The sequence below is a fragment of the Maniola jurtina genome, chromosome 24 (genome assembly GCF_905333055.1).
Source record: "Maniola jurtina chromosome 24, ilManJurt1.1, whole genome shotgun sequence".
Taxonomy (NCBI): Eukaryota; Metazoa; Arthropoda; class Insecta; order Lepidoptera; family Nymphalidae; genus Maniola; species Maniola jurtina.
Window position 1 is genome coordinate 6,473,755 of NC_060052.1, and position 60,948 is coordinate 6,534,702.

Below are 60,948 nucleotides of genomic sequence, written 5' to 3' on the forward strand. Positions count from 1 at the left end.
TGATCAGCGATGTTAAGTAATCCACTCTGAACACGAGGCGTAAGTATCACTTGTTTTGCGGACAATCACAGAATAGTATTAGTAACTATTACCAATAGACTTCTTTTTTTTTCTACATCATTTTCCGTTGAAGCTGTAAGATTATGGAACTGCTTACTTCATATTATTAGGCTTGCGCAATCCATTGCTATATTCAAAAGGTGGCAACTAACCTGAAGACGTAGGTACATGACGGGCGGACATGATGGACGGACATGACGGATGGATATGACGGACGGACATGACGGAAGGACATTTTTATCCCGGAAAATCACATTTGATTCCAGTCATGGAAAATGCAATAAAAACTGTACGCAACGGTTGAAGGGTCATTTATTTATTTTGCAAATATTTACTCTTCGCTATCAAACTAATTTGCCTATATTGGATCTACTGGTGCGTTAGACTAGGTTATCATGCCTGCACGCTTCAACATGCAAATATTATAAAGCTATCCTGTAGCTTTCATTATAAAGGTAAAACTACCGTTTGCCTGTGAATTGGTCCCGTTTTTAGGGTTCCGTACCTCAACAGGAAAAACGGAACCCTTATAGGATCACTCTGGTGTCTGTTTGTCTGTCCGTCCGTCCGTCCGTCCGTCCGTCCGTCCGTCCGTCGTGTCTGTGAAGAAAACCTATAGAGTACTTTCCATTGACCTAGAATCATGAAATTTGGCAGATAGGTAGGTCTTATAGCACAAGTAAAGGAATAATTCCAAGAACCGGGAATTTGTGGTTACATCATTAAAAAAATTACAATTTGTTTAAATTTTCAAAGTAAGATAACCATACCAAGAGGGATATCATATGAAAGGGCTTTTTTATACCTGTACATTCTAAAAGAGATTTTTATTTATTTCTATGCATAATAGTTTTTGATTGAGATTTTTGTGTCGAAGGTTTTTGAAATTTTTAGTAGAATTTTTTTTCGACAAAATTTGATAAAAAGATAGCTTGGAGCTCGGGGATGGGCATAGGATACTTTTTGTCCCGGAAAATCAAAGAGATTCCACGGGATTATTTTAAAATCTAAATCCACGTGGAAATTACTTAAAATTTAAAAACACCCGACACAAAAACCTCTATAAGAAAACTAGAAAAGAGCTGATAACTTTCAAACGGCTGAACCGATTGTCTTCATTTATAGCTAAGAACACTCTCGATCAAGCCGCCTTTCAAACAAAAAAAAAACTAAATTAAAATCGGTTCATTCGCTTAGGAGCTACGATGCCACAGACAGATACACACGTCAAACTTATAACACCCCTTTCTTTGGGTCGAGGGTTAAAAATCGCGGGCATCACCTATTTGGTGCAGAGATAATTTGTATCCTGGAAACGGATATAGGCTACTAACTTATTTCGAAGATTTTTAAAACCTAAATCTACGCGGATGAAGTCGCGGGCATCATTTAGTAATTTAATAATTGAATGTTTATCAAATATGCATATCACAATACCTACTAATGCACTGCAATTTAGCATCTATTTATCAAAGTGTAGTGGTTTTACTAAATTATCGCTAAAATTGTTGCTGATTTAGCGGTATCCTATCATCCGGTATTTAATGTAGGTATTATCTAATAAAATATTTGGTGAAATTGATAGATGTATCAAAATTCGACCTAACAGTGGTCTAATGATTAATGATAAGTATCTTATATATCACACCGCAAAGCTCTGTGCAATCCATATCCATATTTCCTCCATACTATATACTTAATATTATAAATGCGAAAGTGTGTCTGTCTGCTAGCTTTTTACGGCCCAATAGTTCAACCGATTTTTAGCTTACATCGCAGGGAAGGACATAGGCTGCTTTTTATCCCGGAAAATCAAAGAGTTCCGACGGCAAGCGAAGGTTACAGTAACGAGAAAATTTTCAAAAGAAAAATAAAACCGACTTCAAAAACCACAAGCACTAAAAAGTAAAAATTAACTTTTGTTTCTACACGTGTAATGTATGTATGAAGTCGAGCGAGCATAATAAAATAAACTAGAAATCCAAGTGTGAAGCTCGCCCGACTTCATACATACATTACACGTGCAGAAATAAAAGTTATTTTTTTTTTAACTTTTTAGTGCTTGTGGTTTTTGAAGTCGGTTTTATTTTTCTTTTGAATTTTTTTTATTTCACAAGTTTTAGTGGCCCTACGCCCTACTGTACTATAATATGCGATGCCCAGTCAAAACCCTACTGTTTACTAAGCTATTACACTGATCGCGAGCAATTTGCTCTTATCCATTGAGGAGTTCTGTTCTCCATCTCCGAAGATATTCATCAGATCTTCATAAAATTTATAAGGGACCAACTGCGAAGTATTTCCCTTTCAAACAAAAAAAAATATTTCGAAATCGGTCCAGGCGTCTTTGAGTAATCGGGGAACATACATAAAAAAAAAAAGATTCCGACGAATTGAGAACCTCCTCTTTTTTTGGAAGTCGATTAAAAAGAGCTGATAACATCCAAACGACTGAACCGATTTTCTTGGATTATAGCAAAGAACACTCGATCAAGCCACCTTTCAAACAAAAAAACTAAATTAAAATCGGTTCATTAGTTTAGGAGCTACAATGCCACAGACAGATACACAGATACGCACGTCAAACTTATGATACCCCTCTTTTTGGATTGGGGCTTAAAAAAGTTTGCAACCTCGATGTTGGATTAAGATAAAATTGTAATAATAAAAATTAAATTAAAAATTTAAAAAACTCCCGACACATAAACCTCTAAAAAGTAAAAAAATAATAGGTAAGTATGTATGGGCCCTTTAAGAATAGTATAAATAGTAAAGTTTTTATCCAAGCGCTCGTTGCGCCAGGGGACCGCTACCTATCACAAACTATGAAAGTCATCTGTTGTAGAAAGAATAGTCTTTAGCGGTCCCCCGACGCAACGAACGCTTGGATAAAAACTTTACTATTTATACTATTCTTAAAGGGCCCATACATACTTACCTATTATTTTTTTACTTTTTAGAGGTTTATGTGTCGGGGGTTTTTTAAATTTTTAATTTAATTTTTATTTCACGCTTTTTAAACTTTTATTCATAAATTACCGTTTATTTGTGCCATTCAAAAACCCAATTTCTATAATAATATAAATCCAATAAGGCAGCTAATATCTCTTCAAAAGTAACATCAATGTTATGTTAATTATATGTTCCCAACTCCCAAGTATGTTCCATGAAATAAATATTTTTGACCGAACATCACTAAATCAAGAATTATCTGAATGACTCACATAGTTTAACACGACCAAAACGAAATATCTGTTTCTAACATGTCGTTGCTTTAAAAAGGTACCCATTTTACGTAGTCGTATAATAGTTCGCTTTTCAAGATATACCTACGATTAAATTGAAATCGACTTTCACCCGATGAAATAAGGAATAAATTGGCTTGTATTTCATTTTGTTTGTTATTGCATGTAAAAATTTTATTTGACATAACTTTCAAAAACCGGTCAAGTGCGAGTCTGCCTCACACATGAAGAGTTCCGTACAAGTTTTTTTTTATGTAATGACAATTCAGTTGTCGGATTTTTCTGTTTACTTGGGCCACAGGAGTAGAGTACTTGGGCTATAAGATATTGCTACCTGCCTTTCATGATTCTACGTAAACGGGAAATACCCAATTTATAAGTTTTGATTCTCTTGAAAGATGACACACAGACAGACAACGAAGTGGTGAAGGAAAACACCGTCAGGAAACCTGCATGCTTAAGAGTTGGCCATAATGCTCCCTCAAAGGTGCGTGAGGTGTGCCAATACGTGCTTGGCCAGTGTGGTAGCTTCTCATTCTGAGAGGAGACTTGTGCTCAGTAGTGAGCTGGCGATGGGTTGATCCTGATAATGATGAATTTTAAACGTATTTTGTCAAAGTAAATAAGCTGAGTTCAAGCAGATAAAATATAAAGAAAGTGCGCCTAATGCATCATCCAAACCTGCGCGACAAAGCGACTACGATGCGGGAACCTCAGCTGCGCGGAGGGTCATCGCCTATATTTACGATATTTAATGGTGCCATGCACACCTACGCGACTACAACAGTCGAGGCTACATTTTTTTTTTTCTACAGATACTTACTGAACCCTAAAAATAGTTTGACTATGGTTTGGGTTTGGGTTGATTTTTCTTGGCCTTTGGTTGACTGTTGGATATTATAATTGAATTGATGTTTTCTCGTTTAACTGTGATTATAATATTTTATAAATTAGAAACTCCGCGCCTACGATCCAAAGTATCGGAGTTTTCCAAAACATTATTTTCAAATAAATAATTATGTATCTAAGCAACGTCCATCTTGACAGCTTGACATTTGCCAATTGAAATAATATTATGAACCTCTGTTACAATAGTGAAAGATCCCAGGGCCACCAGCCGTCACGTAGGTATTTTCTGACGAACGAAATGTGGACGATTGAGTAGTGTTAGTATGTACTAAGAACGCATGCCTACAGACCTGCTAGCTTGCTTAGACGGCCAATTTTCAGGTATCAGGTAATCAAGGTACATAAAAACATTACTTACCTCACGTAAATTCTCCAATTTTTTTAATTTTTAGCAGATTTTTTTTTAATATTAATAATTAATTGACATAAGTAAACTATAAGAGAGTGAGAGAGAAGTCAATATATCCTAATACATGTCTTACTCAGTCTCATGCGCGTAGATAATGATGCCCTCGCGCTCAAACCCACAGAGGCATTAAAATTGAATTTAGGGGATGATTGGCCCTCTGGATCGGTCTGTCTTCTTGTAAAAGGTTTTAAAATAGTTGTCTGGTGGACATATATAAAAATGGAGCATCAGAATTTACGTGCAGTTAAGTAATTACTTATTTTGGGTGCTTTAAAGCGTCTGCAAAGCAATACGGCCGACGCGGGAAGTGTCTGGGAGTATTGGCGACATATTTTTAAGGATATTGCCTAAAATATACGTAAAAATCAGTTTGGAGAATTTACGTGAGGTAAGTAATGGTTTTATGTACCTTGATTATCAGATACCTGAAAATTGGCCGTCTAAGCAAGCGAGCACGTAGGCTAGGCATGCTTTCTTAGTACTTACTAACACTACTCAATCGTACATATTTCCTGTGTCAGAAAATACGTAACCTCTGGTGGTCCTGGGATAAAAGTAATAAGAAAACCAGAAAAGAGCTGATAACTTCCAAACGGCTGAACCGATTTTCTTGGATTATAGCTAAGAACACTCTCGATCAAGCCACCTTTCAAACAAAAAAAACTAAATTAAAATCGGTTCATTCGTTTAGGCGCTACGAGGCCACAGACAGATACACAGATACACAGATACACAGATACACAGATACACAGATACACAGATACACAGATACACAGATACACAGATACACAGATACACAGATACACACGTCAAACTTATAACACCCCTCTTTTTGGGTCGGGGGTTAAAAACATGAAACTTAATGAAATAACTGAAACTTTTATTCCATATAACTTAACAAAGATACAAATACAACATTTTTATATCAATAAAAGTTTAAAAATTCACTTCACTGTAAATTTAATTTGAATACCAACTTTTCCATTTAATTTTGACGTTATTACCGGCACACACCTAATCGCACAGAGTGGCCAATTGGACATAACCCGTGTCCACCAGTCATTATACCTGTTACTGAGTTCTGGCGTCTAGACCAGTATGAGTAGGAATTATCTTCTGCCTTTCCAGCTGCAAAACCCTGGTAATAATTTCCTTGCCTTGGAACTGTATAACCTTGGTAATAATCTTCTTGGTTTTGAGCTAAAGAATCGTGGTGATAATCTTCTCGCCTTCGAGCTATAGGATCTTGGTAATCTTGGCTATATTTCAAGCACAAACCAAACCCCCTAAAGTAACCAACTGGACATAATCCTTGTACTAAAGTTGTAATACTCGCATCATTTCCTACGTTATTTGCATTTTTTGGTTTGTAATCATCTTCTCGTCTTCGAGCTTTAGGATCTTGGTAATTATTTTCTTGCCTTTGAGTTGTAGAATCTTGGTAATCATTTTCTTGCCTTTGAGTTGTAGAATCTTGGTAATCATTTTCTTGCCTTTGAGTTGTAGAATCTTGGTAATCATTTTCTTGCCTTTGAGTTGTAGAATCTTGGTAACCATCTTCTTGGCATTGAGCTGTAGAATCTTGTATGACCAGAATCGATACAGATAAAATTATTATCACACCCAGTTCACGCGACATGTTACTCCGATTGATTATGTACTTGTGATTTGCGCGAATGAAACCGTATGATATAAATAATTACGCTTTATACTGTAGGCACTTAGATTGTGATATCTATAGCTAATTATGAAAAAATATTAATAACTAAATGGTGCCCGCTACTTCGCCCGCGTGGATTTAGATTTTTAGAAATCTCGTGGGAGCTCTTTATTTTTCCGAGGCAAAAACCGCCTTCATAGGCGGTTGCATGCCGGGAAAAGTCATCCTTTCCCGGCATGCAAATCACCTGTGTAGAAAACTTTGCCAAAATAGGTTAAACGCAGACACACTTTCGCATTTATAATATAAAATATGTCAACTTTTAAATAAAGCTAAAGGTCAATAAAAGCACGAAATGTAATGAAATAATTGAAATTTATTGTCTAAAATATATCGAAGATACAAACATAACAATAGTATCTATAAAATTAAAATGTTTAATTCACCTGGTAATTAATTAATTTCGAAAGCACTGTTAAACTTTAAATGAATGCAATCTTTTTTATTTTAATCTCTTCTGTCGTTTTCCAAGTCTCCTTTCCACGCAGTGATCTAACCACCGATAGTAATTACTTGGGCATATCCCTTCTCCTTCAGTCGAAAATCCTGAGATTCGGAAACGAATGTTCGTATTGTTATGACCTTCTGGATTTTGCGATTGAGCCGAAGAATCTTGGTGATAATCTTCTTGCCTTCGAGCTATAGGATCTTGGTAATCTTGGCTATATTTCAAGCAGAAACCTAACCGCCTATAGTAACCAACTGGACATGATCCTTGTTCTAAAGTCGTAACACTCGCATCATTTCCTACGTTATTTTCATTTTTTATTTTGGAATCATCTTCTTGTTTTCAAGCTATAGGATCTTGGTAATAATATTCTTGCCTTTGAGTTGTAGAATCTTGGTAATCATTTTCTTGCCTTTGAGTTGTAGAATCTTGGTAATCATTTTCTTGCCTTTGAGTTGTAGAATCTTGGTAATAATCTTCATGGCTTTGAGCTTTAGAATCTTGTATGACCAGAATCATTACAGATAATATTATTATCACACCGAGTTCACGCGACATGTTACTCCGATTGATTATGTACTTGTGATTTGCGCGAATGAAACTGTTTGATATAAATAATAACGCTGTATACCTACGCTATGTACTGGTAGGTACTTAGATTGTGATACTTATCTGGTAGCTAATTATGGAAAATTATTAATAAATGGGTGATGCCCGCAACTTTGTTTTAAAAATTCTGTGGGGAATCTTTAATTTTCCGGACTAAAAAATAACTTACATCCATTCAAGGGATGCAAGCTATCTCCTTGAGCCCCTGTAATTTTAAGCTACAAATCTTTGAGCCCCTGTAATTTTAAAACTACATATTTTTAGAAAAATCTAAAACACCACAAGCACAGATATTAGTTTCTAGACTATATCTGCAAAATTTCATGGACTCTGGTTGCTTAATATTCAAATTAAATTGGGGCTACGATTCTATGGAGTAAGTGAAGGAGTGAGTGTTAAGCTGTTGGTTCCTTGTATAAAATGCCATTAGTTAACATGGGAACCCTTTGAAGTAAGTAAAATAAATACTATCACTAAAGTGCACTATATGTAAACATTTTATTTTTAATTAGGAATATGTATATTTGAAATCAAGATGTCTCTGAACATACCTAATATATTTATCGTTGAAATCATTGTGAAAGTAGCTGTGCCATAGGGTATTCTTTGTAAAACTGAATAAAAACATGAAACCTAATGAAATAATTGATATTTTTATTGCATAAAATATATCAAAGATACAAACACAAAAATCTATAAAGGTAAAAAGTTTAAAATTCACCTGTTAATCAAATTCAAAATCACTGTGAACCTGTATTCTTCTTGAAATCTTCTGCGGTTCTTTTAAGATATTCTGCGAACAAATTATTTAAATCAACTTTCCTATTAATGTTCAATCTCGGGCTGCAGTAACTTAACACTCGCCGGTAGTTATTTGGACATATCCCGTGTCCATGTGTCGACGCAACTGCGTGCAATGCAAGATCTTCTTCGAAATTATCTCCTAGGCATTGAGCTGAAGAATCTTGTATGATCAGAATCATTACGGATAATAATATTATCATTACATTTAAGTCGAGTTTAAGCGACATGATACTCCGATTGATTAAATAGTAGTGATTTGCGCAAATGAAACCATTTCATATAAATACTTACGCTGTTCACTGTAAATACTTAGATTGTGATATCTGTAGCTTTATTTATCACACTAATATTATAAAGGCGAAAGTTTGTATGTGTGTGCGTGTGTGTGTATGTTTGTTACTCCTTCACGCAAAAACTACTGGACGGATTTGGCTGAAATTTGGAATGGAGATAGATAATATCCTGGATTAGCACATAGGCTACTTTTTATCCCGGAAAATCAAAGAGTTCCCACGGGATTTCGAAAAACCTAAATCCACGCGGGTGAAGTCGCGGGCATCGGCTAGTAATAGATAATGCCCGCGTCTTCACCCGCGTGGGTTTAGATTTTTAAAAATCACGTGGAAACTTTTTAATTTTCCGGGGCAAAAAATGGCATATTAGGTATCCTTTCCCGGGATGCTAGCCATCTCTGTGCCTGGGTTTTAAAGATTTTGGCCTGCCTAGTAGACCGTCATTTTCCTTTTTTTTTTTTAAAAGCAGCCACGCGTAAAACTTATATTAATCAATAGGTGGCATCAATACAAACAATATATTCGAGTTTTTTGACGTGACCACGTCTTATAATTCGATAGAGCCGGCAGCACGCACGAAAAAACATGACTCATGCGGCGTTACCTCGCTCTGAGGCGTTCCATGTAAGGCTTGAAGTGCAAGCGAGAGCGCGGAACGAGCGACAAAGAAGCACAATCGGCCTTTGTTGTCACGTTCAACTATCGTCAGTAAACCGACTTTACAGACAACCAATTTTTTTTTTCGACGTTTCGAGTTTCTGAGATAATATAAGGTATCAAAGTTGTTCTAATGGAGTCATCAGTACAACAGTCTAGGCACCAGTACAACTTTGATAGCTTATATCAAACAATACAATACTTGTTTGTATTGATTCAACCCCATTGATTTATATACTAGGTTTTATGTGTGGTCGCTATTTTGGAAAAAAGGAAAATGGTTGAAAGACAAACAAATCTTGTTATTATCAGACAATTTTCAATAAGTCCAATAGTTATTGAGATAGATACGCTAAGGTAGTATAATAGTATAATACCTAGACATGTTGGCTCTGGAACAGCTGCTTCATAGTATGGTAGCCATTATACCTGCTTGAAGGCGGCTTTGAAGACTAATAATAACTGTGCAGCAATATTTTTACTGCCCAAGAGTGGTAAAAGTCAACTTCACAGCGATTTAGAATTTTGACGACTTCCCTGGCGCAGTGGTAAGCGCCGTGGTCAATGGAGGTCCCGGGTTCGATTCCTGAATTGAATTTGAATTTGAATTTATATTTTCTAATAAATTGTCTGGTCTAGTGGAAGCCTACCGGCAAGGCCACCTGGCGATTTGGCGTTCCGGTACGACGCCGTGTAGAAACCGATTAAGGGTATGAAGGGTTTAATGAAACTACCATGCCCCTTGGCCCTTCCAAGTTAGGCCGCTTCCATCTTAGACTGCATCATCAATCATCACTTAGGTACCATCAGGTGAGATCTCAGTCAAAGGCTAACTTGTATCTGAATTAAAAAAAAACCGGCCAAGTGCGAGTCAGACTCGCGCACCGAGGGTTCCATACTCGGGTATTTTTTTCGACATTTTGCACGATGAATCAAAAACTATTAAGTATGCTTAAAAATAAATAAAATCTGTTTTTGAATGTACAAGTAAAGCCCTTTCATATAAGACCCCACTTGGTATAGTTATCTTACTTTGAAAATTAAAACACATTTTAATTTTTTTTTCTGTGATGTAACCACAAATTCACGGTTTTCAGATTTATTCCTTCACATGTGCTATAAGACCTACCTCTACCTGCCTTTCATGATTCTAGATCAACGGGAAGTACCCTATAGGTTTTCTTGACAGACAGGACGGGCGGACGGACGGACGGACGGACGGACGGACAGACAGACAGACAGACACGACGGACGAACAGACAGACAGACAGACACGACGGACGAACAGACGGACAGACAGACAGATAGAAAGATCCTAAAAGGGTTTCGTTTTTCCTTTTGAGGCACGGAATCCTAAAAAAAACGGTGAAGTACCAGTGTCAGTTTACGAAACGTTTATTTTCTTTTGAACTTCGTTCGGGAAGTTACAAAAACTTTCATGAATGAAAAACGAGCTAACTTCAGTCCCGTGACTTAAATACCGATAAGATTTAAAATTCATTACAGCTTCCCAGTAATCGAATTGTAAAGTTGGCTCACTGTTCTATGAAATATTTAACTTCAATTCAAGTGTTTAACTTGATTGCTACACCGCTGGGGGAATTAAGAACAAGTACTTAGGCGAGAAAGGGCGCGTCCACGAAGAACTAGCGGACGCGGAAGCGATTTTTATCTTCCTAACTTCCTAACTTAATAAATATTGCCTCCATTAAAATAATAACTAAGTATTTGTTTGCACTTACAAAAAATTTCCATAAAAACATGTTAAAAACTCTGTATTTTCTTAGTGTTATATCGAATTTTATTTTATTTATTTGGGACAGTAAATAATTACATATTATTAAGTATTAAAACTATAACTTAAATCTATCGTACAATATTGGTAAATATGTAATCAACTACACTATCCACAGTTTAGCAATAGAACTAGGGCGACTTAATATGAATAAACTACTTAACTTAATATAAACAAAGAAACTACAATAAAAAAAAATTAAACTACAGTAATTAAAAATAACTAAGATTGTATGGTTTTATGCAAAACAAAACAAAAAAAAAGTTAATATTGTTTACAAAATAAGGGTGACATAAGTAAATAGAGAAATACTTATCTTAAGCACTGAATATTTTGATCATTTAATTTTAATATTTAATTTAATTAATTACGTTGGCATTGTCGTTGTTGGCTTAATTTTTCCCCACATGCAAAAGAGTGCTTAGTTCAACAAAAGAAGAATTATCCGATTTTTTTTTAATTTTGTCACACCAGCAACTTCCATACAAGTATGACTTTTGTAAAATATACAAATTCACTGCAATATGGTTGTTCATACTTTGTATACCTATCTATATTTTACTTGGTAATAGTATCTGTATAAATGGCAATGTAACTTTTATCTTGCCATGCAATTCATATATTTGTTTCTTCGCAAATGAAAGGAAAGTCTATTCAAGTCATAATCGAAATAGCAATTAACGGCCTCGTTTAGTTTAAAAGGACGTTTGTGTCGTGCTCGGGATCGAATCCCGGACCTCCCGACTAGAAGGCCGACGTCTTTGACCATGAAGCTATCACTTTACATAATACCACTGCTACATAGGGGCATAACATTATTAAAATATTGAACAAGTGTAAATTAAAAATTTATAACACCCCCGACGATCCAAAGTATTTGAGTTTTCCAAAACATCATTTTCAAATAAATAATTATGTATTTAGGCAACGTCCATCTTGACAGCTTGACATTTGTCAATTGACATAATATTAAGAACCTAACGGTTATCTAACCTTCTTTTCTACAAGAAAACTAGAAAAGAGCTGATAATCTTAAACGGCTGAACCAATTTTTTTGGATTATAGCTAAGAACACTCTCGATCAAGCCACCTTTCAAACAAAAAAAAGTAAGTTAAAATCGGTTCATTCGTTTAGGCGCTACGATGCCACAGACAGATACACAGATACACAGACACACAGATACACAGATACACACGTCAAACTTATAACACCCCTCTTTTTGGGTCGGGGGTTAAAAAAGAATTCTCATGCCAATTCCTAAACACTACAAAAAATTTTTGATTTACTCCTTTAAGTGAAACTTTGTAAAATATGTATTTTAAAATGATTATTGGGTTTGTTGGAAAATTTAAGAAAAATACCGTTACAAAAAAAGTTACCGCCTAAGTTTTCAGCAAGTTGCATGGCTACGGAGTCCGAGTTGTGCGAGTTCGGTCAATTCGGTCAATTATTTTGAAGCCATTTTAAAGCCCTCTGTTTCTGCTCCTCCCCGCTCTTCAGTGGAAACATACCTTTAGAGAGGAATTTATCTTTGACAGGGAATTTGGAACGTGCCTCAATTGGCTACCATATTTCTGATGTTAATTTTAATTAGCAAATTAAAACCGATTAAGCCTTAATTTATTTTACTGAATGTAATATTTAATGGGTCAGTTAAAAACCAATCTGTATTATTCAATTTCATTAATAAAGGTCCGAGGTTACATAACGGTGATTTTAAAGAAAAATGAAAAATGCACTTAATGAAAAGATTAAAAATCGGTCAAGTGGGATTCGGACTAACACACGAAGGGTTCCGTAATCCGCACGTACCATCGTTTAAGATCTAATACTTTTTAATTTTATAAATATTTCCAATACACATTGTGTGAAAATTTCAACTCTCTACCTATTACAGTTCGCGAGATACAACCAGCTGACAGACAGACAGACGGACGGACTAACTTGGAAGGGGTATGAAAGTGCGACATCGTGCCGGAACACTAAATCGCTTGGCGGCATAACTTTGCCGGTAGGCTGGTAACTAACCATGGCCGAAGCCTCCCGCCACACCAGACCAGAGACAATTTAGAAATGATAAATTCCCAAATTGCCTTGCCATGAATCGAACACGGGACCTCCACTGATAAGACCACAGCGCTCACCATTGCCCCAGAGAGGTCAAAAGCAATTATTATCGTAATGCCCCACTAAAACAGCTCATCCGTTCGAATATTATGATAATAATGAAGACAGTTAAGAAAAAGATAAATAAAATGATAGCAAAGGTCACAAAAAATATTTTTATGCGTGTTTTTAATGAAATTAATTATTACAATACATGGATAACAAACTTAATTCAATAAAAAAATTGGCTAAGTGCGAGTCAGACTCGCACAAGAATGGTTCCGTACCATCATACAAAGTATACCTGACACTTTTATGTATGTTAATGAAGGACTGCGCCATACATATGGGATTTAGTAAATTATTTTTTCTGCGAACACATTTTAATGTTTTTGGTGATGTAACCACAAACTCACGGTTTTTGGATTTTTCTTTTACTTGTACTACAAGGTCTACCTGCCAGCCAAATTTCATGATTCCTGGTCAACGGTTTTCTTGACAGACACGAAAAACGTACCGACAGACAACAAAGTGATTCTGCCAAAAGGAAGGGTTATATCTACTTATGATTTTAGCAGTCTATGTATGAATATATCCATATTATGTATGTCTATGTATGAATGTACATATGTATGTTTGTATCCAGTCCATCGTAGCGCCTAAACTACTGGGTCGATTTTGTTGAATGAGGTGTCAATTGATTCGTTGTAAAGGTCCGGGTGACATACTCGTAGGCTATATTTTATACGACAAAAATTGACCTAACGGATGTTACATCAAAAAAAGTGGGGTCTTCAATTTTTTTTTCCTATTGTGTTGTAGAGTGGGATGTGAAATGAAAGAGGAGAAAATTCTGAGTTCATGAATATAAAAGTGCTACAACATTAAAATAAACCAAGCGACGGAAAAACAATTTTACTATAATATTTTAGCGTTTATTAAGACGATCGCTATTTTAGTTTGACAACTTTTTCTTGTTCCTTTTGAGGTACGGATCCCTAAAAACTTGGATATTCCGCGAGAGATAAAAGCTTATCAAGTGTAAATAAAAAACACAGGAGTTCATGATCTTTAAGCAAAATGCTATTGTAGGTAGGTACGCTGATTTATCCATACTATTCATACGTTAGGTAATATTATAAATGCAAAAGTCTGTTTGTCTGCACTAGCTTTTGGCGTATATACTCATATAGGCTACTTTTTAGGGTTCACTTATAGGATCACCTTGTTGTCTAACTGTCTATCCGTCTGTCTGTCTGTCTGTCTGTCAAGATAGCCAGTAAGCCAGTAAAGCCTTAGATCTAAAGTCCATATAAATAACTAAGCAGAGCGGATCGCTAATAAAACTTTATTGAAGTCACTTAAGTATCTTCAAGCTTTTAGATTTAATTACAAAGAATTATTAACAATCTCCAAGCTAACTTTACGATCTAATTAAAAAGAACTTTTAGTCACAAATTACGCTAAATTCAGATCTTATTCTGTAAGTGGGGTGTTAACAGTGGCGGTCTTAATTTCTGGTGTGGCCTGGTGGGAGGCTTCCGCCGTGGCTAGTTACCATCCTACTGGCAAAGCCGTGCCGCCAAGCGATTTAGTGTTCCGGTACGATGCTGTCTAGAAACCAAAGGAGTATGGGTTTAATGAAAAACTGGCATACCCCTTCCGGGTTAGCCCGCTTCCATCTTAGCAAAGCTTGTGCCAGGAGTGGGTACGACAATAGTGCAACAGGTGGGGTTTGAACCGCCAATCTTTCGGAATTCAGTCCGCTCCTCAACCGTTGAGCTATCGAGGCTCATTAAAACCACTGTGTTTCGATAGGTACCTACGCGAATTCTATAACCGTTGTCGAGTTATATAAACTCGTAGGTACTGCTATTTGCCTCAAGAAAATATATCTTCCTTGGTATTTCCTTCGGAAATAGCTTCCATTTTACTCTATACCCGGAAGGCCTGTAGGGATTCTCTCTTCATAGATTAATGTTAAACTATCGGATTTTATGTTATAAACGAGAATTTAATTTAATTTGTGCTATGATGCCCATTTTGTGCAAAAACAAGGCAAAATAATGTAAAAGTCATACCTGTAGTACCTTGGTAGCAAAAGCCTAATTTGCTATAGTATCATTTGCTATATCCACTGAAACAGACAAATCTGACTGGTGCAACATGCAGCATGTGAAATGCAGTCCCGCTCACCACTGCTAAACATGCAGGAAAAGCCAGCCTCCAAGCAAGCAATAGGGATTTTGACCTACCTATGGAAATTTGACCTTTGGAGGTAAATTATGTACTTACATTAATAGATAAATACTTCAAACTCTAGTTAACTAATCAAAAAGCAAATCCCAACTGTAATTATATTAATCTAAACTTCAATTATTCGCGTGAATTTGTCTCCGAGACCGGGTCTCCAGGGGTATGTGTTCTGGAAACCCAATTATAAATTATCCTGACATTGGTTTCAGGATTTATTTAGGCCGGTCTAATTGATTCCCAGGTGTAACAGCTGTTAACCAGATCGTATGAAACAGAGTGAATAAAGTGTGTTGACTATTTAACACATCAATTCAAGATCAGTAACTTTATTTCATGTGGGATTATGGGCGAATTTTTAATTGAACAAAGCAAATCGACGTTTCATGAGTGTGGTTTTTTTTCGCTCTCGTCTGGCTTTACACCGATTAGCCAATGTCAACTTTGTAGTTATTTACAAGTTAGGGAAACTATATGTATAAGTATGGACTTCGTCTGTGCCGGCGCCCGCCGACGTACACACGGCCCCCTTTAGAGCGTTTCCCAGTCAGTTCCACCACCAATAAACACCAGCAGAACACAAAACCCGGCCACTTCTAACAAAAAATACACTCCAAAAAGTCACAACACGCGCGCCAGCAAGCGCCACCACAGACGAAGTCTGAGTGTGGTTCTACATATGACACTGGCTAGTGGCTACTTATTATTATTCATCGCTAGTGTCATCTAGGTACTAATTTTGACAGTATGACACCTAACACCAAAATTTCAGATTTCTTACTCATTTCGTCTACGAGCTAGAGATCTGTGACACGCGGACAGACAGACAGACAAGCAGACAGGAAAGTGTCATTAGTAGGACCCCGTTGGGTATGGAACTTTAGTAAGGGATACAGGACATATAATTGTTAGCAAAAAAAAAGTGTAGGGTGCCTAGTGCGTAAACATAGCCTAGGCTGTTTGAAATTACTAACACGACCGGGCTATTATTATCGTCGGCAAAGGCAGTGTTTCTAACAAAAATGTTGTTATATTCTGGACGCGTTAAGCACTTGTCCCACCGCCAACGATCAGCGATAAACAAGTTGAGCTAAAAACTTAAAACGGATTGGCGAGCAACGAAACGCGAATGTGTAGTTAGGATAGGCGGTCAAACTGCGCGTTTTGACGCTGAGCGAGTTTTTTCTTTGATAACTCTTGTCGCTGCGAGAAACTAATGGAGAGCGAGTTCTCGTTGGCAGTGTGCTTTGTCAGCGATCTTTTATTAATATTCCAGCTACCAGCGCTATTGCCTACGACTTTGTACTTTCCCGTGCATTTTCCAATTTAGTTGCAAATACAATCACCAATTTGGTTCAGTCGTGCTGAAAATATGCACGTACGAACATTTCGCGATCATTTTTATTTACACGGAACGGATCGATTGTACTTTTCTTGAGCGACAAAATAATCGATAGCCAGTTGCTTCCTCGTCAGCAGTGGGACAAGTGCCTAAGACCCAAGATATTTATCTTGCGTCAAAAATGTAATAAACTCCACTCTTCATAAATACTCCTAAGCTCTAAATGAACCGTTGCGTCGTCGCTTATACATTAATCTTTGTTTTTTGTTTTGAAGTATTCTTTTCATCCCTCAACGTAAGCTCCACAAGTTTTTGCTGAGTTCCGCAGACTTTAATAAACGTACTTACTTAAAATGTGGAACTTTTTCTCGGATGTAAAAGATTTCTTTGTGTAATTTAGATATTCTGCTCGTGCGAGCGTTTTCGACATTTTTAAGTTTATTTAAGAAAATTTGAATATGGACGCAACGACGCAGAGAGATTTTCATGCTCTACAATATTTTGAAGGAAGATTTAATTTCATAATATTGCTTTTAGCTGCCTTTTTTAACTTACGAAGCATAGTGGTTGAGTCTTTGACCTATTCGACCTTAAAAAAGTTTTATTTGCTCGAATAAGGGTACAAAAAAGATGATCGCTTATTTATCAGTTCCAACATATGCTGGTGTCTATGTTACTAAGAAATACCGGTTATATGGCTAGCGACTTTTTTTTAATAAAACGTAGCGAGAAAACTAGCTGGTAAGTGATACCGTCGCCCATGAAATTTTCAGCATCGGAGGAACCACCGATGCGTTGCCGGCCTTTCAGGAATTTGTTGGTCCACCCCTTGAATAACCCTATGTTGTAATCTAGTGGGAACACCGCCGATGGGAGTTGATTCCACAGTTCTTAATCCATACTAATATTATAAATGCGAACGTGTGTCTGTTAGTGTGTCTGCTACGTTTTCGCGGCCCAACCGCTGAACCGATTTTAATGAAATTTGGTACAGACTTGGGATACTTCCCGGGGAAGGACATAGGCTACCTTTTATCCCGGAAAATCAAAGAGTTCCTACGGGATTTAAAAAAAACGGAATCAACGCGGGCGAAGCCGCTGGCATCCTCTAGTAACTAAGTAACACGCTTACCTGCTGGTATAAACGCGCCGGCCCAGTGTGGAAGCGGCTTTATATTAAGGTTTGCGTAGGTTTACGGACGGGAATACTTTAGATGAGATTCGACAAAGCGGATTATATTACCTTTAGAATCGAAGTTTAACAATTCAAATAATCACGGATCAGACACAGGTTGGAATTCCGACCGTACCCTCAAGAACACAGAATTTAAAATAGATATGGAAATGGCAAGAGAACACCACTTTTCTCTGCACAGATGTCAACTGAAAGTTGAAACATCAGCCCTTGGAAATCTCAATTGTTGTGATTGGCTAAATCACGCTAATATTATAAAGGCAAAAGTTTCTGTGTATGTGTGTATGTTTATTACTCTGTCACGCAAAAACTACTGAACGGATTTGGCTGAAATTCGGAATGGAGATAGATTATAGCCTGGATTAACACATAGGCTGCTTTTTATCCCGGTGTAGAGGTTGAAAGGTTAACGTCAACGGCGACTGTAGAGGTTGCAGCCTCTACACCGGATAATTTTGAAAAACCTAAATCGCGAAGTCGCGGGTGTCAGCTTGTTTACAATATTATTATTGTTGTTGTTGCAGCCTTAGATAACTATACATATAAAGTACATATTATATAACTGTGAAAATATACATAGTCACATATAAAACCTAACAGGCAATAAAAGTGTTACTTCGACTTTATCTTTTTTAGTATAAATCAGCTAGAATTCACCTACAAAATATACTTACACGTAATATTTTCTGAGCAGATATTTTCACAGACATTGACGTCTGTGCGCTCATCCTTTAATTATTATTACTTGTCAATAATTTCAATAGTGAAAGAGTGACTGCAAACCAGAGGTAATTGTTATCGACACGAACATACATACAAGTCAAATAAAGAACATCCTTTTTTAAGAATTTTTGAAGTCGGTTAAAAAATAAAAGCTATGACGTCTGAATCCGATATTTTTTACATTTCACCGTTCGTTCACTCTTTGCCATTTAGGTCCCATCGCCCAATCTCAAACGTCCATTACAAAGTTTCGTTTCTGCAAGCGTATTTGCATAGCGTTAGTTTTATTTATGTCTCTTTGCATGCTAAAGTTATATGGTTTAGAACTATTTAAGTATGCATGAGTTTGTAAAACGCTCTCAACGCAACGGGTTATGAAGCTAAAGTGGCAATGGACAGGGCACATAGAAAAACATTTTTCTTTTGAATTTTTTTTTATTTTACAATTTTTAGAGGCCCCACTGTACTAAAATATTCTATGCCCAGTTAAAACCGTACTGTTTACTAAGATATCACACTGATCGCGAGCAATTTACTCTTATTCATTGAGGAGTTATTGTTCCCCATCTCCGAAGATATTCATCAGATCTTTACGTTTATATGGGACCACTTGTAAAGTATACCCTTTCAAAAAAAAAAAATCTAAATCGCTCCAGGCGTCTTTGAGTCATCGGGGAACATACACAAAAAAAAAGATTCCAACGAACTGAGAACCTCTCCTTTTTTGAATTCGGTTAAAAATATATAGTCGTTGGAGTCCCAAGGTACTAGAAGCCCCACTAAGTAGACGAACAACATCAAGTGAGTTACAAGGAGCCGCTAGATCCAGGCAGCCCAAGACCTTGAGCCTCGATAGCTCAACGGTTGAGGAGCGGACTGAATTCCGAAAGGTCGGCGGTTCAAACCCCACCCGTTGCACTATTGTAGTACCCACCCCTGGCACAAGCTTTACGCTTAATTGGAAGGGAAAGGGGAGTATTAGTCATGATTAAGCATGGCTAATATTCTTCGTTAAAAAATCCCTACAGGAGGCCTATACCTATATCTAAGATGATGATGATGATGATGATGAGTTTCTAAAAATCTGCATCCAAAGTTACCATTCCGCAAAGTAACAAGGCTGCAGATACCATTTCTATTACGTTATTTAGAATTCTGTGTTCAAACGAAAGCGTAGGCTTTGTTCGGTTATGAGGTTATGAGTCTTTAAATAAACTGCCACATCTCTTCCGGGTTACTGCGTTTCCATTCAAAAAATGCTAAATCAGCAACATTATAATACCGATCAGGCAAAATTGGCAAAATTGTGACGAATCTTTGGATGAACTCATCCATGCCCTAAAACACTTCCAACCGAAGTTTAATGTAATCAGAACTAAAATCTACCTACTTAATAGCCTGCTATGACTTAAATATTCAAGCCATTCATATATACTTATAACATCACAATATATATCTTCTATATAGTATTATAGAAGCAAGCGTTATTTTGCGGAAGTCCATGATATACAAGGAACCAAAAGCTTAATTTGCTATAATCCGCTAAACCAACGAAATCTGTATGGTACGCAGCACCACACAAATTCCAACACCACTCGACGCGCGTTTCGCCCCGACACCGGAGCATCCTCAGGAGATGTAGACCTTACAATGTCACAAAGTCACAAGATATCCTGATAATTTAGATGCAGCATAAATGTGTCTGCATCTTATAGCTATATTTAGCAATAGGTAAATATTGTATTTGAGCAGGAAAACATGATAGGTTGCAAGTCCATGGCCTATCAATGGTTTTTATTGTACTTTTTGATGTGAAAAAAGGGACGGCTTTCGCAATTCCTGTTTCAGTTAAAATTAGATAAAACTAACTCGATTTTCAACATCGACATTTTCAACATATTCCCTAAGGTTGAGAAGATTTTATTTACTGGCAGCCTTTATTCTACAACTATACCCCCTATCAATGTCATTCAAGTGCCAAAGAACCTTGTTAACCCCCGACCCAAAAAGAGGGGTGTTATAAGTTTGCCGTGTGTATCTGTGTGTCTGTGTATCTGTGTATCTGCCTGTGGCATCGTAGCGCCTAAACGAATGAACCGATTTTAATTTAGTTTTTTTTTTGTTTGAAAGGTGGCTTGATCGAGAGTGTTCTTAGCTATAATCTAAGAAAATTGGTTCAGCCGTTTAAGAGTTATCAGCTCTTTTCTAGTTTTCTTGTAGAAAAGAAGGTTAGATAACCGTTAGGTTCATAATATTATGTCAATAGACAAATGTCAAGCTGTCAAGATGGACGTTGCCTAAATACATAATTATTTATTTGAAAATGATGTTTTGGAAAACTCAAATACTTTGGATCGTCGGGGGTGTTATAAATTTTTAATTTACACTTGTTTTACTGTAATATTACTGACTGACTGTAATATAGATTCTCTATGCTGCGACATGCAGCAACGCGCCGTGCAGCGCTGCGCAGCGCCGCTGATATGCGGTCCGGCCTTTAAATAAAATGGATTTCTCAAGAAAGGCGAGATAGTGGATGGGATAAAGTTTGCAGTGGCATTACTCAGGGATTTTATGCTGAATTGGATTGGAAGCGGGGATTATCTGTGAATTCTTAACGCTAGATAGTTTCAAGTGCATTTTCTTCAAGACAACCTTTTCGAGCAGAGATGTGCACTATTATGTACTATCTCCTTATATGGGTATAGATCACGTGGGAACTGTTTGATTTTCCGGGATAAAAAGTCAAGTGCCTATGACAATAACATGGATGCAAGCTACCTCAGTACCAAATTTCATACAAATCGGTTAAGAGGGTAGGTCTTTAGGAATCCCGTGGGAACTCTTTGATTTTCCGGGATAAAAGTAACCCATGTCCGTCCCCGGGATATCAGCTAACCCAGTACCAAATTTCGTCAGAATCGGTTAAACTTTTGGTGCGTGAAAAGGTAGCAGACAGACAGACACACTTTCGCATTTATAATATTAGTATGGATGGATTTGCCTTGAATAAAGATGATTGATAGCCAATGAAGGATTAAACATAGAAGCATTACGACGCTCTATTATGACGAGAGAAAAACTCTACCGTGGTGGGCGGTGCATACAAATACTCTACCACACACGTCTCCAACTCAATAATAATTGTAACTTGGAAATTGTCCCTTTGAGTTGGTCAATTACGCGCACAGCACATGCAGCGCATTACACACTAAACGAACCATTCATGAGCCTGTTGGAATAGATATATGAATTTACATGTTTTACAAACGTAAGTTTGTGGTCTCTATTTTCAAATGGCAGTTAAGCTTCTTCTACGTTTTATCCTTCGCCGACTACAAGTAAAATACATTATGTATTGTATTGTAAGTTGTAACATAGCACTTTCATATTTTTACATGGAAAAGGATAGTTTAGATAGTAGGTTTATAGAGCCTCGATAGCTCAACGGTTGAGGAGCGGACTGAATTCTGAAAGGTCGGCGCGGTTCAAACCCCACCCGTTGCACTATGGTCGTACCCACTCCTGGCACAAGCTTTACGCTTTTAATTGGGGGGAAAGGGGAGTATTAGTCATGATTAGCATAGCTAATATTCTTTTTAAAAAAAAAAGGGTAAGCCGGGGGGAACCGGGGCGGGTTAACTAGTAACATAATATGTTTTCACCTTACTGACCGCTCCCAAATTAACCCTTAAAGGTCATTGTATAGTATGGAGTGATGAAGCGATCTCTTTGACGTGCCCCTAAAATCCCAAAATACCCATTTGATTTATTGTTCGTATCGACACAATGATCCCATACTTCACACATCATCACTTTCCATCAGGTGTGATTGTGGTCAAGCGCTTGCCTATAGGTGCCTATAGGTGCCTATAGTGAATAAAAAAAAACCTAATATTCAAATATGGAACAATAAAAACCTTATCCCGGGTTGATCCCATGACCCTTATCTATTTAAACAGGGTATGGATTTCACGGTTTTGACAGTTGTGACAAGAATGACAAGTTGTGACGTGTCATTTAATAGGTTTCAAGAGGCTTGGGACAATTTTCCGACAGAATTCAAAATAGGTTTTTAAGAGGTATCAAAATAAAACTCATAATGTAGATATAGTAAAACTTTATTTAGATATATCGGCATTTTATCACAAAAATCTAAAAACTACAACGTAGATTAATACGAATATACCTACTTATATTATATACATTTTGGTTTCGGAATAGTTAAAATAGGTGGGTAGGTTTTACAACTTTATTTATTATATATATCTTATTTCATTATAATCAGCTTCTCACCTCACATAGTCACCATACCTGGTTCTCAGCCATCCTCATCTAACCACTTCCCTCCACCCTCTTTATATCATCGATCGGTCCATCGCACTGAAGTGCCATCCACACTACTACACAATATAATGTACATGATTTCCATTCTAGGACAAGATACATAATATAAAAGTGTAAATTAAAAATTTATAACACCCCCGCAAGTGAAGGTTACAGTAACTAGAAAAGAACTGATAACTTTCAAACGGCTGAACCGATTTTCTTGGATTATAGCTAAGATCGCTCCCGATAAAGCCATCTTTCAAACAAAAAAAAACTTAATTAAAATCGGTTCATTAGTTTAGGAGCTACGATGCCACAGACATATACACAGATACACACGTCAAACCCCTCTTTTTGGGTCGGGGGTTAAAAATTAAATATCTATAATAGGCCTATTGTACAGGTACGTAATATTATCATACCATGAACTAGCTGATACCAGCGACTTCGTTCGCGTGGATTATAGACTTTAAAATCCCGTGGGAACTCTTTGATTTTACGGGATAAAAAGAAGCCTATGTGTTAATCCAGGGTATAATCTACCTCCATTCCTTTTAGCCAAATCCGTCAAGCAGTTTTTGGGTGAAACAGTAACAAACATACACACAAACTTTCAAATCTATACATATAATAAAATGGTAGAAAAGTGGTGTCTGTACAATGGAAATATATAAAAAAAAGTAGCAGGGGTTGTTATTATATCGATGCCGAACTCGAAATTGTAATTAATTTATTTTTGTCTGTTTGTCTGTGTGTTTGTGCACGCTATCAAGCGTCTATAATATCAGAAACGGCTTATTCGATTTAGATACGGTTTTCACTAATATATTGTAGTAAGCTTCACTTAACATTTAGTGTTTATTTCATGTCAATCGGTTCATAAATAAAAAGTTATGTTAATTTAAAGAATCACGGCGAACATTTTTACCGATGACCATACTTCAAATATCGTATACAGAGAAGCATTACTGTAAAGTAAATTTTTAGCTACCCAAACGACGGTATATGTAATTCAAAATATGCTGCCCGAAAAGTCACTATTCCACGCGAACGAAGTCGCGGGCACAGCTAGTTTATAATATTAGTGTGATGTGTTAGAGTGATGCGAAAATGTGTTCCTCTATTACCTTTTTAAGGTTGTTAATAATTAATGATAATTAACTTATTAATTAGACAATCTTATTATTTACAATTAGGTACAATAAGAGCATTTATTTATCTAGGTACAATTAAATTGTTATGAGTCTTATTAAGATTTATAGAAAGTTTTGAATGATGAATTTAGATACAGACCTATGTAGGTCTGTATCTAAATTCTACTAAATACAATATTAATTTTATTGTTTGCTGTTAACAGGGCTCTCTCCGCCACTTACTCCATACAATCGTAGTTCCAGTTTCATTTGAATATTAAGCAACCAAAGTCCATTAAATTTTGCAGATAATAAATTCTAGAAACTAATATCTATGCCGGTGGTTTTCCAGATTTCTGTTAAAATATTCGGTTTCAAAATTACGCGGCCTTAAAAATTCACATACAAATCTTTGAGCCTTGTAATTTTAAAACTAAATATTTTTAGAAAAATCTAAAACACCACAGGCACTGATACGTTTGTATGGAGCGAGTGGCGGAGAGACCCCTCTTAAACGTACTTACTGATGTTGTGTTATTATTAGTTTTTAGTGTATTATTTTCCTTAGAAAGACTTATATTCAAGTAATAAGTAAATAAACAAACAGCACTGAAATAACGAACTTAGTTTAATTTTCAATCTACTCGTAATGAGTGTGCCTTTAAGGTGCCTACGCACTCGAACTGAACTGCAGCTGAACTGCGCGTCGCGGCAGCGCCCCGCACGATATTCTCCCCAGCCGCGACGTGCGGCAGTGACGTGCTACGCGGTACGCGCATCGCGGCTGGAGAGAATATCGTGCGGGGCGCTGACGCGACGCGCAGTTCAGCTGCAGTTCAGTTCGAGTGCGTGGGCACCTTTACGTTTGTAGTTTTTAGAGTTCCGTATCCGAAGGATGCCAACGGGATCAAAGTCAAAGTTAAAGTCAAATCATTTATTCAAATTGGATACTATTGTACTCTTTCTGAATTATTATCAATTGCTGAATATTCAATACAATGATTACAATGATGTATTTATTACCTATGTACTTAGTGGAGATAATTTAATTGCGTAAACTTAAAATTACGCTAAAGCCTAAAGCTTAGAGCCTCGATAGTTCAACGGTTGAGGAGCGTACTGAATTCCGAAAGGTCGGCGGTTCAAACCCCACCCGTTGCACTATTGTCGTACCCACTCCTGGCACAAGCTTTACGCTTAATTGGAGGGGACAGGGGAGGATTAGTCATGATTAGCATGGCTAATATTTTTTTTTTTAAAACTAAAGCTACGCGCCCGAGAGTCTGAGAAGACTCTATTACTAAGCCTCCGCTGTCCGTCCGTCCGTCTGTCTGTCTGTCTGTCAGCGGGATGTATCTCATGAACGATAATGGATAGACAGTTAAAATTTTCACAGAATGTGTGTTTGTTTCTACTTGATTGATATTTCTAAGGCTACTAGCGGTAAACCGCAATAGCAACTAATAGTAAAAATTTCACATGCTGCTATGAAACTAGAAGAAAATTAAAAAGTACCTACTAAAGTGTTATATTTTGTACGATGGTTTTGTATTTGACTAGCTTTATAATGACTAGAACACAATTATTATAATATGCTCAAAGCACATTGCCGGAGACTTAAACAACCGAATGTAAACTGTACGCAAAGTTAAAGTACGCTCTATAGGTAATTAGATGACAGTCGTACATTACTAGTGAAGATAAAGTTCAGGTTACTTTATTAGATTTTTAAAAAATGCATTACTTTAATTCTGTCGCGATTTGCCTTGAACCTTATGTGTGAGCTATTTGAATGTATTATTTACTGTCTTCCATACAGACCTACACTGTCAACTTTTTTTGAATAACCAAAGTAAATATGTAAATTGTATAAAAATTGCATTTATTACAATTATTCACACATAAAAATTTCACAAAGTTTATATCCTTGTAAATGTTGAATCAGTACGTGAAAACAACATTTTCGAACGAAAATATTATTAAAGCCTTTTAATAATCGAAAAGGAAAAAGTGGATTTTCGGCGAAATATTATTCGATAAATGTACTAAGCAAAATATATGGTTTGTGAATATTTATCAGTTTGGATGTGTAATATTTTACGTGAATACGTCTACGTGAAAGGAATAAAAAATATAATCTAAGACATGTTATAGGTATAATTTTGAAGGCTAAAGTATAATATATATTCCAACTTAACGGCGATCTCTCAATCACTTACTCCACACAAAGTTTGGTTCTCATTTGAATATTATATTAACTAATCAAACTCGATGTAATTTTGCAGACAAGTTCTAGAAACTAATATCCATATCTATTGTAAGGTTATTTTTAAAAATTGATTTGAGTTGTCAAAAATAATATAAAATTATTAATTTACCTAATGCAGGTAGTTTGATAAAATCGATATTTGGCTCATTCGATGTCATACAATCTGTTGCTAGGAGGCCAACATGATTGAACTTGCATAAATACGGGTGTTTTGAAGGTTTAAGTTCAGTCTCCTTCTGAGATTCGGAGCGATATCGCATATTTTCGGTATTTGGATTGTGAACTGAATAATTAGATGTTGTGATAGCAATCACGCTCTAATTAAATTATTTATTTTGGCATTAGTTTGTTTAGATTAAAACTCTCGGATAACCTTACACATTAAACTTGTGTTTTTTTTGTGTTGGTTTTGGAGAGGACATTCCAATAATTCGATAAAAATATTTAAATAATACCTGCTTTTCTGAGTGACGCCAATACTATGGTTAGCTAGATTTCCGTAAAAATAACTAGTTTTAAAGTTACACGGGTTATTTAGTCTTGGAACTTAACAACTTGAATTAATTCTTGCGCTTACTTCGCTTACATTTCTTAATAGTGAGCCTCCAAAACGCCATCCTAAAATCGGGCGAATAGAATGCGTAAATAAAAGGGTTTATTGCCGAATTGAACCAACCCAACCAAGTCAAGATATACATTAAAACCGAATTTACGTAATCAGTTGGTATAAAGGGAGTTAGTAAGTAGTATAGGAAGAAAGGTAACCAACAAGCTATGAAACCTCCAACAACTAGGCTCAAAGTTTGAGCTGTCTTGGTTTCTCTTCTTAAAGAAGATACCCGGTTTTCCATATGTTCCTTGGATGAATAGGTTCTGTGCCGAATGTGGGTAGTCCCTTTGTATTTGAAGTTGGATTTGTATGCGACATCGTAGAGGCGAGATTCCTTTTCTTGGTTGGACCTGTATGAAGAAATAAATGCATTAGTTTAATAAGTTCAGTTCAAAATCAAAATCATTTATTCAAAATAGGTACTACTAGCTGACGCCCGCGACTTCGTCCGCGTGGATTTAGGTTTTTTGAAATCCCGTGGGAACTCTTTGATTTTCCGGGATAAAAAGTTGCCTATGTGCTAATCCAGGATACTATCTATCTCCATTCCGAACTTTAGCCAAATCCGTCCAGTGGCTTTTGCGTGAGGAAGTAACAAACATACACACACATACACACACACACACACACACACACATACAAACTTTCGCTTTTATAATATTAGTGTGATTGTAAGCCTTTTGTTTGTCCGTTTTTTAGATTTGAAAGATGATATAGTGGTGATAAAATTAAAACTAAAGCTACGAGGGTTCCAAACGCGCCCAAGTCTGAGAAGAGCCTTCAGAGTTTGATGAAAACTGGCATTTACAGGGTGTAACCATAATAACGCTAGCAAAAACGAAGACAGGTACTGATAATTACTTTGGTAAGATACTACGTGCAGCCAATGCCGTACGTTTTCTAGTATTTAGTATTATAGCGTTAGCCTCGCTGCATCCATCGCGCGTTTTTTTTTAAATTCAGATACAAGTTAGCCCTTAATTGCAATAGCAGTTTTTACTAAACCCACACCCCTTTGGTTTTTACAGGGCATCGTACCGGAATGCTAAATCGCTTGAGAACACGGTTTTGCCGGTAGGATGGCAACTAGCCACGGCCGAAGCCCCCCCCCCCCCAGACCAAAAAGCCTCCCACCAGCTTTTGATAAAATCTAAGGCAAAGAACCTACCTATACTTCGGCTGGCGTCGTTTTTCGCTTCGAAAGCAACATGGACATCTCTGCTCACTCTGTAGTGAGGTTTCACTGAAAGCGGTTGATGTTTTGGATGGTTGCTTACAGGCGTTCTGTCTCAACGACAGTTTGTCCGACCCTGAGTCTGATTCAGAACGGATGCAGGATAGGTTGGATTTCTGGAACAAAAACCCGGTTTAGTCCATGTTTCGCCAAGGTCTGTACCTCTACATAGTCGAGATTCCACGGACTCGTATTAAGCGATTTCTAATACGCACTGCTAGAATATGAAATGGATGTTTTAGGGTTCCGTACCTCAAAAGGAAAAATGGAACCCTTATTGGATCACTTTGTTGTCTGTCTGTCTGTCCGTCGTGTCTCTCAAGAAAACCTATAGGGTACTTCCCGTTCACCTAGAATCATAAAATCTGGCAGGTAGGTAGGTCTTATAGCACAAATATAGGAACAAATCCGAAAACCCTTGAATTTGTGGTTACATTACAAAAATAAATAATACTAGTATTTTCAATTTTCAAAGTAAGATTATATCTACCAAAAGGCTTCTTTACCTGTACATTCTAAACCGATTTTTTTTCTTCACCCTCTAAAAATTAAAAATCTACGTACCTTGCCACATTTAGAAGAAGTACTTGAAAGCTGTTGATGCCTCCTTGCTACCACACAGGATATCCTGGCATAGACGTAGACCATCACGATCATGGGCAGAAAGAAGGAGCCCATGGCAGAGAACACCACATAGCCAGGGTTCTGGTTGTAGCGACAGACTCCACCTTGGTTGTGATCTGGTTCATACCTGGAGAAAAACATAAAGGTTTTAGATTTCAGAACTATCTGATACTAGCTGATGCCCGCGACTTCGTTCGCGTGGAAGTAGGTTTTTTTAAAATCCCGTGGGAACTCTTTGATTTTCCGGGATAAAAAGTAGCCTGTGTGCTAATCCAGGGTATAATCTATCTCCATTCTAAATTTCAGCCCAATCCGTCCAGTAGTTTTTGCGTGAAGGAGTAACAGACACACACACACACACACACACACACACTTTCGCCTTTATAATATTAGTGTGATGTATAGCATTCGATGGTTTATGGATTTCTAATGTGCATCTACTTAGACCAGGCTATATCATCGTCATCATCTCAATCGATAGACGCCCACCGTTGGACATAGGTCTTTTAGTGACTTCCACACGCTAGTCTTGTGCCGCCTGAATCCAGCGGCTCCCTATGACTCGCCTGTTATCGTCCGTCCACTTAGTGAGGAGTCTTTCCGATGGAAACCGCCATTTTCCAGAAATCAACGGCACCTTGGGACCCTAAAGTCTATGGGCTTCCAGGAAAATGAATTCTTTAATATAAATAATCCGCTAGATAATTATTAATTTTAGTAAAATGTCTTGGAAATGCTTGTATTATTATAAAACAGGTAAGTAATTAGATATTACTTACTTAGATAAATATTTTTTTTTTTTTTAAATAAATAAATTGTTTATTGCAGCCAAAATTTTACAAAAGATAAAGAAAAACATCGCGAGAAAACTCAATGATAAAATGTTTTGTAAGTTGTGTGAAGTCTGCCAATCCGAATTTGCCTAGTGTGGTGGCCTATGTTCTAAACCCTTCTTATGAGTTAATGATGACGGATTATTATCAATCTGCAAGAGTCCAAATAAAGCCTCACGTAGGTACAAACCTATATATCTTTGGTTTGAAAATATTTTTACTATGTTAGGTACGCATAAATATAGGTAGCTTAACTTTGATTAGAATAATTAGGCAGCAAATATTTAGATTAGAATTTGCCAAGTCTATAAACAAAGATATAATATATCAAGTCAAATATTGCTTAAAATAGACCCAATCAGACTTTGATAGTTGCCTGAAATATATTATGTAAGTTCCAACAGAACCGAATGTAAATAAATATAGCAGAGAATATAAATATATCTTTTAAATATTCTTTTTCCCGCAATCCCGTTGAAATCTTCCAAAATCCTTCCTGTGCACGGTACCCCTCCGAAGATATAATACTAAAGGAATATTACATCCTCCTGAACCAAAACAAGAATTTAAAAAAAAATACTAAAACGATTTTAAATTACTTTCATTTTACAAGCTACATTGTCCGTGAGTAATAATAATCAAAAAATTAAAGATCTTACGAAAATTGTAATAATATACAACTGTTTATGTGTAGTGTTTGTGTGTTTGTATATGTAGGTAAGTGTACATGTGTGTGTATATGTGTCGGCGTGTCTGTGTGTGTATGCGCGTGGATGAGGATGGAAGCGGTGCAGAGGAAGATCACTGATTGCACTGTCTATTCCTTTACTCTCAGAGTCCGCTGGACGACAATCCGACACGATCGGAGAGATATCAGGGGCAAGATATACTCCGGGGCAGGGATATATTATAGGCAGGGATATATAACACCGCTAATTTGCAACTCAAGCTGTTATTGAGAAAATCTTAAAAAATAAACCCAATAGGTAACTATTTTTGCTCGAACGAGACTCGGACCTGTGACCATGAGATCGGCAGTCGAATAAACTTGCTATCAAACCCAGGCAGTCTATCCATAGACCAAGTAAGAAGTCTGGTAAAGACATGTGCCCATACTGATTCTTTTGCTTAAAACTGCTAGTGTAAAGGTACTTACCATCCAAACATAGGGGGACAGGTAATAGTCCCAGCGGAAATCCAGACAAAGAAGATCATGGTCAACGCCAGCTTCTTGGATCTTCTTCTTCTGGAGTACGTCAGAGGCCTGGTAACCGCGAGGTACCTATCCACGCACGCAGATGAAGACGATTGAAGCAGTGCAGAGGAAGATCACTGATTGCACTGTCTATTCGTTTACTCTCAGAGTCCGTGGGACGACAATCCGACACGATCGGAGAGAGATCAGGGGCAGGATATACTCCGGGGCAGGGATATATAACACCGCCAACTTTGCAACTCAAGCTGCTGTTGAGAATATCATAAAAGATAAACCCAATAGGTAACTATTTTTGCTCGAACGAGACTCGGACCTGTGACCATGAGATCGGCAGTCGAATAAGCTAGCTATCAGACCCAGGCAGTCTATCCATAGACCAAGTAAGAAGTCTGGTAAAGACATGTGCCCATACTGATTCTTTTGCTTAAAACTGCTAGTGTAAAGGTACTTACCATCCAAACATAGGGGGACAGGTAATAGTCCCAGCGGAAATCCAGACAAAGAAGATCATGGTCAACGCCAGCTTCTTGGATCTTCTTCTTCTGGAGTACGTCAGAGGCCTAGTGACCGCGAGGTACCTATCCACGCTTATAGCGCAGAGGGAGAGGATGGAAGCGGTACAGAGGAGGATGTCCAGGCTGATCCAGATGTCACACAGAATCCAGCCGAGCTCCCATTTGCCTAGGAAAGAGAAACAATATGATTATTACTGATACGAAATACTGCAGCATCTTGCTGAGGCAGAGCCCTCTTAGCTCACAGATATTGGTCTTAGTATTTTCTCGTTTTAAGTTTAGTTGATAATTTGTATGAATTGTATTTTTATTTTTATTCTTTTTTTTTGTGATTTTGTTGAGCTGAATAAACTTTTATTTATTTATTTATTATTTAATGATAAATTCGAGATTTTTTTTAATCTTTGTATTTTGTCGGGGCTTTATCACTTTGTGATTATGTCACCCCCATGAGCAAATCAACTTATATTAAAACTTTAAAAAAAAATTGAGATCTGAGCGTACTTTGACCTTAGACTATTTTGACGTTCCCCCTGGTGCATTGGTGAGCGCTGTCTTACAAGTGGGAGGTCCCGGGTTCGATCCCGGTAAGGGAAATTTAGAATTTTATAATTTCTTAATTTCCTCTGGTCTGGTCTGGTGGAGATGCTTTAGTTCGCGTGGATTTAGGTTTTTAAAAATCCCTTGTAAACTCTATGATTTTTCCGGATAAAAAGGAGCCTATGTTACTCTCCAGGTCTTTACCTATACCCTTGCAAAAAAACACGTCGATCCGTTGCGTTACGACGTGATTGAAGGATAAACCAACAAACAAGCACATTTTTGCATTTTTAAGAGGGCTCTCTCCGTCACTCGTTTCATACAATCGTAGTTCCAATTTCATTTGAATATTAAGTAACCAAAGTCCATGAAATTTTGCAGACATATTCTAGAAACTAATATCTATGTCTGTGGTTTTCCAGATTTCTGTTAAAATATTCGGTTTCAAAGTTACGCGGTCTTAAAAGTTTACATACAAATCTTTGAACCCCTGTAATTTTAAAACTACATATTTTTAGAAAAATCTAAAACACCACAGACACAGATATTAGTTTCTAGAATATGTCTGCAAAATTTCATGGACTTTGGTTGCTTAATATTCAAATGAAATTGGAACTACGATTGTATGAAACGAGTGACGGAGAGAGCCCTGTTAATATGGGTAGTGGTTGCAGATACGTCTTGTCGGCAGTGAGCCGTCAAAGGCAAAATGTAGGTACTATCCGCGACAGGTTGAGATGGCACTCGGGGTATGAGGCGGGGGGACGCCCCGCACTCCCGCACGTTACCCGCGCTCGCCTGGATTGGCTTAGCTCAGCGACTGTGTGGGGCGTTCCCTCCCCGATTGCCATTTCAACCTGTCGCGTACTATAGCTATGTCTATCGATTAACAAATTACTTATAGTATTTTATGTACCTACTACTGAATGCAATGCTGATTGCTTTAATCCACAAAGCATCAAAGAGAAGGCAAGCTCAAAAGGTTGGTTAACTTGACTAGATAGGCCTAATACTAAGTGAAGCAATATCTAGCTCATACCTGAGTGACTTGGCTTGTGCACACCACAGAATTCAAAATATGGTGATAGAAATGGTAAAACTACCATGACAGCGGGCACGCAGCCGATTTTTAACATTACACTTGCAACTCCATCATCATAATCATCTTATGTCTTTACCCACCGCCAACCTACTACTGAGTATAGGTCTCCTCTCAGAATGAGAAGGGTTTACGCCATAGTCCACCACGCTGACCAAGAGCGGATAGGTAGACTTCACACACCTTTGAGAATTTCTCTCTCAGAACTCTTGAGAACTCTCAGGCATGCAGGTTTCTTCACGATGTTTTTTTTTCACCGTTAAAGCAAGTGATTATTATTAAATTGTATATAACGCACATAATTCTAAAAAGAGGCACGTTAACAGAATCGAACTTTTGACCAACTAAGCTGCCACCGCTTTTATTACAACTCATACAAAATTATAAAAAAATGATGTCTTTATCATCCAAAGTAATTATAAATTAAAAAATAAATAAGCTGTAACGCTATTAAAATACAATAGGTAGTTATTTTACGAAAAATGTACTGATGTTTTATTGCACATCAGTTCAGCGACAATACAAAATAGCCCCTTTAGTTCTATTTATCAGAATTCTGTGATTATAGACTATAGAGTTTCACAGACTTTCTACATGTTTGATCCATAGAGATGATAGGTATTACTTTAGTGTTTACGAATTGGATATATCGTTTGTAGTCAAACAATACTGCATTTCATCTCCTGAGAGCTTAGCTAATACTACGAAGTTCAATTCGAAAGGATGAGATTACCCTCGCTGAGCGACATTGAATTGATATTATTGAATCAATTCAATGTCGCTCAGCGAGCTATAAAAAAGCTATTTATTTTTCTTCCTAGGATAAGATACGATGAGCAAATCGACAGGAGAATTAAGGTCACTGACATAGACCAACCATCAGCCATCAGCCATCTGAAGTGGCAGTGGGTAAGCCAGGCTAAAGAGACACTTAATTACCTCACTAACCATCTTATAAATACGAAAGTGTGTCTCTTTATTGGGTTTTTTTTTTGTTCTTCAATTACGCCGCAACAGAGCAACGGATTGAAGTGATCTTTTTAGATAAAAAGCACCTACCCGTTTCTATGTACCAAACGTCAAAATTTCTATGTAGAAAACGTCAAAAAAAACTGTGCAAAGCTAGCAGTCAGACGGACAGACATACTTTCGCATTTATAATATTAGTATGGAGGTATGGATGGTATCGATAAATACATAGCTCAAAGCTCTGGGTCGCGAAAAATTATATTTTTGCATGAGACGTAGGTTCTTTATAACGCAGCCCTCTACCACAGCCTTGAAACTGTGCCTCTACCGGGTTGGAAGCGCGGTAGAGTTCCGAATTCAAAATACATATTAGCTAAAGAAAAAAAAAAAGATATTCAGATAAAAAGATGATTCCAAATTCAAACTTATCATAGTTACTTTTCAGGACAGTTGTGATGAACAAACATTTTTCCAAATTCAAAATAAATGAAAGGAATGAATGATTAGTGATTACCCTCTATGAATGAAACATACTTACTTTTCTGGACAGTTGTAATACTGTCCTGGAAGTCTAACTTTCGAACCAGTTTACAGGGTATGAAATGTGCACATTTCAAATTCACAAAAAAAAAATTGGTTGTCTGTAAAGTCGGTTTACTGACGATAGTTGAACGTGACAACAAAGGCCGATTGTGCTTCTTTGTCGCTCGTTCCGCGCTCTCGCTTGCACTTCAAGCCTGACATGGAACGCCTCAGAGCGAGGTAACGCCGCATGAGTCATGTTTTTTCGTGCGTGCAGCCGGCTCTATCGAATTATAAGACGTTGTCACGTCAAAAGGCTTGTATCATTACATTGTGATAGTATGCTCGCTCTTGATCGATTTTTGATGTAATTTGTGACTGAAAAGCGACTGAAAAGGCCACGGTAGGTAATTATTTGGAAACGCTTTCAATACGAGCGTCAATCATTTTAAAAAGCTTTTCCATAAAAGTTACTTTAAGCGTAGGTGGGTAATAGGTATCATCAATTTTCACTCGATTTTGATTTTAGCAGTAGGTATATACCCATACCACCTTATTCCCGCGACTAATTTCAAACCCCTATTTTATCCCTTTAAGCTGTGATATCCCCCCCCCCCCCCCCTTAAGCTGTGCCTAGTGGTTAGAACGTCCGCCTCCTAATCGGAGGTCGGGGGTTCGATCCCGGACACGCACCACTAACTTTTCAGTTATGTCCGTTTTAAGCAATTAAATATCACTTGCTTTAACGGTGAAGTAAAACATTGTGAGGATGCATGCCTGAGAGTTCTCCATGTTCTCAATGGTGTGTGAAGTCTGCCAATCCGCATTGAGCCAGCGTGGCAGACTATGGCCTTAAACCCTTCTCATTCTGAGAGGAGACCCGTACTCAGTAGTGGGGCGGAAATGGGTTGATCATGATGATGATTTTTTTTTTTTTTAATTATATAGACTAGCGCTTGGCTGCAATCAGACCTGCTAGCAAGTGATGATGCAGCCTAAGATGGAGCGCGCTTGCCTAGAAGTTGCCTATTCACTCTTGACTTGAAGGTACCCATATTATAGGTGGAAGGGAAAACTGACGCCGGATTATGATGATTTTATCCCCTTTAGGGGTTGAATTTTCTTTCTTAGCGGATGTTTCCGTCATAATAGCTATCTGCGTGCCTCAGCCCGATCATAGCAGTAGTTTGAGCTGTGCGTTGATAGATCAGTCAGTCAGTAAGACAATCAGCTTTTCTTTTTATATAAAGATACAGATTACCCAAAAAAAGTCAGCAGTGTAATGTTTTCAGGGGTCATGAATATGTATGTATGTGAGTTTATTCCACAATAACTTCTAAATGGGTCCTCACAGAATCTACAAAAATTTATATCTACGCGGACAAAGTCGCGGGCAAAAGCTGGTCATTTATTATATCTACACTAATAATTAACTTTCCCTTTGAGTTTATTGATTGTCTAAATGAAATCACTTAATTTTCCAAGTATTGCGAGAGATTGTCTAATAAATAATTTTCCCATTTCTCCTAGATATATTAATTAAAACAGCGCTATCTGTACGTCCATAAAATATAACTGATTAAAGCAATGATATGTAGACAACCGACCGGTAAAGTCATAATTTCTAGTCTATTAATATATCAAAGTTCCAGACAGCTCTTATGTGGCTAGATATAAGCAATTCGGGAAATGCTCGAAGGCTAAAAGCTTGGTATTCTGAACAACGTAAAGCGAACCTTCATCGTCAACTGATGGACTTCCACTGTTGGACATAGGTTGGAGGGCCTTCCTAAAGTAGCCCTATTTTTAACCCCCGACCCAAAAAGAGGGGTGTTATAAGTTTGACGTGTGTATCTGTGTATCTGGCTGTGGCATCGCAGCTCCTAAATTAATGAACCGATTTGATCGAGAGTGTTCTTAGCTATAATCCAAGAAAATCGGTTCAGCCGTTTGAAAGTTATCAGCTCTTTTCTAGTTACTGTAACCTTCACTTGTCGGGGGTGTTATAAATTTTTAATTTACACTTGTTCTTTGATTTTACGTTACCATAGTCTAATATTTGACATATCGTCGATTCAGGACCCCTTCAAGCATCAAAAGCATCTACCACTAGTTCGGAATGCAATTCCTACCGACGAGAACCAGCAAGAAACTCGGCGATTGCTCTTTTAAAAGATTTGATATATAGAATATTATGCCATGTATAAAAGTACTTGCAGTCCCATACATTGCTGGAATGATCCACCAAAAAAGAGGGGTGTTATAAGTTTGACGTGTGTATCTGTGTATCTGTCTGTGGCATCGTAGCTCCTAAACTAATGAACCGATTTTAATTTAGTTTTTTTTTGTTTGAAAGGTGGCTTGATCGAGTGTTCTTAGCTATAATTCAAGAAAATCGGTTCAGCCGTTTGAAAGTTATCAGCTCTTTTCTAGTTATTACTGTACTTGTCGGGGGTGTTATAAATTTTTAATTTACACTTATCATTTATGTACATGTAATCTGCGATTGTATCGGGCATATTATTTATAGTATGTATCTAATCTATAAAATATGAAAATTTATTATAATATTATGTAGATGACTTTAGGTCATAACTCTAGTCAGTTAATATATCAAGCTCCAGACAGCTCGTTTGAGGCTACATATCTAGATAGTAAGATCTCACAGTACCTGGATATGATAGGTACATTCAACCTGAGTGCAAAGCGGACGTTTCTTACCAGAAAATTGAAATGAAAATTTCAGAAAAGCGGTGAGGTCAATTTTTTTCCAACTTTTTGCTGTAAGCCCCTAAAACTACGACTTACAATTTCACAACCCTGATTGGGCACTTTTTTTCAAAACTAAAAAAAGCTTCTGAGGAGGTTCTTAACTCAGAAGCCTTGGCCTAAACCCAAACTGGTTTAGGCCAAGTTTAGTTCCCACTACTAGTGAAACCTATTCCATTGTAGGTATTTTTAAGCCAGTTTCCATGATTTTCCATAATGTTTTCAAAAGTATGTGAATTTGCAAACCTGCACTTGCTGTTCCATTCTAAGACCCGTTCTCAGTAGTGAGCTGGCGATGGGCGAAGATGATCTCTGAATCTAAAAATAGTTACCACACCCGCAATATTTTAAAAACGGCGGACGGATTTTGTTCTGACGGACAGACAGACATGTCACATGACGAAACTATAAGGGCTTCTTACTAGCTACGGAACCCTAAAAAAATATTCAACTTACCACTTATATGAACAGCGATAGCCGGTGGCATAACGAATATGCCAACAAGTAGATCTGCCGCTGCCAAACTGGTTACAAAGCAATTGGTAACCGTTCTTAGTCTCTTCGTCGTCACTACCGCAGATATTATCAAAGTATTGCCTATTACTGTCACAACTATAAGAAGACATAGTATAGTTACCACTGTCACTTCAAACACGTCGTAATCACCCGTATCACAAACATCACTGAAATCTGTAACATTATTAATACCTTTGTCACTGTTATTAGAATCGTTACAGAATATCTTCGGAACTTTTTCATCTACAGTTCTTATTATATGATAAATGTTTTCGCTTGCATTGAACCCTTTTTCTTTTATGTTTTCTATAACTAGTTCTGTTTCTATTCCTGCGGTTGTGTTCCATTTTAATATGTTCCCAATGAGTTCAAAATCAGATACCGCAATCATGGAATCACGCTGTTCTTTGAATCCGGTTATGTAAATCCATTTTCTGGAACAAAGAAAATTATTAGAATTGATTTTGTGTTAGAGAAAGACGCTTTTTTTGTTATTACATTACTTCCAATAAAAAGAAAGGTTCAATTTAATTTATAAGTGCGACAATTGTACATGATACACAGAAGCTTAAGGTCAGCCGCTTATTGGGTTAATCGTTTAGGCTGACTTTCCACCAGCCCGTTTGTCCCAACCAGTTATTTTATCTACTTACCCATTAAAGCAAGATTGGATTTTAGGCAGTAAAGTAAATAGGTATACCAATTTACAGAGGCATTTAAAACCAAATCTACGACTTTCTGTAAATTGTTAGAGTGGTTTATTTTTATGTTTCATTTTGAAGATATCCTGAGAAAGAAGTTATTATGAAGAAAGATCTGTGCCTCCGGTTCACTTTTCTTTACTCCATTACAAGCTAGCTCTTGACTGCAATCTCACCTGGTGGTAAGTGTATGATGCAGTCTAGATCGAAGCAGGCTAACTTCAAAAGGGTAGGGCAGTTTTATTAAACCCGGCTTCCTAGCATCGTACCGGAACGTAGGGTGGTAACTAGACTCTCACCAGACCAGACCAGACCAGAAACAATTAGGAAATCATAAATTCGTAAAATTGGCTCTGCCTGAAATCGAACTCGGGCCCTTATAAGACCTCAGCGGTCACCATTGCGCCATAAAGTTCTTTAAATTTCATCTGCCGTTGTGTGGTAGCTCTTTAGTGTTTAGAAATTTTCGTTTAAATGATTATTAGGTATATTAGTGGTCATTTACTGGAAATTTAGGTATTTTAAAGGGAAACTACTAGATTCACTACTGGGTATATTTAGGCATTATAAAAGTAATTTTCTGATATTAATTTTCGAGGATTACATATAAAAATCTATAAAAACAATAGGAAGTGTTCCCCGAAATTGATTTTTCGAGGAAATATTGCTTGAAGGGGAAAGAAAGTTCTGAATGCTCAACAAAATTAATCTCAAGAAAAAGTTATAAAGAAAAATTGCTTCTCCGCAAAGTAGCAATAAAGAGGTTGAATCTCGGGAGTACAAACCATGTAATTAAAGCTAAGTAGGTTATAATTACGTACTCGGAAAATTCTGGGGAAATGGTGGGGAAGAAGCTTTTCCCGCGTTTTTAGAGTTCCGCATCGATTTGAGGTCAAAAAGAAAAACCCGACTGCGATCGTCTTAATAAACGCTGAAATATTATAGTAAAATTGTTTTCCTGTCGCTTGTTGTATTTTAATGTTGTAGTACATTTACATTTATGAACTCAGAATTTTTCCTCTTTCATTTGACATCCCACTCGATACAATAGCAAAAAAAAAAAAAAATTTGGAGACCCCCACTTTTTTTCACATAACATCCGTTAGGTCAAATTTTTTCGTATAAAGTGTAGCCTATGTCACCCGGATCTTTACGACGAATCGATTGACACCTCATTCATCAAAATCGGCCCAGTAGTTTAGGCGCTATGGTGGAACACACAGAATCTGGATACAAACATACACACATACATACATGGAGTGCTAAAATCATAACCCTTCCTTTTGGCTTTGCCGCAGTCGGGTAAAAAGGAACCCTTATATCAGACAAGTTGAAGGAACCGCAGGTTTCAGACGATACAAAACCTTCTGAATGTGGGATTGCCTTAGGAGAGACCTATGCCCCAGACGAGTAGGTATTAACTACACTTTGTATAAAATAGTCGAAGAGCCGGGAGATTTATTTCTCTAGGAAACCCCTTGACATTTATTTTTCAGGGTTCTTGATTATCGTGTATAGGCAGAACAGAACCTCCTTTGCGTAGCGTCAACAACAAATAGATGCATTTTCTTTCTTTCTTTCTTTCTTTCAGGGGATACCGCAAGCAGGTGAGGTTGACCATTGGAGCATTGGGTGTAGATGTACTCCCCTACTCCCTCTTTTTTAACCCCCGACCCAAAAAGAGGGCTGTTATAAGTTTGACGTGTGTATCTATCTGTCTGTGGCATCGTAGCTCCTAAAGTAATGAACCAATTTTAATTTAGCTTTTTTTTTGTTTGAAAGGTGGCTTAATCGAGAGTGTTCTTAGCTATAATCCAAGAAAATCGGTTCAGCCGTTTGAAAGTTATCAGCTCTTTGCTAGTTACTGTAACCTTTACTTGTCGGGGGTGTTATAAATTTTTAATTTACACTTGTGTGTTGATGCCTATATATATATTTTTAATGTACCTATTTACTCCATAGGATTTTCAATCCCCAAGCTCTCGGACCAAAAGAAAATGTTAAAGATTATTCCCACGTAGAGGTAAACTAAAGAAAAAAAAATTACCCTTTTCCGTTTCGTTTAAACGCTTTTTGTGACCTCAATACGTGATCTCACGTTTAATTTAGCAGACAAACGTGATTTTCTCTATGTTCGTTTAAAATACCATCTTCTCTCTTTGAATAGGTAGGTCATAGAGATAGGATAAGTGGGTTCACTTCGCTTACATAGGATTTCACTTTGAATTTTTCTCTTTGATAAAATCTTTTAGTATCGGAACCACAGACTTGGAATATCTATATGCCGCATGTTTATTATTTAGTACTAGGGGATGCCCGCGGCTTCGTCCGCGTGGATTTCTGTTTTTTGAAATCCCTAGGAACTTGATTTTCCGGGATAAAAGTAGCCTATGTTCTTCCCCGGGCTGTATCCCAAGTCCGTACCAAACATTAAAATCGGTTCAGCGGTTGGGCCGTGAAAACGTAGCAGACAGACAGACAGACACACTTTCGCATTTATAGTATTAGTATGGATGAAAACCAAACGTGCAATATTTTTACACGACAGCCCAGAAGGAGAAGTGTAATGCTTTCAGGGTTCATGTATGTATGTACAGTCAGCCTCAGAATTCAAACAGCAATACCACGAAACTATTGCATCAAAAACCTGTCGCACTTATGACCTTTTTCTATAAACACGCCACACACACCTAGCGCATGATCATTAAGGTGCTAAACGACTTACAGCCTTTAACTGTACATTTTTTTTAAACCAGCATAACTACTAAATGCCTAAATATATTTCGATGATGGGATATTGTTAGAACCCTGAAATCATCCCGAGTAGTTCTCCGGTAATTATAGAGACTAGCTCTATAATTTTTTGAAAAAAATCAACACGGCAGGTCACTCATGTTTTTAAATTTGTTTATAGTACTTAAAACTTGTTTCTTAGTTAATCGTAGTCCCAATTTCATTTGAATAGTAAGCAATCAAAGTCCATGAAATTTTACAGATATATTCTAGAAACTAATATCTGTGTCTGTGGTGTTTTATATTTTTCTAAAAATATGTAGTTTTAAAATTACAGGGGCTCCAAGATTTGTATGTGAATTTTTAAGACCGCGTAACTTTGAAACCGAATATTTTAACGGAAATCTGGAAAATCACAGGCATAGATATTAGTTCCCGGAACGTTTCTACAAAATTCCATTCAGTATGGTTGGTTAGTATTCCAATGAGAGACGAACTACGTTTGTATGGAGCGAGTGACGGAGAGACCCCTCTCAAAATATTACTACGCGAGTCTTTGTATGGTCCACGCGGACGCAGTCGCGGGTGTAACTAAGTTAGTTGTTAATATGTGAGGTGAATTGCATGCACATGCATGAATTGCATGCGTGCATTTATTATGGATTAGACCTATTTTACGTACATAGCTGTTTCCAATGGAGCCCAGGGGATTTGCTGTGAGGAAAACAAATTAATATCCATCTTCTTTGTTCCCTAATCACTATTAATTTAGGTCTTACGGCTATTACTCTAATTAAATAGTTTTTCCAACTTGAGCTCTTACGGTTTTTGCGAATTAACGTTGCCATTCCATTTTCCCGGACATCAATTTTGTTTTGCTGTCGGTAACATATAGACGTACCTATGTTAATTATTTCCGATGCCCAATTTTATTAGGGAAGAAGTTTTATTATAAGCTATTAGAGGGTGCCCGCAGCTTCGCCTGCGTGGATTTTGGTTTTTTTCTTAGTCCCGTAGGAACTCTTCGATTTTCCGGGTTAAAAAGTAGCCTATGTCCTTCCCCGGGATGTATCCCAAGTCTGTACCAAATTTCATTAAAATCGGTTGAGCGGTTGGGCCGTGAAAACGTAGCAAACGGACAGACAGACACACTTTCGCATTTATAATATTAGTATGGATGTGCTTTATATTATTCCTGGTGAAGAATATTATATTTAAATTCAAATTCAAAATATTTTTATTCAATTAGACTTTTACAAGTACTTTTGAATTGTCAAGAGCATGTACCACTGGTTCGGAATTTCGGTGGCAAGAAACTCGGCGGTTGCTCTTTTCAAAGATTAAATCTACAGTCGACGACCTCACTGGCGCTGTGATGAGTGGTGTGGTCTTATTAGTGGGAGGTCCCGGGTTCGGTTCCCGGCAGGGGAAATTTGGAATGTTATAATTTCTAAATTTTCTCTGGTCTGGGTCTGGTCACTGGCGGGAGGCTTCGGCCGTGACTAGTTACCACCCTACCGGCAAAGCCGTGCCTCCAATCGATTTGAAGTTCCAGTGCGGTACCGTGTAGAAAGGAAAGGGGTATGGGCTTATTAAAAAATGCCATATTCCTTCCAGGTTAGCCCGCTTCCATCTTAAAATGCATCATCACTTATCACTAGGTGAGATTGCAGTCAAGGGCTTTCAATAAAAAAAGGTGAGCTGTAATATTCTCGAAATCGATAAAAAGCTTCCATACAATTTCATTTATGTTTCACTTTGGTTAGCTGGAAACATTGGAATAACAAAAATAGGTACAGAAAAATTCATGTGAATTCAACTGTAAAAACTTCCCGTTCTCATTGAATGCCGCAAAAAAATGAACGACAGAGAGGTGCAATTTACTAGAGGCGGTAATCTTCCGCAATACTGCCTCAAAATGACTGCAGACAAAGATGGGTTTTGACATTCATTTAACTGACGCTGTATTATTTTATTTTATCTGACAATAATAAATTCAAATATTCAGAGGTGTCATTTACTAGAGGCAGTAATCGTCCGCTAAACTGTCCTACACTGACAAAGATGAGCTTTTTATTCTACCTGATAATTATTATACTAAATTAAAGGTAAATTCAAATAATTAAAAACAAACGACTAAAACTTGAAGTCATATTTAGCTTGAAGCTATTTGCTAGAAAATCGAGAGACGCATTGTTTTGGCTAGCCAGACATAAGAAAACGTCCAAGAGAAAAAAGTACTCGTAACTTCACGGTACCCATCAAACATCCCAAACAGCAAGTGTCTTTCCTCTTCTGTATAGTTGCTTCAAAATTCAAATTTTTAGAAATGTTACCCGAGTTGAGCCAGGTAGGATTACTTACTCTTTCTATATTTAAGTGGTGACGCCTAATGTAATGAGATTAGCATCTCTATGGCCTATAACTCAATGTTCAACGGGTTTTCTAGGAATAAAGAATATTCAATGTTAACAGCTAACCCTACAATAAATAATTTGAAATGCAGCTCGATTTCAAAGAAGTAATATTAATTAAAAAGCTGCAAGTTTTTTCATCATTAAATAAATAGCTATTGCCCGGCATTATGACCGTCATGGGATGAATGATTCGCTCGCCATCTATTGTGCGTTGACGGCACTATCAAGATTAACAATAAATACATTATTCTGATCAACCCATTGCCGGCCCACTACTGAGGACGGGTCTCCTTTGAGAATGAGGAGGGTTCAGGCCATGGTATTCCACTCAGTGAAGCAGCAATGTAGAACCAAACTTGTAGAATTGAGCCTCGATAGTTCAACGGTTGAGGAGCGGACTGAATTCCGAAAGGTCGGCGGTTCAATTCCCACCTATTGCACTATTGTGGTACCCACTCCTGGCACAAGCTTTACCCTTAATTGGAGGGGAAAGGGGAGTATTAGTCATGATTACCAGCATGGCTAATAATCTTTTTTTTTTTTTTTTAAAAAACCAATATCGAATGAGCTTAGTGGCTATCAATCATCATTGAACACTGAGTTAGTGAATCAGCATGCAGGACCCGTCCAAGACCACGAGGCCCTAAGCCAAGACGCCAGGCCTTAGCCCACATATGGAACCGAAGAAACGTTCTTCAACGCGCCACAGCGGATAAAGAGGCGACTCCTCTAGGCCCGTATCCATCTTGGCCTGGGCCAAGCGGAGAAGAACCCGCAGATCCCATTATTTATTTTTGAAAAACAAGTGTAAATTAAAAAATAACACCCCCGACAAGTGAAGGTTACAGTAACTAGAAAAGAGCTGATAACTTTCAAACGGCTGAACCGATTTTCTTGGAATATAGCTAAGATCAAGCCACCTTTCAAACAAAAAAAAACTTATCGGAAATTATTATTTATTATATTCTCTCCTTTTTTGGAAATCGGTTCATTAGTTTAGGAGCTACGATGCCACAGACAGTTACACAGATACACACATCAAACTTATAACACCCCTCTTTTTGGGTTGGAGGTTAATAACTGAGGAAAAATGGAGCTGCTAGGATCAGGTGTTACCTACAAAAGTTATTCCGCTTCGTGATAATAAACGACTTACGACAGTTGTCTGAAAAAGATACTGCCCGAGTGATTTATTCTAGCTTTTATTTGAGGAATAATAGGATCTCTTGAACGCTTTTAGAGTTCAGTACCCAAAAGTTTAATGATACCGAATTTGACTCGCGTAGAGAGGGTTCCACATGAACACAGTTTACAAGACCGCCATAACACCCTGATTTTTAAGTAATTTTTTGTTTAGTTTGCTGTTGAAACTGATAGCTACCGTTTTGATCCAAATCACGAACTTTGATTATGCTTGGAAATTAGTGATTTGTAAGTAGTGAGTCAAAAATGTCTGGATTAAAGAAAATAGTTTTTTTTTAAAGAATAATAGCCATTTTTAATCATGACTAACATTCCCCTTTCCCCTCCAACTAAGCGTTAAGCTTGTGCTAGGAGTGGGTACGACAATAGTGCAACGGGTGGGGTTTGAACCGCCGACCTTTTGAATTTCAGTCCGCTCCTATAACCGTTGAGCTATTGAGGCTTTATTTATAGCAGCTCATCTAGCTTTGACTATTCAAAAAGTTGTACGTAGTAGTAGTTGGTTAGTCTCGGTTGAAATTGGCCACCTTGGCCGAAATTTGGCCATGGCCCATGACTACATTACAATAATGGTAAAACGTACGTTTCTTTCACAAACCTACGTAATTCTTATTCAAAAACCCCTTTTCACTTTGAACAGACACTTATTACCGAGAAAGAGGTATTAAAGATTAAAATATTCTGCCCGAAAATATCTACGTATAGTATGGGAGTTAAAGCCTTTTTCTTTTGATAAAAACGGTTTTGTGGGCTCTGAATGTAGTCTTAGAAGGCTTTTAAGGTGATCGCACTTAGTCTCAAGATTCAGAGAAGGCTAAAGAGCCGCAAACGATGGACGGACGGACGGACAGACAGACAGGGTACCGTTTTTCCTTTTGAGGTACGGAACCCTAAAAATCAAATGACGCAAATCGGACTACGCAAGGGTTCCGTAGCATAAGAAATGTCACTTTTAATTTTTTTTTAACTTTCATAACGGCCGTTATGTCATTTTTTTTTAATTCATTATTATAGCGGCAATAGAAGTACACATTCTGTGAAAATTTCAATTTTCTATCTATTACAGTTCACAAGATAGGTACAGCCCACTGACAGACAGACGGATGGACGCACGGATAGATGCATGGACAGCGGAGGCTTAGGAATAGGGTCGCGTTGGCATGCTTCGAGTACGGAATCCTGAAAATGCGGCTTTTTGCGCCTTTGCTGGCGATTGCGTCTGCTACAGATCTTATCGTAGTATGCGATCACTTTTACGGAGTAACGAGTAAGTTCATGTGGCCTCGAAACGTAGGCCTGAGTTTTATTAAGAAAGTGTCTGTCATGGGGTAAATCGCGTAGTTAAAGAGCTGGTAGTAAATTTTGAGAAGGTGCTTTTTTCCATTTGATATCACTGTCGAGTTAGCTATTGAATGCGATCTCACCTGCGGAGTGATTCAAAGTCAAAGTCAAAGTCAAAATCATTTATTCAAAGTAGGTACAATTGTACTCCTTTTGATGGTCGAAATTGTTAAACTTGTACGATATAGTGGTGATAATTAATTACGTTACTTAAAACTAAAGCTACGAGGGTTCCAAACGCGCCCAAGTCTGAGAAGAGCCCACAACAAACTCAGCCGTGTATATTCGCTAACTGAGTGTCTAACGTTGAATGATAGCCACCGAACTGAATTGGCATTGGTTGGATAGTGTCCAACCAATTCCAATTGAGTTCATACTACTACTTCACTGATTGATATTGAAAGAATTTTTCGTAAAACAACCTCAATGGATTTTTATTAGTGGAATGTGTTTGTAACGAGGCGGAGAGATGGGAGATATTCAGTCGATTCCCCATTCTTCGGCTGTACAAGAAGGCCTTACGCAAGTAAGTGGTTGTAGAATGTGGCCTTACGGAGTGACATATTCCAAACGGAAAAAAATCCTTAAAATAAAGAGTATAAAAAAAACCTCAATGGATTACAAATAAATGGTAAATGGGTATGGTGGTATCGCGGTGGCTATTTAGTGTTGAACACTAATTAACGAATTACCTCGCTGGTGGTAAGTGGAAAGCGGGCTAGGCCAACAGAGGTGTGTTAGTTTTATTAAACTCATAGGAATCAGTTTCCACGAAGCAAACGTACCGGCACGCTATATTCTTCGAACCACATTATTTATTTGTACTCACTTATATTACATCTTATTTACTGTCCGAAACTTCTGGCTTCACGGAAGACCAGCGCTGTGCCTGCGTTCCCGACACAGGTGCAGCAAATGCTGAGTGGAGTCCATTTTGGCACCACACACCACGCGTCCCATTTTATGTTTTATTTATTTTAAGTTATCTTTTTGTTGGTACCAAATAAACAGTTTTTCTTTCTTTCTTTTTCTTTCTATATCGCTTGATCGGTCGAAATCGAACCCCCAATCTTCCGAATAGCACGCCGCCGTCTTCACCACTCGGTTATCACCGCTTATTAAGTAATAATTATTTATTATAAACTGCTGCTCGCGCTTTCGTCTGCGTGGATTTGGATTTTTGAAATCCCGTGGGAACTCTTTGACTTTCCGGGTTAAGAAGTAGCCTATGTCACTCTCCAGGTTTTTAACTATATCCATGCAAAAAATCACGGTGATCCGATACTCCGTTGCGGCATGATTGAAGGACAAACCAACAAACAAACACATTTTCGCATTTATAATATTATGGGTAGTGATGATTATTAAAGAAGAATTATGTAGTTAAAGAGATGTACCTATGTTTATATCAAGCACCTCTTCGAAATTCCCTACGATCTCTCGACCCATAATAAGTATAGGGAGCATTCCAATTTTCCATTATCTTTACGATGGATTTATTCACACCACAGCATAAATACATACAGTGAGAGTAAAATAGGAATTTTCTCCCACTTTATGTACTTATGATATCGTGGTCACTAGTGGTTAAGGTCAGGTCATTTTTTTGCGCATAAAATGTAGCCTATGCCACCATCATCATTCATCAAAATCGGCCCAGTAATTTAGGCGCTAGGGTGGAACACACAGAAAACACAATACATACATACATACATACACACATATATAGACTGCTAAAATCATAATCCTTCCTTTTTGCATTGCCGTAGTCGTGTAAAAATAGGTACCATGTGTAATATTCAGAGCCTGAATAAAGTGAGAGAAAATAACATTTTAAAATTTCACCTCCAGCTACCCGTACTTCGTTTCATTTTTCTCAAATATTTTGTATAAAATTTTCCTGCAAACTAAGCTTCGGTATATCGTTTACATTTTTAGCGTTCCGTACACAAAAGTTAAAAACGGGACATGTAATATCGCCTTGGTCGCAGTCCGCCCGACTGTCAATCCATCCATCTGTCAGTCTGTCTGTCTGTCATTGCCGTTTTATACAGAAGGCCAAGACTCAAAATGTGAGTGAGAATATGAGTTATGGGGGCCGCTGCCCCCCATAACTCACGTCTTACCCAAGAACCATACGTATTTTGTACTCGCCTTTGGGTTCTGTACCCGAACGGTGCCCACGGGACCCTGTTACTAACTAAGGTTAAAATCTATCACTTCGATCTCGTTTTAACGGTGTGTTAAGTCTGAGCAAAGTCAAAGTGCGCCCTATAGATCTCAGCCTAAAGACTCCGCTGTCAATTCAATTCAATTCAATTCAAAATATTTTTATTCAATTAGACTTTTACAAGTTCTTTTGAATCGTCAAAAGCATCTACCACTGCTTCGGATGGTCAGCGGGCTGTATCTCAATTGGCAGAGAGAGGCCTTAAAACTGGTAAAGGGTTGAAATTTTCACACAGTATGTATTTCTATTGACGCTAAACGACAAATAATAAAATAACAAACCCCCCGACATAAAAACCTCTATAAGAAAACTATAACAGAGCTGATAACTTTCAAACGGCTGAACCGATTTTCTTCGATTATAGCTAAGAACACTCGATTAAGCCACCTTTCAAACAAAAAGAAACTAAATTAAAATCGGTCCATTCGTTTAGGAGCTACGATGCCACAGACAGATACACAGATACATGTCAAACTTATAACACCCCTCTTTTTGGGTCGGGGGTAAAAAAAAACAAGATTGCGAATTACAAAATGGCTGCTATGTAAAAAAAAGTAGGTACATAGCGTTGTATTATCTCGTACGATGGTACGGAACCGTACGTGTGCTAGTCCGACTCGCACTTACCCGGTTTTTGTATTCGCGAACACTGATTGACCAAGAAAACTTACAATTTTCCCTCTTTTTATTCTGTTTTGCAAATATAAAAAGTTATTTTCCATGCCATCTTACTTCAAAGTCCAGACACGTGTAAAGGTAAAAAAAAATAGAACGGTAAAAATAAACTAACATCATCTAATAATACAATATTTTTGATCAATTATGTTTACATATCATATATTATTTTTAACCCCCGACCCAAAAAGAGGGGTGTTATAAGTTTGACGTGTGTATCTGTGTATCTGTCTGTGGCATCGTAGCGCCTAAACGAATGAACCGATTTTAATTTAGTTTTTTTTTGTTTGAAAGGTGGCTTGATCGAGAGTGTTCTTAGCTATAATTCAAGAAAATCGGTTCAGCCGTTTGAAAGTTATCAGCTCTTTTCTAGTTACTGTAACCTTTACTTGTCGGGGGTGTTATAAATTTTTAATTTACACTTCTTATATTATACACTGGTGAACACACAATCACCTTTGCGTCGCAAATTCGGATACAAAAAGTCACCGCTGTCATGAGAAACCTAGAACTTAATGCTGGAGTAATAAACGTAAACGTAATTACAGATTATACGTATAACCTAATATTACGTTTACGTGAAGCTAATATTACGTTTACGTCATTCTCTACACTTGTTACCGCAGCTTATTAGGCGTCAGCCATTTTATAAAATCAGATTACAAATAACGAAAAATTCTTACGAGATTCTCTAAGTATTTATTTTATTAACCCCCGACCCAAAAAGAGGGGTGTTATAAGTTTGACGTGTGTATCTGTGTATCTGTGTATCTGTGTATCTGTGTATCTGTCTGTGGCATCGTAGCGCCTAAACGAATGAACCGATTTTAATTTAGTTTTTTTTGTTTGAAAGGTGGCTTGATCGAGAGTGTTCTTAGCTATAATCTAAAAAAATTGGTTCAGCCGTTTAAGAGTTATCAGCTCTTTTCTAGTTTTCTTGTAGAAAAGAAGGTTAGATAACCGTTAGGTTCATAATATTATTATGTCAATAGACAAATGTCAAGCTGTCAAGATGGACGTTGCCTAAATACATAATTATTTATTTGAAAATGATGTTTTGGAAAACTCAGATACTTTGGATCGTCGCGGGTGTTATAAATTTTTAATTTACACTTGTCTTGTAGAGTCTTGACATCCATACTAATAATATAAATGCGAAAGTGTGTCTGTCTGTCTGTCTGCTATGTTTTCACGGCCCAACAGTTTAACCAATTTTAATGAAAGGAGCAAAAACGAGGAAGCAAATTAAAGAGAATTAAATATTGTTATGTTCAAACTGTTAGATTTGCTTCATGATTTTTCACATGCTACTTTAAGGTAGCAAATACATATGAAAAGGCTTTTCACATGCTATCTGTGAAAATAGTCCATCTCCATGTATTATATTACAATTAATTATTTATTATTATTAGCATCGAAATATAAACGATTGTAAAGATAAGCTGTAAAGGCTTAGTGCTGTAATATTTACGATCCAAAATTTACGTTGGAACAAAACCTTTGCATAAATCACGTTCGGCTCATTACATCCATACTTTCATACTAATATTATAAATGCGAAAGTGTATCTGTCTGTCTATTTGTCTGCTAGCTTTTCACGGCCCAACAGTTTAACCGATTTTGATGTTTGGTACAGGGTTAGCTTACATCCCGGGGAAGGACATAGGCTTACTTATTATCCCAGAAAATCATAGAGTTCCCACGAGAATTTTGAAAAAAACCTAAATCTCATCTAGTCTTTAATATTTCTCAGACAAACAGTAGGTATTAGCTAGTAAATAATACAAGCAATGTAATGAAGTACCTAGGTATTGTGAATTTTCACCTTTGGATCTGCCTGACTTAGGCAATAAAGCTGTCAGTCTGTCTGAATTGTCTAAATTTTCCCTCCCTAAGGGCCTCCGAGAGTTAAACTAACGTTTGTTAGCGTACCTACGCGTGAATTGTTAATAGCCCGGGGAAATTAACTATTCTGCTGAAAAACTCCCGGGTGGCTGGATTTTGGTACCCGGTTGTTGTTTTTCTAAAACAAATGGAAAAGTGCCCATTGATCCGAGCTAAAAAACCGGGCAAGTGCGAGTCAGACTCGCGCACCGAGGGTTCCGTGCTGCAGTCGTATTTTTTCGTCATTTTGCACAACAAACCAAAAACTATTACAAGAACAAATAAAAATATCATATAATATAACTATATTATAAAGGCGGAAGTTTGCGTGTATGTCTGTGTATGTGTGTGTGTGTATGTTTGTTACTCCTTCACGCAAAAACTACTGGACGGATTTGGCTGAAATTCGGAATGGAGGTAGATAATATCCTAAATTAGCACATAGGCTACATTTTATCCCGGAAAATCAAAGAGTTCTCACGGGATTTCGAAAAACCTAAATCCACGCGGACGAAGTCGCGGGCGTCAGCTAATATTTAATATTTCTTCATACAACTTTTCGCAACCGTATAGACATATGACATGATATATGATATAATATGATACATGATATATGATATATGACATATTCATCGTTCACAAACGTAAACACTACACTACTATTCGAAAGGCGAGCGTTCGACTAGTCTACTCGAAACGGGGAGGACGGGCGAACGAACCGGGCGAGCGGGCTGGCGGGCGAGCTAAGCTAGCGAAGCGCGGGCGCGCCAACGAGGTGAACGAGTAGCTTCGCTGGAATCGTCGGATATTTCGTTAGCTTAGCTCGTTAGGTTAGTCGGTAGCTCGCGGTGTGAACCGAAGTATGTAAAGAGGTGAAACGATGTTCGCCCGCCTACCCCGCCCGCCCGCTAGCTGGCGGTGTGGCCAGCGCTTTAGACGTTGTCATCAGGGCTCACTTCCATTCCGCGTTTTATGACCCAAGCCTTTAGCCGCTTCCTTCAAGCTTCAATAAGGCTGGGCGCAGTGTAGGGTTGTCACCTGCCACTTCTTGATTTACGGGTTACCAGCATCAAAAATACGAGTTTCTAGATTTTTTTACGGGAGATAGTGTTTTACATAGAGATTTTTTAAAATAAGTAAGTACCTATTGTTGTATTAAATTTGACTGGTGGTTCCGCTTTCACAGTGTCAATAATGCGTCAATTTCGGCTACGCGGGTTTTAGTCCACGCATATGAGGAAAATATTCTTTCTATTAATGGACAAAATGGTTTGGTTTCGCCAGCCAGCTCCGGCTGAATTTGTGAAAAATACGGGAGCTGTATTTACCCCGTATTTTATTTAAGCAATTACGGGTTTCTGTATTATCATGCTCTGAAATACGGGGTAACCCGTAAAATACGGGGCATCTCGCAATCCTAGCGCAGTATATTCTAAAATGTAGTTATCATTGCTTATACAAGTACATATGAATAATCAAATAAATAATGTATCGTAAACTTTAAACGATGGGAAGGCTTGTTTTCTCCTATGTGGTGGCACACACGGCAAATCAAACCTGCTATCACCCCATTATAACCCTTAACCCCACTGCATAAACACTGTTATTCCTTGTCATAATATTGATATGTAAATAATATACAAAATCGTTAATGCATATTCCAAAACAAACAATCGTTGTAATATGACTCTTATTCATACAGCAATAAAAGCTACAATTCTAGAATGTAAGAATTAATGTCTGTTACAAGCTTAGTTTACAATACAAAGTTATAAATGCGTCTATATCCACGATTGGTTGTACGATTTTAGACATTAACTTGCTATAAATAAGACTTATATGTTTACTTTTCGAAGAGCAATATTAACTTGGTCACATACACTTATATTTACGTTGTTAGCAAAACCGCGTTCTAACTGTGAAAACCACTTTTCTTTGCAATTGGTTGGGAGGTTTAGTCTTTGTAGTTTGTACTGAAACCAAGATTAAAGCGTTTGGCAGTAATTGTGTAAAAGACTTAGATAAAGGGTGGGTTCCCAACGAGTAACAGTGTGACTGGATGGGAATAAAAATCAATGTTTGCACTTCCCAACGAGTCACACTGTAACACGATTGGATAATAATGATAGACAAAGTCTAAATCAATGAATTCGTTTATTATTCTTTACCTGTTTTCTAATATTAAAAAAGAAGGTATGGAAATCCATATCCATACTAATATTATAAATGCGAAAGTGTGTCTGTCTGTCTGTCTGTCTGTCTGCTACGCTTTCACGGCTCAACCGCTGAACCGATTTGAATAAAATTTGGTACCGACTTAGGTTATTTTTCGGGGAAGGACATAGGCTACTTTCTATCCCGGAAAAACAAACAGTTCCCGCGGGATTCCTAAATACTCATCCACTTGATCGATTCGTATGAAATTTGGTACCGAGGTAGCTTGCGTCCCTGTAATTGGCATAGGCAACTTTTACTCCCGGAAAATCAAATAGTTTCCACGGGATCTTTAAAAACCTACATCCACGCGGACGAAGTCGCGGGCATCCTCTAGTAAGTAATAGATTGGATAAAAATAATAAATTGTAACTACTACCTACCTATAAAAAACCGGCCAAGTGCGATTCAGACTCGCGCACCGAGGGTTCCGTACTCGGGTATTTTTTCGACATTTATGCAAAAAACATTAATGAAAAACTATTACGCATAAAAATAATTAGAAATCTGTTGTAGAATGTACAGGTAAATGATAACCCACTTGGTAGGTATACCTACCTAGTTATCTTATTTTGAAAATTGAATATTCTAATTATTATTATAGTTCATAAACACATTTTAATATTTTTTTTGTGATGTTACCACAAATGCACTGTTTTCGGATTTTTTACTTTACTTGTCCTATGAGACCTACCTATTTACCTGCTAAATTTCATGATTCTAGGTCAACGGGAAGTACCCTATAGGTTTTCTTGGCAGACACGACGGACGGACAGACGGACAGACGTCGCTATACCGCATTATATTTCCGAAACCTCGTGCGGATCAGATGCGGATCGTCCGAACATTTAGCTACATACAACACACAGAGCCTCGATAGTTCGACGGTTGATGAGCGGACTGAATTCCGAAAGGTCGGCGGTTCAAACCCCACCCGTTGCACTATTGTCGTACCCACTCCCCTAATAATACACCCCTTTCCCCTAATAAAATATTCTTTACAAAAAAAACTGATAAAGGTGCTCACGCACTCGAACTGAACTGCAGCTGAACTGAGCTGCCGCGACGCGCATACCACGTGGCGCTGCTGCACGATATTCGCGGCTGAAGAGAATATCGTGCAGCGCGCTGCCGCGACGCGCAGTTCAGCTGCAGTTCAGTTGCAGTTCAGTTCGAGTGCGTGGGCACCTTTAGTCTTCTCAAATCCAGCTAAACGGTTTGTTTACTTGAAGATTTACACGAAGGATTTTAATAAAGAGTCAAGTCAGTTCAGTCTCGTTTTCAAGAGGTCATAAAACCCGTAGGTTGTCGACATCGGTCAAAGACTGTAAATTATGTTTGATCTCGAAACTTGTGAGTCAAAAACAGGAAATTAGAAAAGATGTTCTTTATTCCTCCTTCCAGTTTAAATACAAGATAAAGTTGAAAACTAAAACGCGACTGCGATCGTCTTAATAAACGCTGAAATATTAGAGTAAAATAGTTTTCTTATCGCTTGGTATACTTATTTTAATGTTGTAGTACATTTATATTCATGAACTCACAATTTTCTCCTCTTTCAACTAGATACAATGCCAAAAAAAAAAATTTTGGAGACCCCCACTTTATTTTATGTAACATTCGTTAGGTCAATTTTTTCGTATAAAATGTAGCCTATGTCACACTGACCGTTACAACAAATCAATTGACACCTCATTCATCAAAATCGGCCCAGGAGTTTAGGCGCTACGGTGGAACACACAGAATCTGGATACAAACATATTACATACCCACATACATACATAGATAGTACATACATACATATACTGCTAAAATCATAACCCTTCCTTTTGGCTTTGCCGCAGTCGGGTAAAAAATGAACGTTTTTCTTTCGTTTTTCAACAGGGCTCTCCGTCAATTACTCCATACAATCGTAGTTCCAATTTCATTTAAATATTAAGCAACCAAAGTCCATGAAATGCAGACATATTCTAGAAACTAATATCTGTGCCTGTGGTGTTTTAGATTTTTCTAAAAATATGTAGTTCCAAAATTACAAGAGCTCAAAGATTTTTATGTGAATTTTTAAGACCGCGTAACTTTGAAACCGAATATTTTAACAGAAATCTGGAAAACCATAGGCATAGATATTAGTTTCTAGAATATGTCTGCAAAATTTCATGGACTTTGGTTGCTTAATATTCAAATGAAATTGGAACTACGTTTGTATGGAGCGAGTGACGGAGAGACCCCTCTTTAGTGTAACTTTGTAAACTGAAATCTGGCAAACCACAGGCGCTGTTATTACTTAGTTCCTCGAACGTACCTACCTACCTATCTATATAATTTCATTGAATTGGACTTTAGTGCTGTTAGTAGGTATTCAAATGAAAACCAAACTAATAGTACCTGTTTGTTTTCCTCTTGGGTTCTAGTAAAATATCTGAAACGGTTTATAATTTTGTAAGACAAGTAAATGTTACAGTAACTAGAAAAGAGCTGATAACTTTCAAACGGCTGAACCGATTTCCTTGGATTATAGCTAAGAACACTCTTGATCAAGCCACCTTTCAAACAAAAAAAACTAAACTAAAATCGGTTCATTAGTTTAGGAGCTACGATGCCACAGATAGATACACAGATACACACGTCAAACTTATAACACCCCTCTTTTTGGGCCGGGGGTTAAAAAGGATAAAAGTGGTAAGCTAAATAAATTAAGGACGTGCAAAAGCTTACACGCATGGTAGGTACGACATTACTTAGGGTAATTATGAAAGGGAATTATTCTGGTAAAATTATAAAGTTCGTTCAACTTTATTTCAGTTATCATACTCTCGAGTAAAGATTAATTAGTCCTAAAAGCTGTAATAAGCATGATAGCATGACGTCCGCCTATTCGGAGTGTTCAGGGTTCGATTCCGGGTAGGTATTTCACCATTTAACTTTCTGAATTCATAACTCAAAATTTAAAAACCCCCGACACAAAAACTCTATAAGAAAACTAGAAAAGAGCTGATAACCTCTCAAACGGCTGAACCGATTTTCTTCGATTATAGCAAAGAACACTCTCGATCAAGCCACCTTTCAAACAAAAAAAAACTAAATTAAAATCGGTTCATTCGTTTAGGAGCTACGATGCCTCAGACAGATACACACATCAAACTTATAACACCCCTCTTTTTGGGTCGGGGGTTAATAAATGGGGCGGATTTCAGTCACATTTAGGGATATATCAGTCACAAACAGGCGTTTTTCAATATTTTTGCTATTTTAACCTAGTTTTGCGTTAATTTAGAAGAAAATGAAAAATGCTAATTAATCAATTAAGTACCTATCCAGCTCATATTGTAAAGTAAAAGATTAAGAATTCAGTTCATATGAAATTTGAGAAAAATTAAAACAAGTTGAATTCCGCTTATTCGTTCATCTATTGGTCGGACTACACTATCTCTAATCTTTTCGGAGTAAGGTTTCCACCAAAAGTGCTGCCAAGTGATTTAGCGTAGCAAAAGAGTACCGGTTTAATGAAAACTGCCATGTTTCCCTTCCAGGTTAGCCCGCTTCCATCTTAGACTGCATTATCACTTACCACCAGGTGAGATTGCAGTCAAGGACTAACTTGTATCCGAATAATAAACAAGGATACGATATAGCCAATCGGTGAGCGACACAGAGTTCTCCAATATGTGTGAAGTCTTCCAATTCGCACTTGGCTAACGTTGTGGACTACGGCCTAAGCCCTTTTGTATACTAAAGCTGTCTTGTATTTCCTGCGCATTAAGGCTCCTTGAAGGCTTGTTATAACAAGATAATGACATTGTTATGAAGTTAATTAGGTATTGTGTAGCAGAAATGAAATTAGTACGTACTTAATTGCCGGCTAATTAGTAATTATGTAGATACCAAGGGATCATTTTGTTTGAATTAAGTTTCATCTAAGTAGGTCTGGTTGGAGGTTTCGGCCGTGGCTACTTACCACCCTACCGGCAAAGCTGTGCCGCCAAGCGGTTTAGCGTTCCGGTACGATCCGTGTAGAAACCAAAATGGGTCGGGGGTTATGGGTTTAATAAAAACAGTCATATCACTTCCAGGTTAACCTGTTTCCACCTAAGACTGCATCATCACTTACCACCAGATGAAATTGCAGTCAAGGGCTAACTCGTATCTGAATTAAAAATTAAATCTAACCTGTACATTATAATGACATGAACAGAAGTAGTTCACCTACTCCTAAAAGAAGGCACGATACTCCTAGAGATACTAAAAATAAATTACTTGAAATAAACGATTTTTAGGGTTCCGTACCTGAGAAGGAAAAACGGAACCCTTATAGGACCACTTTATTGTCTGTCTGTCCGCCCGTCCGTCCGTCCGTCACGTCTGTCAAGAAAACCTGTAGGCTCTTCCCGTTGACCTAGAATCGTGAAATTTGGCAGGTAGGTAGGTCTTATAAGCAGAAGTAAAGGTGTAAATCCGAAAACTGTGAATTTGTGATTACATCATTAATAAAAAAATTAAATGTGCTTCAATTTTCAAAGTAAGATAACTATACCAAGCGGGGTATCATATGAAGGGGCTTTACCTGAATATTCTAAAACAGATTTTTATTTGTTTTTATGCATAATAGTTTTTGATTTATCGTGAAAAATGTCGGAAAATTACCTGAGTACGGAACCCTCGGTGCGCGAGTCTGACTCGCACTTGGCCAGTTTTTTCTATAATAATAGTATTTGGACTGAGATCCGTGCTCAGTAGTGAGCCGGTGATAGGTTTGATGATGATAAAGAAATCGTCTCTGAAACGATCTAAATCTCAATATCTGAATATTCATAGTATCACGTAGGTGGATGAAACCCTAGGCACACATTTCACGTAATTTTATATGATTAATTAAAGTTCGAGAAATGTATATTTTCTATATTAAAATGTGGATTAATTAATTATTTGTTAATTAATCAAGCTAATTGAATGGGGAATGGTTGCAAATCTAAATTAATTGGTGATTATCAATTACGTAAATTGAAGTCAAAGTCAAAGTCATTTATTCAAATTGCATACTATTGTACACTTTCTGATTGTCAAACAATGATGTAGTGGTGATAATTAATTATGATTGTATTCAAGATAAAAGTTAAAAGGAGATTGCCCACCACTTTTTCCAGCGATACATACGCAAAAATATATATATATTACATAGCTATATATTATAGCTATACTTACTTAGCTATTTTGAAATAACTTTCATTTTGTGAAATTAAGTATTAATTTTCTGCAGTGATTTCACGCTCGATTTTTCATACAAAGGGATTTTTCAATTTTCGTTACAATCGATTGTTACGTTAACTATAATTTTAATCAAGCCCAATAGTTTTTGCGTGAAAGAGTAACAAACATACACACACACACGTACAAACTTTCGCCTTTATAAAATTAAGTGTGATGAGATGACTGTGGCAAACGGCAGATGGACAGACAGACTGGGTGAAGCTTCCTAAGTAAGTGAGAGTAAGTGAGTGGTGGGTGAGGCTAAGGGTTCCTTGTTTTACTGGGTAACTCTAAAAAAAATAGACGGACCATAGTCCTGACTCCTGTGATAAATGAAGGTAGACAACTAATTAATTAACAAGTGTAAATTAAAAATTTATAACACCCCCGACAAGTGAAGGTTACAGTAACTAGAAAAGAGCTGATAACTTTCAAACGGCTGAACCGATATTCTTGGATACACTTAGAACACTCGATCAAGCCACCTTTCAAACAAAAAAACTAAATTAAAATCGGTTTATTAGTTTAGGAACTACGAGGCCACAAACAGATACACAGATACACACGTCAAACTTATCACACCCCTCTTTTTGGGTCGGGGGTCAAAAATTAGTAGTGAGATTTTGTACATAGGTTACATAATTATTAGTGCGTAATTAAATTTTGACCTTTATTACAAACAGAATTAATAAATACTTACATTTTAGTATAGAGCTTAAATTTCTATGATTGAAAATATTGTATTAAACAAGATGATGCGCGTGACTTCGTCCGCATGGATTTAGATTTTTAAAAATCCCGTGGGAACTCCTTGACCTATGTGCATCTCTGAGCTGCAAGTTATATCTGTGCCAAACGTCAAAATCGGTTATGCGGATGGTATTTAACAGGGCTCTCTCCGTCACTTGCTCCATACAATCGTAGTTCCAATTTCATTTGAATATTAAGCAACCAAAGTCCATGAAATTTTGCAGACATATTCTAGAAACCAATATCTGTGTCTGTGGTGTTTTAGATTTTTCTAAAAATATGTAGTCTTAAAAGTACAGGAGCTCAAAGATTTGTATGTGAATTTTTAAGACCGCGTAACTTTGAAACCGAATATTTTAACAGAAATCTGGAAAACTGCAGGCATAGATATTAGTTTCTAGAATATGTCTGCAAAATTTCATGGACTTTGGTTGCTTAATATTCAAATTAAATTGGAACTACGTTTGTATGGACCGAGTGACGGAGAGATCCCTCTTGAAAAACCCGTGGGAATTGTTCGATTTTCCCATACTAAAACTAGCCTATGTCCTTCCCCGGGATGCAAGCTATCAATGTACCACGTCAAAATCGATTCTACGGATGGATCGTGTAAAGCTAGCAGACGCAGTCAGACAGACACACTTTCGCATTTATAATATAAAGTATTGTTTGGTATAGAAACATGATGAATGCCCTTGAAAGAATTTCCATACGAAGCGATATAGCCATCTCTTATTCCACTCGTGGGCGAGCACTTCAGTAGAGGCTCTTAATAAAAATAAGCGGCCAAGTACCAGGCAGACTTGCGCACCGAGGGTTCCGTACTCAGGATTTCAAGACCGAAAGGTCGGAGGTTCAAACCTCCGACCTTTCGGTTTTCAGTCCGCTCCTATAACCGTTGAGCTATTGAGGCTCTAAAATAATATAAACATTAGGTACTCTTAACGAATAAATGCGAAAGTGTGTTTGTTTGTTGCTTTGTCCTTCAATCACGCCACAACGGAGCAACGGATCAACCTGATTTTTTACATGGATATATAGTTGAAGACCTGGAGAGTGACGTCTTCTTTTCATCCCGAGTAATCAAAGAGTTCCGTCAGGTTTTTGGAATTCTAAATCCACACGGACGAAGTCGCGGGGATCAGTTAATATTATAACCCCAATTTTTAGAGTTTCGTAGTTAAACGAATATACTTTCATTCAGTCCGTCCGTCCATTTTCGTCACAGTCAGTTCGTTCAGTAACTAACTATTAAAAAAATTGTTGACAGGCACAGTTACAGAAGTTTCTTCGCCAGCATGTCGCCAGCCTTCAAAATTTTACAACAAGTGTAAATTAAAAATTTATAACACCCCCGACGATCCAAAGTATTTGAGTTTTCCAAAACATCATTTTCAAATAAATAATTATGTATTTAGGCAACGTCCATCTTGACAGCTTGACATTTGTCAATTGACATAATATTAAGAACCTAACGGTTATCTAACCTTCTTTTCTACAAGAAAACTAGAAAAGAGCTGATAACTCTTAAACGGCTGAACCAATTTTTTTGGATTATAGCTAAGAACACTCTCGATCAAGCCACCTCTCAAACAAAAAAAACTAAATTAAAATCGGTTCATTCGTTTAGGCGCTACGATGCCACAGACAGATACACAGATACACAGATACACAGATACACAGATACACAGATACACAGACACACAGATACACAGATACACACGTCAAACTTATAACACCCCTCTTTTTGGGTCGGGGGTTAAAAAATGTTGCTCTGACGTTTTGACAGATTTCCAATACCACAAG

At 37.4% G+C, this 60,948-nt stretch overlaps 1 protein-coding gene and 2 long non-coding RNA genes across 3 annotated transcripts; 1 reads left to right on the forward strand and 2 right to left on the reverse strand.

Annotated features, from left to right (window-relative positions):
• Positions 1 to 1,514: 1,514 nt before the first annotated feature.
• Positions 1,515 to 26,189, reverse strand: LOC123877834. The gene is made up of 3 exons (XR_006798686.1): positions 26,177 to 26,189; positions 22,923 to 22,925; positions 1,515 to 1,617 (listed from the first exon to the last, which is right to left on the reverse strand). It is a non-coding gene; the product is annotated as an uncharacterized LOC123877834 (long non-coding RNA).
• A 624-nt stretch (positions 26,190 to 26,813) lies between these two features.
• LOC123877828 (octopamine receptor 1-like) lies at positions 26,814 to 38,161 on the reverse strand. Its single transcript, XM_045924744.1, has 5 exons — positions 37,688 to 38,161; positions 31,270 to 31,498; positions 28,709 to 28,895; positions 28,079 to 28,260; positions 26,814 to 27,260 (listed from the first exon to the last, which is right to left on the reverse strand). Exons 1-5 carry the CDS (start codon positions 38,136 to 38,138, stop codon positions 26,861 to 26,863), a joined length of 1,449 nt encoding a protein of 482 aa, XP_045780700.1. The 5' UTR covers positions 38,139 to 38,161; the 3' UTR covers positions 26,814 to 26,860.
• A 2,654-nt stretch (positions 38,162 to 40,815) lies between these two features.
• LOC123877833 lies at positions 40,816 to 59,760 on the forward strand. Its single transcript, XR_006798685.1, has 3 exons — positions 40,816 to 40,831; positions 45,298 to 45,303; positions 59,684 to 59,760. It is a non-coding gene; the product is annotated as an uncharacterized LOC123877833 (long non-coding RNA).
• The last annotated feature ends 1,188 nt before the right edge of the window (positions 59,761 to 60,948 follow it).

Bases quoted from the DNA above. Each gene is read 5' to 3' on its own strand.
- LOC123877828 (XM_045924744.1), bottom strand. From the start codon at position 38,138: ATGATTGCGGTATCTGATTTTGAACTCATTGGGAACATATTAAAATGG. The intron at 31,499-37,687 runs GTAAGTTGAATA...TCTCTTTCCTAG, and splicing joins TATCGCTGTTCATATAAGTG to GCAAATGGGAGCTCGGCTGG. The intron at 27,261-28,078 runs GTAGGTTCTTTG...TTCTTCATACAG, and splicing joins CGACGCCAGCCGAAGTATAG to GTCCAACCAAGAAAAGGAAT.